This window comes from Nymphaea colorata, chromosome 1, assembly GCF_008831285.2.
Source record: "Nymphaea colorata isolate Beijing-Zhang1983 chromosome 1, ASM883128v2, whole genome shotgun sequence".
NCBI lineage: Eukaryota > Viridiplantae > Streptophyta > Magnoliopsida > Nymphaeales > Nymphaeaceae > Nymphaea > Nymphaea colorata.
Window position 1 is genome coordinate 10,074,116 of NC_045138.2, and position 72,089 is coordinate 10,146,204.

Sequence of the window (72,089 nt, forward strand, 5' to 3'; positions counted from 1 at the left end):
GTCATAAGATGCATACTTGAGCACAGAGGGGACATACACGCACACACACACACACACACACACACACAGAGAGAGAGAGAGAGAGAGAGAGAGAGACCTACATTCACTGGAAATCTTAGAGCTTTTTGTTGATGTGAACATACTCAGAGGGACAAAAGCATCGTAGAACACAGAGATCTCCAAGCCTTCTCAGCCAGTCCCTTTTAAAGCAGGTTTGGGGATGATCTTTGAAGTCCTTCATGGCAGCCAGAACACGAAGCAGATGTTGCCAGATGATAACTATTCATGTCATTGAGGTCGTCTGCTGAGCCACAAAGCTGCAGGATTGGAGGAGGGAGCCGCCATGAGGGAAAACAAGGAGGAGAGTGGCTTCGGTGGAACAATGTCGTGATGTTTTTGGAAATCACCTCAATGGACAATTTTTTTCATCCATGTTTGATGGGCAGGAAAAAACTTGAAAAATGGAATCTTATTATTTATTTCGATGGCATAGCGATCAATGATCAAATGTTATGGAAAACGGAAATAGAAAGCAAGTAAAAAGGGCACGGTCGATTCTCGATTGATTTAAGAGCTTCAATAAGACATATTTGAGAAAAAATACTGTATTTATTTAAAGAAATCCATTTAAAAATAAGCATTGCAGTTCCGCATCTCTAATAATTCACGAGAAACTTGGGATGGAATTAAACATTTTAAGTTTTATAAAATTGTAGAAATTTATTAAACAAGCAAAAGATCTTTATCTAAACATGTAGCGTTAAACTTTGAAGACTAACATGTATATATATATATATATATATATATATATATATATATATATATATATATATATATATATATATATATAAAATTTCAAAATGCACATTAAGTAGATGATTAGAAAGAAAATTGCTGAAAGGTTTGCTGCATTATGCCAATAGACCCCGTTCATTTGGTGCCTGTGACGAGGCAAGCATCAGCAATACTTCTCTTTTTCATATGAATATTTCAGATATAGCAAATTGCTTTTAGGTTACAACCTAATTTGAGCCGAGCTTGGGTTTCAGGTGTAGGGCCGGCCCGATGTCCAGGCTTAGTTGCCGGAGTCCAATAGATATTTAGTGGTCCTCAAGTATTCAGAAGTTTCATAGCAATTTAGCTTCCATGTGCGATCAGCTATGTCTTCTTTAAACATGCACAAACACAATCAATTGTGACGCTACAACACAATCTCCATGTATACTCCCAAATAGATGAAAATACCTTAGCAGGAAGAACACCAAACTTGGATGGTCCCCTTGAGCCAAAAGGACTAGTGGGTATTATAGAAAAATCTGTTGGATGCTAAAGGATGCTCCCTGATATTAAAAGTTTTCTCAATTCTTCAGCAAGCAATGCTAAAGGATGCTCCTTGGTTACTTCTGATGCACCATCAGCATCCATAAGTCATGAGGGTGCATTTTCTTTTGGACCTGCACCCACGTCGACGCGATGCCGGTGCAACCTAGATTCGCACCCAACTAAGTCGGGTGTGGTCAAACCGGAATGGAATTTATACCGAGATTCAGCATCATGGCCACAAGCAGGTATGTGGCTCTTTCCTTCTTCTTCCTTGAAGCCTGCTCCAAGTTCACCACCGGAATTGTCATCCCAAACCCTCATTTCCAGCTTCTTCCACCCCACGGGCTTCCGGTTCTCCTCCTGCCTCCTCCTCTCTCTGCTCTAAACTTGAGCCCCTGCCATTTCCCTCCGCTACTCTACCACGAAGCGCACAGTCAGCCTCCTCAAGCCCAATCTGCATTCCGGCCGCCTGACGAACAAGATGCATTCGGTTCCCAGCTGGGTCTCCCACCGACGAAGACCGGAATCCGGTCCAGCCGGCAGGTCATCGACGCTGCAGCAGCGAAATATTCTTCATCATCTTCCCCGTGCAGGTCTCAGTACGGTGCCCCCTTCCACGAGATCTGCAAGGAGAGAGAGAGAGAGAGGCACTTGTTGAAAGGCGAAGAAGACCGCGAGCACTTGGGAATGGAGTTAGCTACTTAAAGTTTACACGGTCATTACTTATAGGCCCTCCAACTTCCTAGTATTTACCCAAAAAGCCCTTCTCCTCTGCGGACGATCAATCCATCGTATGGATTGTTTGTATCGGGGATAGCGTTTGCAAACCCACGGTTTTTGCATTTAACAATGGACATGAAACCCACTGATTTCGCGGCAATACGGATCTCGGATCAAATTTGAGTCTACCCAACTTAGCTTTAATCGCCAAAAAATCATCCAATACTTCTTTAATCGCCGAGCACCGGTTTGTTTTTCCGGTGGCAGAGATTGAGTTATACTAGTCTCGGTTAAACTGTTAATGCAGGGTCATCATTGTTAATATACAATAATATATATATATATATATATATATATATATATTATAAACTAGTAATAATAATAATAATAAATACTCTCGCTGCATTGCCGGACCTAAATTTTTTGAGATGTGCTGCACCGACACCCCGCACCTTGGTGATACAGCGTAAAACCTAAGAGTAACAATGAGCATAATGCAAGCATCATATAAAGCCGAGATGGACCCTAAACTTGAAGACGGTTAGAAATCACACAAGGACTACATTTTAGTGGCAGAACTAATGCCAGGAAGGAGTTTTTATAATAGAGAAGCCACTCCTATGTGGACACTTATCCATGCCCGTTACTTGCCCTGCCTCTATGGGTCAGTTGTCAAAAGAGTACAAATCTGAGTCAAGGCACCTACAGCACATATTCAGGAAAAAAAACGACCAAACTCTAATACGTGTGGCATATACATATATATTCTAAATGAATGGTCCATCAAATGTATGAGGGTAGTACAGATATGGTTAGTATGTCAATGCATTTTTTTTCAAGGGAATGGTGTATCGTGCAGGAGTATGGCTCTTTAGTAAACCAACAAAATAGGACGTATATATACAAAACATGAATAAAAATACTCAAAAAGAAAATGCTATGATGACGTGATGCATGCCTCAGGATTTATCAAACAATGGAAACTGGTAAGAAATGACTACCAATAAAAAAAGTGCATCACTAATATAGGACATGAATTACAAAGTATGAGCAATAAGAGATAAGTTGGTATATATCACCCAACATTAAATCATGGCGAACAATGTCAAGTAACAAATGGCATGTACAATCGAAACTAAAAATTTTAGGTGAACATGCTCAAGTTTGGGTTGGTATAAAAAAACACGTTTAGATGAGGACTTCTTTCAATTTATTGTGATTTTTGGTATCTAATCCAGTCAGTTAAATGAAAAAAATTCAAACCTGGGTACGCTGTTGTTACTACCCCTTCAAAAAGTTGAATGTGTTTTTAAAACATTTTCAATGGCAAATTCCAAAGATACTCAATCCTGTCAATAGATCAGGAGGTTCACGGTTATTTATGACAATGAAAAAGATATAATCACTAGCATCACTGTCTTCAGGAAATATCATTATCACTCTTTAGTAGTTAACAAACCATACAAAAACTGATATGTAAGTTGCATGCAAAAGGATGCTACACCCTTCCCGTTTAAATTTTGAGTCTGAGTACATAAAGTTTTTATATGATCAGGCGCTTGCATAGAAATTATGTAGATACAAGTTATTTGTTGCTTGTGTGCTTGAAGAAGCTGCTTCGTATTAGAGCTTACAAACATCTGCATCAGGAGATGCATGGAAGGGACATGTACTCCCACAATGCATTTATATGCTAATGGTAGAAAATAGTCACTTACTGGTGCAAATGCATACTTGATAGAAGAAGACATGTAAACCTCAACCTAGTCTCGATCTGACACCCTCCCCTACACACAATGATATATGAAAAACTGAAGTGGAAAAAACCAAGCTGTTACAGTAACTTCAAAAGATACCCCTATACCTTATTAATACTTAAAAACATTAACATAAACCCACTTATGCACATTTTTATTGAATTATAGAATATGAATTTGTAGATCTTCCAATAATAAAATTGTTTATGAAAGTTCAAAATGTAAGAATAAATTCATAAAGTAGTAAGACTATAAGAAACCAATTCATTAGCATCCTGAAGAAACACAAATCAGGTATTTTAAATGCATTTGCCTGATGAAAATTAAGAGCATTTCTTCCACCGTGGCAACAAAAAATTTTACATGAAAATGAACACAATTAGACATGCGTTCATATCCATCTAGACCTACAAGTAAAACACCTCACACATTTGCCCGAATCAACAAAAGCTTTAAACACAATTAGACATGCGTTCATGTCCAATGCTCAAATTTTAGGGGCAGAAGTTGTGTTGACTACCTTCATTCCATTACTCAATGATAACAAACTCAACACTAAGTTTGTGATGTCATAGAAAAGTAGGTTAAAGACGCTCGGTTAAGATAGATTAATCGCTCAAGTTTAATCTTTTATCCAGATTTTGAGATAGACAGGTTGATGAAAAATTCAAGACTCAACATGAGTGGAATATGTTTGAGCAGTTTTATCCGTTGTGTGAACAGACTAGTGGTTTGGTAATGAAAATAACATATTTCAAGAACAAAGAGGGGCTGGGAGATTGTGATATGCCCAAGAAGAAGGAAACACAAGAGATGTCAAGTTTTTACTTTGAAATAACTCATAAATCATCAATTTAAATCATAAGATTGAGTGTTCATGTTGTGCAAAAGATATGTCCTTCATTTACCCTAAGTACCTTACAAGCATCAGGATGCATTTCACATCAATGTTGTTGAATCTCTAGAAAAGATGTCTTAAAATTTCCAAAATATGAACATAAGTGAACCATCCTCAATGTTTTAGAAAATAAAAAAGAGTAGAAGATATTGACCCAAGGATTGCACATCTATGAAAGACTCAGCCTAAATGCCATTCATCTCTTAGAAGGCATCTTTTAGGTTTTTCTTGGTTTTTTTTTTCATTTTTTTCGTATTCGGTTTTTTTTTTCTTGCTTTTGATTTTCCTTAGGCCGACCTTCATCATTAAGGGAATACATCACCACCCCAAAGGCTACTATGGAGCTCCACCACTTATCTTTGTCATGTATCCAAACCTGCTTCACCTTACGAGTGTTCAACACACCAAAAGTTCATCAGTCATCATCTTCATGTATAAGACATAAATCACCTATATGTTTAACTGGTACTCTTGATTACTGACCTAAAGGAATGACTACACAAGCCCTGAGCCCATCTCTCAACTCTCATTTTGCTATCTGACAAGATTTTGTAGGCTTTATGGCTTCTCTCTTAGGATATTTACCTGCTAACCCTTGCAGAAGTTTAATTCACTAGAGTCAATAACCTTACCTAGTCTTGACTTTCTCAGCTTCATAAAATTTTCCTCATTGCACATATCTAGGACTTTTCCAAACTTCCTCTTCCAATGATTGACAACAAAAACTTGAAACTTTCGCCTTTTACTCAATGAGGTACTAAGAATAAAATGAAGACATATCATTGGGTGAGAAGACCATTTAAAAATGTTTTTTAGGCAAAAATTAAAAATTTCCTCTTCAAAAGAAGCTCTTGGCTTCAAATGATATATCACCTGGAATTAGGATAACAAACTTCATCAACTCCCCTGTAAAAGTAGGGGACTTCTACACAAAAGGTTAGTTTAAAGGTAACTAGTTCTCTCATAAATGTCAGGTCCTCGACTGATTGGAAGTTTTGAAAATGATTGGTTTAAACACATCTATTTTCTCAGACAAACTACTAGGATTGGATTGCAGAAAAGCTTGACCTTAAAGGAAAATAAACTTTCATGAATTCACCTCGTGTTGGATAGAAATATTGAATTGGACAATCGATTTGAGAGCATACTAGCTTTGAACAACTTGTTTTGGCAAGAAAGGGGCTTATGAGGTAAAAGGGACAACTCATGTTGAAATAATAGGCCACTAGGGTCTGCCACTGGGGTCTGATCTTTCTCGTGAATCAACAAATCAGCAATAGAAAGAACATTTTTGTTCAGCATCCACAATAATTTCATCAAAAAATTGGGATGCATACCAAATGTAAACCTGCTAATGAACCTTAGCACCAGCATTTAGATGCAGCTATTTTCAGCACTCCTCCAATAGAAGAATCAGTAAATTTCTAGCTGAACGCCACACTAACGCAAAAAAAATTACCAAACAATTGGTGAGCATGTTGGCCACCAATCACCAACCTGGCTTCAGTAGGTGTGCAGTCAGCAGCACGATAATAGTCTCTCCATCAAGGGCAGCAGCTATCTTTCCTCAAGAAATCGACAATTTATAGCTTTAGTAATCACCAAATAGTTGGTGAACACCACATGCATGAACCAGCAAAAAACTTGTACTCACAATCGGCAAATGAAAGCCCAAACTAGAGCTCTGATACCATAAAAATCTAACTGACGACAGTCACATATATAAACCCACGGTGAATCTCAATGAAAAACACTAAGTTCAAAGTGACCAAGAAAATAGAGAATGAAAAATATTATTGAATCACAAAAAAAGCTGTGGAAAACAACTTCCTTATAATGATGGCAGAAACAACAACTATATATACATTATAGGCAATCAAATAATTAAGGAATAAATAGAGAAAAAATAGAAGATAGAAAATAACTAGCAGCAAAAGGAGCTGGAAACATACAAAAATTAAAATATAAAATATAAAAATACATATACACATATATACATATACATGTATCACACACATTTGATTATAGGCAGTATAATATACACACACATGAATGTTTAACATGTTTTCTAATACTCAGTCGAACCATCAAATTCAAAAATCAAACACAAATATTGCATTCTACTCTATCCCCATTCATTGTGCTTTAAGCTTAATAAATCAAGAATTCAAGCAAAAACGAAGAAAAACAGATTACTAGGAATAAAAACACACCCAAAAAAAAGGAATTGTACCTATATTTACTAAGGTTTACTAAATATAGGATATAAAATTTCACACACAAAAAAAAAGTCAAATCAACAAAGCAAACAAAAATACAAACCTTTCCACCTGCAAGGTTAACAACAAAGATCCAAAATTCTAAAAAAGGATGATGTAAAATAATGTTGCAAATCCAACGTAATTTGTTCGACAAAAAACTGGTGTCCATTTTATAAATATCAAAGAAGTTCCAATTAAAAAAAAATTAATTTTGTTTTATATTTTAAAACGATTTTTAATCTGGTGAAAATTTTGTTGGAAACACAGAAGAACAACTACAATTCCTACAATACTTAAAAAATAATCCTAAAAAATTAAAATTCTCTGTTCTTCAAGAATAACAAATGGCATTAGCAGGTCAAAAACCAGAAGAAAATACTGAAACATTGCGGACAGTCAATCAAAAAATAAACACCCATTGTGCACAATTAGAGTAGATAATAAAATTAGGACACTCATGAACAGTTGATTTTTCCCATGGCTATGCAATTACCATTGACTAATGACTTCAATAACCATAATAATCTCTGGTCATCGCCCATTGGAAACTAGACTATACGTAGACAAATAAATACTGAATATTAAAATTCAAATACGAAGCAAGAATCAGACAACAGAAAATCATGGTTCCGCTGATGTGCACACTCACAACTCCAGTCCGGTGCTGATGTGCCTCTTGAAAGACCACGGAGCCACTGAGACCCAGTTCCAATGGTTGTCGACTGATTCCCACCGGACTGGTAGGAGAGAGAAAGAAGAGATCCAGCAGAGAATAAAGTACACCGGACTGGTAGGAGAGAGAGAGAGAAGAGATTCGGTAAACCTGGGTCCTGAAGCCCAATGATCACACAATGGTATGACCTAAAGTCAAGGATATATCATAGGATGCTGGTAATTGCATAGTATATCCAATTGTAAATTTCACATACTCAGAATCAATATTGTAAGCGTACTGTTCGACCAACTGTATGAAGGCTAATGTTATAACTTCAAAATCATTAGTTCGAGGGTATGGCTCTACAAAACTCATAGAAGCATAGATAGATCCAGGATAAAGAAGTGTAAATCGAACATAATCTGTAATACTTTGCAAACTTTGCCAAGAACTATATAAAGAATAATTGGTGAAATCAGAATAAGAATTGCATCCGGAGCAGCGAACGCTGCAATCTGCATCACCAACTCGTTAGTTCAGAAAATGTGTGCATTTCGCAATCCATGTCCCTTCATTTACGGGACTTTTGTTAGCCCGAAAAAGGTACAGCATGAGCTAATGGTATTCAGACATCATCAGATTCTCCACCCCCCAACTTATTCTTTTTTCTGAATTTGAAGCTAAAATATGTTAAACAGAGAAGTTATCCATCTTGTTGCCTCGTTGTACCATCTGAAAATGTTTTAATGGAAATGATGACATTAGTGGGAATATAAATCGAAACGTCCCCAGATTGAGTCTCAACTATTGGTAAAGCAGTCATACTTCCTTAGCCTAAACTAGAACTAGAACTTAGTTTAGCGGCACCGCAAAGAAGTTACGGGAGTTGCCAACTTTAGGTCATCAAACCCATCGTAAATGGTGCACTTTATTTATTTTTTCTTTTTTTTGAGAATAGGCTCAGGTGCAACGAGGCCTATTTGACCGCAGGAAAAACTGTTGTCCCACGAGGTAACCATTCAAAGGAAGTGATGAAACCTGACTGCACTAGGAAAGGGGAAGCCCAGCATGTATGAGAGAAGCCTAGCTCTTCGCTATATTGAACACCCATCCACTAAGGTAACGAAAACATAAATTCCCTGGCCTTTGACCTGAAATGCAAGCAAAAAAGAATAAGCCACAGCAAGAATCTAAAACATTGATTAGTTATGGTTATAAATAGTTGGTGCTCAACTCCAACCACGGCAGCTTCTGCGCATTGTGGGTGTGAAACAAGAGCAGATTCTACTTCTGCTGTGCCGATACGATGTCCAAATACTAGAAACAAAAATTCAGTTGGATGCCTGATAAACATCGTGCTGGAATTAAGTAACAGATCTTGACATCACAGCAAACAGAAGGAACCAGGATTCACCTCACGTTAATGTCATCAACCCTACCAGTCAGCCAGTAATAACCATCCTTGTCCCTATCAACCAGTCGGATAACAAAACACAGTGACAGCCTCAAAGATTATTCTGATCCACCACCCTTACAGAAAGCAACAAATTTCAGTTCAACATCCCGGTGCGGACAGAATGAGCAAAAAGAACAAAGTTTGACGGTGAAAAGGGATCTGAAAATGGTGACCTCCCAAACCATCACCAGTGAAATAATATCCCTGGAAAGGCTTAAAATAAGTTGTTTCGCATATATTTCATGATCACCATATAGAGTTCTGAAAGCACCAGGCCATGACCTCTTTATGCACACAGATAACCATTGCATTCTCCTTCAATTTCATCTCCCTTCTCATCCACTATCACAGGCTGAAACAGCGTGAAACATCATCCATTTTAAAGCAAAAACAAATAGGGAAAGGCAATTTGCAAATGTGAAAATATTTAAAGTACAAGTAATAAAAAAAAACATTGTACTTCTATTCATATTTCATATATAAGATCACATTTATTATGCATGGAAGTTTCTAATAAGAAAAGCTTAACAGAACTGAAGTTCATAATAATGAATAGTGAAAATGATACATTTCTCAAATTCACATAATGCCTTGGGAACTAACGCATGAACCACATAGAATTCTGAAGTTTCCTCCTGTTTCTCCTCAAACCATTTTCCTCGCCGTATTATACCCATGTTTTTTGTGACAATGCCGTGCATCACCCGAAAAACCACCCAAAAGGTCAGAGCGAAGTTGCTTTTAGCTAAATCCATAGCATGGTTTATATGATGATCCCATTTGAAAGGGAAAAGATGAAAAATTTTACCTCCATGCACATTTGGCTCTCCAACACTTCCAAGAACTCTCTCAAGGATTGATTGCTAGAATACTGATTTACAAACAGCACAAAAATAATAGTTCTTGACAGAGTTTGTATACCAGCAGACAATTATAACAAGTTCTTGCAATTAATTGTAGACAAGGCATTTACAGTCCGCTATAGCGATCGCAATCACCGCTGGAGGTCGTCAAGCTCTAGAAGCCAACGATCGCAACCACTGTTAAAGGATCGGTACACCTGTCACCGCTATAGCTCTATGCCGGTGATGGTCGGCAACAACGATCGCCATGTCGGCAATTGCAGCGACCGCGGGAGGTCGGGAACCACCGCTGGAGTTCGGCAAAAGCCGTCACCGCTATAGTTTCTATGCCGGCGATAAAACCACCGGTGGAGTTGGCAAACAACCGTCACCGCTATAGCTCTATTGCGGGGATGGCAACCACCGCTGGAATTGGCAAACAACTGTCACCGCTATAGCTCTATTGCGGGGATGGCACCACCGCTGGAGTTCGGCAAAAGCCGTCACCGCTATAGTTCTATGCCGGCGATAAAAACCACCGCTGGAGTTGGCAAACAACTGTCACCGCTATAGCTCTATTGCGGGGATGGCGACCACCGCTGGAGTTCGGCAAACAACTTCACCGCTATAGTTCTATGCCGGCGATAAAACCACCGCTGGAGTTGGCAAACAACTGTCACCGCTACAGCTCTATTGCGGGGATCGAAACCACCGCTGGAATTGGCAAACAACTGTCACCGCTATAGCTCTATTGCGGGGATGGCAACCACCGCTGGAGTTCGGACCGCTATAGTTCTATGGCGGCGATGACAACCACCGCTGGAGTTCGGCAAAAGCCGTCACCGCTATAGTTCTATGCCGGCGATAAAAACCACCGCTAGAGTTGGCAAACAACTGTCACCGCTATAGCTCTATTGCGGGGATGGCAACCACCGCTGGAGTTCGGCAAAAGCTGTCACCGCTATAGCTCTATGCCGGCGATAAAAACCACCGCTGGAGTTGGCAAACAACTGTCACCGCTATAGCTCTATTGCGGGGATGGCGACCACCGCTGGAGTTCGACAAACAACTTCACCGCTATAGTTCTATGCCGGCGATAAAAACCACCGCTGGAGCTCGCAAACAGCGATCACCGCTATAGCTCTATGCCGGCGCTTACAACCCCCGCTGGACACTGTCACCTCTACAGCTCCATACCGGCGATTGGAACACCGCGGGAACAGCTGTCACCGCTATAGCTCTATGCCGGCGATTCGAACCACCACGGGGTCGGCAGCTCGATGCAAACTTTTCTTTTAATATTTATTTTTTTTTGGGTAGTTTATGAAAAAACACATCTAATGTTTAATTTGTCAAATTGGTTTTTGGCATATTTAACACCTTTATTTAATTAATACACGTTTTCTATGACAATGGTGTTTCTACAAGGTTGGTTTAAGGGTAACAAGTTTATAAAAGTTTTGCAAATGGTTTGATTTAAACTATGCAGTGGGTTTTGTAAAATCATAAGGTAGATGATAATGACAATAGTGGGATTGTAATGTTGTCTGCCAAACTTTGATTAGCCTTGTGTCTTGGTCACATGAGGAATCTACGGAATGATGATTTTCCAAAAAAAATACATCACAAGGGACGAGTTCTCCTCGAACTCTCTCATAAATAGAGCCTTGTCACAGGCAAATTTCTCTGAATTCTCTTGTTGTAAGATTTCCTTGTAGAGGGTTGGTTGCTTACTAGGGGTAATCACTACTTCCATAACTCACTCTCCTAAATTAAACACTACTTCAGGGCTGAGTGAGGTTTGAATGATTTGAGATGCTTTTAATCATAATTTCAGGTTTAGGATAAAATGGAACAAACAGCTCCCCGAGATTTCTCTGCCCAAGCATATACATAAAAAAAAGGTCCAAAGTAATCCCAGTCTAACTTAGTAGAAATGTTACCAACTGCCAATAAGCCTCAAAAGGAGACCGTCTACAGGAGAACAAAGACACTTTGCACGAAAATAGAATGCTTTTTAATCATAACAACCAAGCATCAGTCTTCCACCATGCCTCAACCAACCATGACGTGATTTTTTCAACATTAAGTGGAACAAAAAGTGTATCTCAAAAGCCTAGAACTGAAAAAGCATGTGAAGATTGCTGTCAATTCACAAAGAGGGAAAAGATCAAAGACCAATTGGATATCCTATAACATGGCTCCGCTCCAAACCAAAGCAACTTTGAGACCTGAATAACAATTATTGTTTTTACTTGTAGATACAATATAGAGGTACAAAGGCATAAAGGAAAGCAATACATTTCCACTTCTTATCATGGTTTACTAAGACCAATTCATGATCGTTGTAGCCTACAAAAAAGAGCATGTCATAAATCTAAACCCTCCTCCCACGTCAGTCTTGGGAGGCATATTATAGATTCTACACGTCACCGCACTAGTTGAATATCATAAAGCTATAATCTCTCTTGCCCATAGAAGTGCAGGCTCTTCTCTCAACAGTTGCATATGTAAACATCAAACTTTTCAAGCTTCAAAACATGGAACTAAAGGTTCAAAAGAGAGCCACTTTAGTTCCTGGTCAGGAGAAATAAATAGTGACCAATTCAGATGTCTATAGCTAGAATACCAAACAGAAAAGGAATACACAGTAGGTAGGCACCAGAATTTCTCCATGCCAGTTTCAGAGTTGAACAACATTATCAGCCTAAGAACACTAAGAAGCTGCTGAATAAGCCAAACATTATTGAACCTTTTCTGCAACGCACTACTACACTCTTAAACCATTAAACAAAGTAATATGTCAATGACTTGTACATATACACATTGGCGAATGATAAATTAGCAAGGAACATTTTATCAATGAAATACACATTCACACAAACATGCAAGCATATATATAATTTGCATTGATTAGCTTTTTCAAGTCATTATCTACAGCTCAAATGATACTAGAGCACATGTGACATATTCAAGAAGAACCAAGTGAAGAAAATTGATGACTGGACCAACTACATCATTTTCTCAAAAACAATCAGAAAGTTTCTCCAGATACCAAACTAGATAAAGAACATTACCATAATAAGTTGGCCTCCAAACATCATATCCAGAAACTCCTCTGAAACACAAAATAACTTGTGAAATGGAAAGCTGAGAAGTGAGAATACACACAAACAGTCACAACCGCCAATTTAAAGAATCATGACAAAACAGTAATTTTTGCAATTTAATTTACAAACAAGTAGACAAACATTTCTAGAAATTATGTAAAATCTTAAGAGACAAAAAAGGGACAATCATGATTTCTTTGTTTACCTGTGAATCTTTTTAAAAAATTTTATATATATATATACATACATACATACATATATACATACATACATACATACATATATATATATATATATATATATAAAACTTTTTAAAAAGATTGACAGGTAAACAAAGAAATCATGAATTATCTAATAATTTTCTTGTAAAAATTACAAACAATTCATAAAAACTCCTCAAGTTGTGAACCATGACAGGTACATATATATGTGTGTGTTTCTCCATAATATGAATAATGACATTTATTTTTGGGTATATTTTGATAATATTACATTATTTGCCTAATCATATCATTTGGAGATCTTTTAATGATAAAAACGTGATAGTTTCAAAATTCAAACTATTGTTGATAACATAGCATAAACTCACTTCAAAGAGAGGAGGGAGGAGAGAGAGATCGTTAATTTACAACAGCAAGAATACGTCACTCGTGCTTTGGTTCTCATTTCTTCAGGTCATTTGCAAGTCTCTGCAGCAATAACGGCTGTTAACTCATGTCAACAAAATATCTGGCCGTTCATATGATATTGCGCATCTGAAGCATCAAAAGGATCCACAAACTGCACAAAGCCAAAGACGCCAGGTTCTCTGCACAGAGAAAAAATCCAATTAGATAAATAGATAGAGAGAGAGAGACACACACACACAGAGAGAGAGAGAGAGAGAGAGGAGAGAGCATGTGATAATGAAATGTACAGAAGACAACAAAGGAAGAGGCAAGATATAGCATATGCATATGACGTAGTGTTTTTTGCTCTAATACCTTTAACAACACTTCCAATGCAAAGAAGTCCACACATAACATAAAAGCAGCTAGCAATCCAAGCTTAGTGGCTGACTTTTATCTATAGTTAGTATGCTCTGCAACTTCAAAAAATGCATGAAACTTCAAAATCTTCACATTGAATAAAACTTCAAATTCTTGAGAATAAATCAAGCACTTGATACCTTGCTCCAAATTTATCTTCGTATGCATTTGACTTCAATTGGCAACCTTCAATCTTTTTCAACTATTATTCTTGTCAGTTATATTATTTCTCGTCTTTATAAGACTTCTCGTCTTTCTAAGACTTCTACTTTTGAAATTTCATGCTACACCTCAGAAAAATCAAGACGTTAAGCAACCCAAAACAGTGGTCTCAAGGGGCTTGTTTTCAACTTCAAGTCAAGATACCCTAAGAACCCGTTTAAAGAACAACTCACAGTGAAAAGAGAAAATATCTGCTTGAAATTAAAAGCAAATTTTCCTTCATAACAAGAATTCATTCAATGATATAACTCTTTCAACAAATGATTGTGAATTCATTTGAAGAATAAAACATGTCACTAAAAGCCAGCATAGACCAATCGCTGCATTGACCACATTTATCAGTAACAAGGGCACCATTTCCAAATCTCCATTTAGTAGCTTCACCAAGGATAATAATAAAGCTTATGAAAGATAGACAGTTTTTCTCTCAAAAACAGTTCAACAGTAATAGATGTCCCATTAAGGAACATGAAAATAGTTGACAAACATAATCGACAATGACTAGTAGCAAGACCGTAGACGCCTAGCACCCATTTACACCAAGGAAACCATACCTTGTGTAATAGTCCCTTGGCAGATACACATCCCTTATGGGCCCATAGCGTTCAAAAGGGATTCAAAGATCTTCTGGCCTGCAAGGAAGCCAAATATGTTGCCTTAAACATTATCAAACAACAGTTCAACAATATGTAATTGCTGTCTACCCTAGGATAAACCAATATATGGGCTAATGCAATCACATTACCTGCAATCCAGAGGAATATTTCGAACGAAGAGACTTCCATTACTACTTTCTTTTCGGCCACCATACCTCCCTCTAGGAGGAGGACTTCTTCCTCTACCGCCATATCCACTTCTTCGAGGACTACTTCATCTGCCACCATATCCACTTGTTCACACGCACTACCTTGACAGCTTAACCTAGTGAAACAGCAAAATATTATACAGCCAAAGCCAAGCAGCAGTACCTTGAGCACTCGAGGAATGCCCTTTACATGCTTCAGACTTGCACATGACGTCGTGGTTGATTCTTCACAGAAGTGGAACATGAAATCTAATGTCATGTCAAGCACAACAACATAAAAAATGCCATATTTGTTCCGAGATAGTGATGGATACAATGTCAAGGCACTCATTTCAAACTTCAAGATCAAGCATAGGCCTTAAGAACCAACTTCTGTTGAAAAAAGTGTTCATACAATAGATATTCCTTATAATGTAGAAGATTCAGACACTTTCAGTTATAGGTCCATGTTTTACCTCATGAGGCACCTGCCCATTGCTGTGACACACTTGTGACAGAAGAACTGATGTGAAAAAAAAAATTGCTACAACTGTAACAATAGTGATAACAACATAAAAAAGATAAATTTCAGAAACTAAAACCTTTTAGCTTGTTAAGTACTCCAAAAACAGAAAACTGTAGTTTCAATTTGAAATTCATAATCTTGAGACCCTTTTTAAGATGAGAAAACTTTTAGGATACAATAATTTTCACATGGGGAGATTTTACCCTTCCTTAGCCTTTCCCATGTCCATTTAACTCGGGTGCTTGTCTACATGGAAAATCTGCGGTGCTTCATAGGCAGCTGCATCAAGTTTCAAGAACTTGTCTCTATTTCCCATGTAAGCATCAAAAGCATAGTCCAGAATATAAAGGAGATCACAAAGGTGTCAGAACACCATACATGCCAAAGCAATGAAGCGGTAGAAATAGTGTCAATGTGATTGAGGATATAGTGAAATCTCTATGATATGGTCAATGGTTATTGATGTGTTTTTACACTCATTCCGTTCAGTAATATCCACAAGCCTCTCATTCTCCTGTATGGCAAGAAGCCCTCCAGTAATATCCACAAGCCTCTCATTCCCTCGTATGCATAAAAGAACTGAGCTGCATATGTAGAACCATAAAATAACCAAAAGAAGCTAGAGGCAGAGGTGAAAAAAATGTGAAATATTTGTTCATTTTGGTAACACTGAAGGATCTATTTCAGTTCCTGGAAACTAACACTAAAATAGAGTACTAAACCTAATGAAAGTACTTTTTGATACATCAAGGAAAATCCACATTTATCTGGCCAGTCCAGGATAGGAACACAATACAGATAATCTCTGGGATTGAAGAACAGAAAATAGTTGTTGTCAGACAACATCGGCTTGCAGTATCACACTCGTGAAGATATAACAGGTATATCAGAATATTTAACAACCTTTATTGCAGATCAACTTGTGTAATTTTTAAGCATATAATTTGACAATGAATTGCTTTCATTGAGTCCAGTTGGGATGTTGTTATGAGGTTTTGTAAAAGCAAGTCATGAGAATTAGAGACAGGCATTTCATAAAGCTTACCTTGGATCCTTCTGCCTTCTCCTAATCCACATATTTTATAACTCACTTGCATCTCGTGGCATTCTAATTCTTTGAACAATGACGTTCTATCCTCTGCATGAGAATTAGAGACAGACATTTCACAAAGCTTACCTTGGATCCTTCTGCCTTCTCCTAATCCACATATTTTATAACTCACTTGCATCTCGTGGCATTCTAATTCTTTGATCAATGATGTTCTATGCTCTGCATGAATCCACTACGTCAATGGGAATGTAGCAAACAGTAAACCTTTAGTTGGCATTCCATGGAAAATGATTTAATACTCAGTAATAATGTTGAGGTTTTTGGGAATCCTTATAATGGAGCTGACATTTAAATGCACACAAAGCATGTTAAACTTATAAACTATGTCACATAGGTACGGGTATAGGTGCAGGTACAGGTGCCGGTGCGGGTACGGCCGTACACACACGCACATATATATATATGTGTGTATACATATATATATATGTGTGTATATATATATATATATGTGTGTATATATATATATGTCAAAAAATTTCAAACGCAATAATATATTCACACACACACACACACACACACACACACACATATATATATATATATATATATATATCAAAAAATTACAAACAGAATAACATATTCAATTTCATAAATCATAGACTGCAACAATCAAGCATGTAAAATCAGCATAGAAGCAATAAAACAAGAGAAGAAAAAAGTGAAGAAAGGATCGAAGAAGTCAAACAAAAAATCGGGAGAAAATGAAGAGACATCAGATTGCAACTCCGAATGGAGGGAGATGTCCTCTCTATTCACACTTCTTAAGAATGCATTAAAGAGAAGTATAGATTTTATGAGAATAACAAATGCATTTAAGATGGACTGATAATCAGAGCTAGACGGGGTGTAGACTGCATGTCGTCAATTCTCAAATTGTTTCATAATTCACTCAGAAAAGAAAACAGAGGACAAACGAAAGAGGGAAAATGACTGATAATAAGAGCTAGACGGGGTCTAGGCTGCATGTCGCCAATTCTCATATTGTTTCATAAGAAAACAGAGGACAAACAAAAGAGGGGAAACCAATATTATCCGTATCGTATAGGTCAAAGAAACCTACACGATACGCGTGCGTATCGTACGCGTATCGCCCATATCATGTACTGGGGCCATATCGCACGATACGTGCGATACACCGCCGTATCGTACGATATGGGAGTAAAATTAAAAAGGGCCCGACGGCCCCTTTTTTGCGTGTTCTTTTAAAACCTACGCTCCTATGTCTCTCTTTTCTTGTTTCTAAACACTACATATAGTCTAAACAATATATGTTTTGACTTTTGAACTTATGAATTCTGATGTAATCGAATTCTCTTCGGTTGCTTATTATGTTATTTTGAATGTCTGATTTCTTATTTTGGAATGTGTTGTTCATACTTCATATACATAAATGTTCCTTTAAATACATTTTTCTTGATTTTTTCTGATTTTTGCTTTTTTTTGGATTTATTATTATTTTTTCTATTTTTATGATTTTTTAATATTTTTTAAAAATTAAAAAATTAATTTTACGATACGTTACGATACGGCGTATAGGTTGGCCTGACCGATACGCGATACACTACGCCTTTGATAACATTGGGAGAAACATTAATCCATATCAAGCATGTCAAGAAACATTAAGCCATATAAAGTGCCAAAGAGAGGCAGAGCGAGAGGAAGAGCAAAAGACAGAGAGAAGGATAATCGCAGGCACAAAAAACGTAAGTGGATGTCATGCACCCATTCTTCCCAAGTGAGCGACAGCGAAAAAAACTGCAGGTGTCGTTTTTCAGTCTTTTGAGTTGAGGAAAGTTCTCTAAACAATACAAGCCAACAGGGAGCACCATTAACAACACTGGAATAAGCAAAGAAAGTGCAATAAATCTTCTGTTACAAGACGAATTAAAGTAGAAATGTGTCTTCTGGGGTGAAACATGTAACCTGCTCTGCTGCAGCAGTTATGACTCCACCAAAGGAGTTGCTATTAGGCAACATAGAGGGAGAGAGAGAGAGAGTCTCTGTTCCATGCCTGAGGAGTGAGGAAAGGTGAAGAAGACGGTGCACTGCTGAGAAGAGAATCCTGCAGTCGCGATGGAAAAAGGAAGAAGCTGAGAAGAGGACGAAGTCACAAGCTCGCCTGCGAGTACGAAACGGACACCGCGTTCACCGCCTGCCATCGTCGTTTCGCCGCCTGCCGTCGCCGTTCGCCGCCCGTCGTCGCCGTTCACCACCTGCCCTCGTCGGTCTTCGGTGAAGCATCATGGCTCGTGGGTAAAGAGTGAAGAGGAAGAAGGCAGTCGACGAAACGAAAATAGGGTTCAAAGATTTTAACGTGAAAATGGTTAAAAACTTTAAAATATTATAAAACGTTAAAATTTAAAATGGACAAATTTGGACTTGGTCAAAGTTGACCGAGTCCAAAAATGGTCAAAAATGACCCTGGTTACGTTGACCGTACCCGGTGCTGCGTTGACCGCACCCGATGCCGTACCGGTACCGGTACCGAGCGGGTACTCCTTGTCGTGTGACTTAGCTTATAAAGCAAAGTGCTCAGTGCCTCAACCATTCTGGAGACCCTAAGATATAGCATTCTGGAATAGTAAAACAAAAATGTCAAGTATCCATAGCTGACAAAAAGCAAATCAGGAGATTCAGGATCTCAATTTCATTTATATGTACTATAACTAGAACGACAATGGCAGTGGCCAAGAAAACACAGTTGACAACGAATTCATGTTTCATTTTTGCAAGCCAAATTAATGATCATTTTAGCATCAAAAGCAAACTTCATACTGCAGAGAAGATGTTAACAAGCCACAAAAGAAAGAAGGCATAATATGAATATTTATGCAAATGATTGTAAACGGTTGATCTGACAAAAGTACATGATATGAATATTAGCCTCGAGAAGGTTAACCTAAACTGGTTAGCAAGACTTGAATAAGTTTGCCCTTTTCACTAAAAGTAGAAGAATATTTTGATAATGGCTGACCACAGATGTAGGATAGCACCCAATTTTATACCTCTTCCTGGTATAATATTGCCTCCTGAAGAAGGATGAAATGAGATGTGCATATCAAGTGCAGCAACATAGAGAGGAACAACATTCTACGCTCTCTTTCGCTGCATTTGCTGTCGTGCAAGACATTACAGCTACAGAATCTACTACTTGGGAGATCAAATTCCAAGATGAATTTAGAACACTTTAGCATGTCAAATATGGTATACAGTACTGCACCATAGTAGAAGCTCAACTCGTTATTTCTTCAGCTTATATTTTCATGCATAATATTCCCTTATGAGGTTATTGCATATTCAGCATCTCGCCTTTTGAGTGCCTATATTCTGTCCCATGCACACTCATATTCTGCCAATTTTCTTGGAGTTTAGTAACTAATAATTTCAGGTTTAGAAAGAAGCATGATTAAGAATGCAATAAGGTCAACGCAACATGACCATTTCTACCGAGCCCCTTTTACAGTCCTGTATTGAGGCCTAGCCCTTCTGCACTGGTCCTCCAAGGAGTCAACTAGGTTTAGCACTCTTCAACCTATTTTGTTCATCTAATGCCCAATCACATGCAGTCTATGGTAGCTACAAGAAAGTTTCCGTATTTAATTGATGCATTTCTTAGTCACTATATAGCTTTGATAAAGTTTACACTCAGTTTATGGTTGAAGACCTACTTTGGACACGTCTAGACCATTGTATAAATGAATGGAATTTTATACGTACATACATCAGTGTCCAATAAAAGCAGTCTCTATAGATTTGTGGTGAGAGAGAGAGAGAGAGAGAGAGACACGCACACAAAGTTTGCAGCTCTAGAATGCAAGCAGTGTCTGCACCGAAGTACATGAGAAGGGTTAGAAAATGCAAATGCTTTCTCAAGGTTTCTATATGTGATTCATGATCATTATAGTCAAAGAGATAAAATGTGCGTTTGTCTCTAAAAAAAGCTATTTCTTGCACAGAAATTCATGAGAAATGTTTCAAAATGCTTTCTCAAGATTTGCATATGTGATTAATGATCATTAAGATCAATCAGGAAACATGTATGTTTCTCTCTAATGAAAGCAGCCTCTTGCACAGAGATTCAGGAGAAGTGCTGAAAAATGTTACAACATGTGATTACTGATCCTTGTGGCTGACAAGAGAAAATGTGTTTCTAGAGCATATCCTTCCCCTAAGTAGAATGTTCCTAAGAGATGAATAGTATAAAGATCGATTCAAGCTGTTGTACCTGTGCCAAGCTTGTTCATAGCTGAATATTGAGCTTGACACAATCATAAACAAAACAAACATACTTTCTATAGTTCACAAAGGATTTGCACTAACCTTTCTTTCTCAAAGCAGACACAAATGATTCTTCTGTTTTAGTGCTTGTGTAAATCACTGATGGGTTTGGTTTGCTTGGTATTTCACTACAGTAAAATCATTCACAGAAATAAGTTAACTAAACAAATCAAAGAGAATGGGGCAGAAGACTGTCAGTAAAGTATGTCTTAATGCATATGTGTACACATTTACAAGATTAGAGGAATGTGGCACATGACTTATGCCGCATGAAAAAATAGCAGTACATGGGCATCTAAAGAGAAGCAAGCATATTGGACATATCCAAGTATGGAAAACTCAGTGAAGACCTTGATGTTAAAGTCAACAGCAAGTAACAAGATTAATTAATGGAAAGTCGTCCATTTCCATCCTACCATACCTCCAGCACTTGAAGCTGGTGGATGCCTACATCATGATATGCAATCCCCACTCTGTTTTCATAAAAACCAGTATCTCAACTTAAAAAAATTTTAAAAAAATCAACAAATTTTAATTTATGTGCATTGGATGGCCATGTTCACTAAAATTACAATATTTGCTCCAATCCAGTGCCACAGTCTTAATAGAAGATCAAGGCTTCATTCTGTGATATTTCATAGTAAACATGCTGCTGTAAAAGTTCAAAGTCATAAAACATGACAGGGAGCCTAGCTGGATGATTACCGGTGCCCTTGCATGATACATGTCATGTAGACCTGGTCCAATGACAATTAGCCAGTGAGTTAAGAAAAGAGCCGATACATCATAGTAAACAATCGGTTTGTAACATAGCAAGATAACTTCAAGAGGATGAGTTGAAACAGTGTCCGGAATGTGATATCAAGAATGAAGCTGAATAGAAACTTATTTTATGAGAACATATTTTAGATCAGACACTCTCCGACGCTTGTATTGATATTCTAACAATATAATTAGCTCGATGAGTGTAATAAGACAAGTACATGGAGAAAATGCTTTTACATAGAGCAAATGTCGTTAGATAAAGGAAGGTTCGGTAGGACTTGTTTCCTTTTTTCTTATAATCCTCCATAAAATGATTCTGTTGAAACCAGAGAATGTTACAACAGAGCATTTCACCCGCACTAACAGAGCAGCAAAGCAAAAGAAACAGAAAAAAAGGGCAGCAGAGGTAAACTTCTAAATTTCTCTTCTCGTTACAACTGGAAACAAACATACTCTGCATACACCGTATGAAAAATGACACAGTATCACAGACATAATTCCATAACACAACTACCTCGTACAGACGACTCTCGCACAAGAGAGGAACTGGCGCAAACGTTTTCCCCAATTTTAGCTTATCAGAAGGAGAAAAACTAACAGCCACTAAAACGGAGAAGAAACTACATCTTGGAAAATATCCAGCACATCTTTACACACGATTCTGAAATACCTTCCATTAGCAGCACATTCCCCGAAACCAATGATCAATAACTTAAAACACTTTCCCAGCCCATTTTCTCTCTTTGTCTAAGAAAACCGAACTCCGCATCTCGTAGCAAATACGTTAAGGAAAACATCTGGCCACTCTATGAGAAAATGATCTTGTTCTTCGCCTTTTTTATCTTCTGTAAAGTCAATTGTCAATCAAGAACGGATAACAGGTTCTCTAACGATCTTCTTTCTTTATCCAAGAATTGGAGACTCGTAAAGCAGAAATGATCAAAGAAAGGAAGATCGCGGTCAACCTATGCGAAGATATTATGATTCTTTGTTTTCTTGAAGGGAAACTCGGATCAGCGGACGAGAAAACGATCTGGTTCTTCGCTTTCTTGATCTTTAGCAAAATGATTCGCGGATCGAGGATAAATAGAAATTTCGGAAGGTTACTTATCTACAAAGCGGAAGCGATTTCCATGTCTTCAAAAGAATAAACATAGTAAAAGCAAAATTCGGCTCAAGCAAGGAGCAGATGTTCTGGTTCTATGATTTGTCCGATCTATGATTTTCGCACAGAACTTCGACAAATTGGGCGAGGATCAAGAAAACACCTGAGATTCGAACTCCTCTCGTCGACTCCTTCTGAAGGACCGTTCATTCCCTTCTCCGGTTCTCCCTCTCCTCTGCGACTTCCTAAAATTGATTTCGAAATGGTCGCCCTCCTTTTTACGGTCCTTCCCGTGTCACAATGTACACCACTTCCCCCTTGATCAAATGGATCGAGTCAGGTCCAGTTTATAGTTCACAATCATCCAAACCCAGATTTTTTTAATAAACAGCATGTCCTTCCGAGTCCGAAGTAGGTCAAACAAACACATTAACATTAGAATGGGCTAACCATCTGGGCTCCAAAATAAACGTTATCATTTCATAGATACAACAGACATTAATTAAGACTAATTAAGTTCCAGCTCCATGTACTTTTCTTTTGGACAGTAAAATGATGGAAAGAGTGAGATTATCACGCCTAGCTAATTTCACTTTTGACATTTTAATGGACTCATTGCTCGTACAAAACACTATCTGTCTCCAAAGAAATCATATTTTTAGATGTGTCAGTTTGAATCTCCTTGTCTTCTATATCTCATGTTACATATTCTTTCATGCTGTTCAATTCACATAATTATTTTTTTCAAATTAAGGCCCTGTTTGATGCATAGAAAAAATCATGTGCATCGGTTGAAAACTGTACGGGCAAGTGAACTTTCACCTATTCACCTCACGACAAATCAAACGCCGTGAAATTTCACCTGAAAAACTCGTACGATCGGGTGAAATTTCACGCGGAAAAAAGTCCGACCTATTGAGGTCGGACTTTTTCGCGGAGACAAAATTGAGAACCGTTGGGGCTCTCAATTTTTCCCCTCTTTCTCTCGTCGACGCTCCGCTTCCCCACTATCGTTGTGTCTCCTCCTCCCTCACACTCGATTGTTCCTCTCCTCTCTTGCTGCACAGGTCCTCTCCTCTCTTGCTGTGTTTCCCCTCTCACGCTGCGTCTCCTTCTCTCTCACTGCATCTCCCCTCTGTCGCTGTGTCTCCTCTCTCGCTCTCTTGTTCCTCACCTTTGCTGCTGCACAAGTCTCTCTCCTCCTCTCTCGCTGCATCTCCTCCTCTCTTGCTCTCTTGTTCCTCTCCTCTCTTGTTGCACAGGTCTCTCCTGTCAAACCCAACGTCACCTGCTTGCAGCCCCAGGTGAGCCCTATGCGTCTCTTTGTCGCTCTCTCACACGCTTGTTTGGTGAAAACTCATCTTTCCTTTTTTCTGTTTTTCATACGGGTCTCTCCTCTCTCGCTGTGTCTCCTCCTCTATCGCTGTGTCTCCCCTCTCTCGCTGTGTCTCCTCCTCTCTTGTTCTCTTGTTCCTCTTCTCTCTCGCTGCATAGGTCTTTCCTATCAAACCCAACGTCACCCGCTCGCAGCCCCAGGTGAGCCCTATGCGTCTCTTTGTCGCTCTCTCACACACTTGTTTGTTGAAAACATCTTTCCTTTTTTCTGTTTTTCATACACAGGCCTTCAATACCAACAAGAGATTTGGTCTTATCCCTCTTGAATGCTCCTTTATTCAAGTATACCTCTCACAACATGAAATTTACCCTCCTTTTGCTTTTAATTTCTGGTTCCTTTCTCGTATGATGGTTTTTTATCTAAGTACAGATTGTTTGGCTTGAAGTTATTCCGTGTTTTCTGTCTCTCTTTGTCTCTGTAGCTATGTTTTTGATGGTTCACTGTTGTCAAAAGGCACCCACTCCAAGCTAGCTAATAAACCTGAATTTCCCTGCATCCTGTACTTCTTGACATATGATTTTTTGCATGATCTCAAATTTTCTGTTGTAGAACAAGAGACTGATTATCATTTTACTTCATTCTGTATATGAAATTGTGAATTTGGATATCATCATTGTGGTTCTGAGTCATCCAATAAGATTTGAGGCTCTGTTAGCTGTTACTGTCATTTGGGTTCTAGGTTGTCTAGGTTTGGTGAAACGAGGAACCAGCTTTTTTTGTTCTTGTGGTGGCAAGCCTTTGAGTATGTTACAAGTTGCAACTCTCTGACTTAAGTAAAACTTATACTTGCTGGAAATGTTCTAGATCCCAAAGCAAAAGGGAAGAAAACAAAAGGAATATAAGTCTTCCCTTCTTTGATTCATATGGAATTTAGTTTTGTTCATAACATTCCTATGAGGCTTTCTCCGGAACGAAGTTTAAACTCTCACAAATTGACCTTGATTTCCCTTTTTTCCCATTTAATAGACAGTTTATCAAATTGTGGAGCATCATGCATTTTGAGATCATCTCTTCTGGTGTCCCCACAAGGATTGCTGCTGAGCTTCATTATGGCCTTTGCTTGTTTCTCTTTCTAATTTGGAGATCCAGTTATCCATGTATAGCCCATCAATGTGATCTTGATTCATAGGATGGATATCTTATGAACCTGTGAGCTTCCTTGTGTAGCTGTTCAAAGGATTGCTCGAGGACTGTAGATAGATGCTAACTCCATCAATCCCACACTCCAATTAGAAGCTGTGGTTGTCTTTTATGGGGACAAGTTTGTTTCCAGTTTGATTACCAATTGATTGCAGAGATTTTTGTAAAACTAAACTCTGAGAAGTGATGCCTTTTTAAAGAAAAATAAAAAACACTAATTATATAGCTGGTATTCATAGAACAACACGTTACCAATGTTATCTGATTGTATACATTTCACAAATGTTAAGAACCGTCCAAATATGAGCATGCAAGATTACCAACACATTTCAAGAACTGATGCTTAAATTTCTTGGGGTTGTTGTTGATTTCATGTTATGTTGAAAAATATTGATTACGAGTCTCAGTCAATTGATGAAATGCCCTTTGATAGTTACAGAGGTTAGCAAATTCTGGTCTTTGACTCTGCCATTTAGGGATGTCAACAGATCCGATATCCGACCGAAACATTTAAAAAAATCAGATATGATAGAACATCCCAATAAAAAATCAGATTGGATATGGATTTAAAAGATGATATCTAATCGAATTTGGATTTGGTTTTAAATAATTATCTGTTTGGATAACACTTTTCTTAATATGATATTCGAATCAGAATCCGAAGTCGCCCATCAGAATCCAAGTTCACCCATCTTAATCCTATGGAATCCGAATCAAAAACTATAAATTTGAATCCAACGTCTTTTGAAATTATGGGTTGATGGGTTTTGAACCTGGAACTTAACTAGTTTCGGGCTGTTTTGGCAAAAGCAGTAAACAAGGGAACCAACTTAAATTATTGACAATACAATAACATAAAATCTATACAAAGAATTAAACTTTTAAGATTTATCATTCTTCCATAAACCACCCTCTTTGACCCACGTCAATTATCGCTCAGTAGCTGGAAAATGAAGGTTCATAGCCATATTTTCTTTCTCATGGACCCTAACCCATAATAAATTTGAATCTTATTTTAAGTATATAAGGCCGTAATAAATTATGACATTTGTTAAGTAAATTTCAACTTAAAATGAAGAAATAAGGTCAAATAAATATAATAGCAAAAAAACTTAATGAAAATAAAAGACTAGTATTTTCGAAACAAAAATAGTATAGCATTAATATATTAAAAAGTTGAACTTGGTTTATAAGAATAATGATCCATGATTACAATTTGAGGCTATATTTTTTTTAATATGTATTTCTTGTAATTTAGACTCAAAATACATGCTTGAGACAATTTCTTTTGTTATCCAAACAAAATTTTAAATTAAAACAGAAAAACATACTTTTAAAAGTTAAATTAATGCAATCAGTTAAACAAAAATTGCTTTATTGAAGTGTTTTTTTAACTAACATTGAAATATATACATTTAAAATCAATTTTTTTTAAAATAATAAAAAAATTATTTATTGAATTAACAAAATGGTTGGATCAAAACAAACATGGATCTACATGGTTACATGTGAAAATCCAATATCTTTATTGGACTTGCTACCAAATGAATTAGATGCTTAAAAACAAAATTCAGACCCAAATTTAATCTACTATTTCTTATTTGATCTAGATTGGTAGTCCTTAAATGAATCTGGGTGATCAGTCAATGGGATTCAGCCATTCAGATCTTATCTACCGAAACTTATTCGATTTCATTTGATTGGTGCAATTCAATTTGAGTTCTAATCCAAAAAAGCCATGTTCAATTCTAGAGCCAATCTTAATGCCCTATGCCAAGTCCTAAGTATAAATCAAGGTTTTGGATGGATGCATGTGTGAGTCTAAACATTAGAGATATAAATGACAATATGATGCATAATGCTTCATCAGATCTCAGGTAGTAACTTAATAAGGCTCATAATTGAACCTAAACCACCTGGCCAAGCTGGACCAAACAATCTAGAATGGAAAATTATAAATTCCTAAATTCATAATCAAAATATTCGACCTAACCATTATAGCGAACATATTTAGGTGATGAGAAGATGTTTATTTTCCAGATTTGATTTATATTTCAAAAATGACATATGTTGACATTGCAATTCTAGTTGAGCGACACCAAATAGATGCAAGTTAATGAGCGACTTATTGAAAAAAAAAATATGTTTATTTCTTATTGTTGAAGAAAAGGTCAACAGCCATAGCATATAAAGCAATGGAGTGGGACACCGAAACCTAAACAAATTAAAACATATTTAAACTGTATGACTTTTCAACTTCCTGCTTCCTTTTTTAGGGTTTTTCTATGGTCTCATAACCTTTTTAAAAATATACTCCGTAGAAAGGCTGCGGGAATTTTCCCAGAATATTATTGACAAGAAATAGTTATATACAGTGACAAAAATGGGAGCCTTTAAGGCTCTCGTTCTCTGGGTATAAACACAGAAAGTGCTGCTGACCCTATCCGTGACCTTTCCATTCAAGAAAAAGATCTCTATCATTAGATAGAGTAAGTAGATGAATTAACTTCAGCAGCTGCAGCTGGAGGGGAGCTCCCAAGTGCACACATTCGGTTGCCAGGGCCAGATCTGCTGTAGAATGAAAACAAAAGGTCTAAATCCATTCCATGTTGACATGATTGCACTGAATAAGAATTGCTTGAGCTACCTCGAAGAATTTCTGCCATACATCGGTAGAGGGCCCAATTAAGGGCAGCTTCCACCCTACCAGGGTGCCACCTAGCTACCCCATAGATTGGGGTACCATCTTTATATATCTAACAATGCTGGCGAATCCAGTGGAACTATGCACACAGGTGACAACCATATGGATGCATAGAGTCCGGCCAAAACCAAGATCCAGGAATAACCTCATGTTGGAGCCGGTCCAGCAAAACCCCGTTTATCTTTCTTTACCAAGACAGAAATGTTCCTGACAAGTTGACTCCTTAGAATCCAGAAAGGCCTCTCTTCCTTCATGCTTCCCACTATTTGGAAGCTTCCAAATAAACCGCACAAGAAGGTGGTAGCAGTTCTTCCAACATCTCAATAACCATTTTCGTTCTAAACCTGCGCTGGTGCCACTACCACGAACTCGAGGGACCCCTAAACTTCCCAGTAGTATAGTCCATAATCCTGCGATAAATGTTGCCCTTGAAGAACAGATGCTCCTTGTCCTCGACAGCATTTAGGCAGAGACAGCCAAATTGAGGCCCAATCTTTGAGCCCTGCAATCAAGAGGCAGCTTTCCCTCGCATCCCGTATAAAGAGCCCAGCTAGCTCTTGGCAGATGAGAAGCCGGCCAAATACGCTCCCGCCATTTATCAGCTACCGCATTGGCCCTCATACCTTCGAATGATGCTCTTACGGTCCACAGTCCAGACCAGAATATCCTCCACTTGGTGATCAAGGGTCCGAAGAGTATTGCTCAAATGACTACAAAAATGTTGAATCCCACTCCATCTCCGAGAAGCATGTCATAGATTGAGATGGATTTGGTGGCTTCAATGAGTTGAGTATTTCTCACCAGGAATCAGACCTGAAGGGGAAACCATGGCACGCATCAAGCCAGAACTTCGCATGCTCACCATTGTGAACTTCTTTCTCATTTGATAAGAGATTGAAGCTTTTCCATGCTGCAAAAGTGTGACGCCACGTAGGGGAATGGTTGTTGAAAATTGATCCAGCACAACATTCTCCCCAAAATGAAGTTGCCACAAGCTCGTTCAATCTTACGCAACACTGAGGGCGGGATCCAAAAGATAAGCCCCCAGTATTTGGGGAATAGGGCTAAGGACGTAATCCGACCAAAAAGACATGCCCGCATGAGATAACATCTTTTGCCTCCAACATGGTAAATGTTTCCCCACTTTAACAAGCAAAGGGGAGCAGATGCTTTCAAGGAGATCACTAGTGAGCAACGGCATGCCCAGGTAAGTTAAAATGCTGCATCTGGTAGGACCAACCAAAGGTGGTTGTCATAGCATGGATTCTTGAAGGTGAAAGATTAAACCCAGTGAAATTGATGATCGAACCTGAGCAGTTCTGAAAGTTAGCGAGACAGCATTGCAAATTTCTTATACTTCGCTTGTTAATCAACACAAAAAGCAAAATGTCGTCTGCATATAATATAGAAGCCACTCGAGGACATGCGCACCCAATCTAATCGATTTTTCCATAAAGAGTGTCCACAAGACAGGCTGAACCCTCTGAACAGACGGAACTCCTGCCCCCAACGCGAGCCACCGCCCCCCGTCTCTTCTTCTCCTCCGTCGCCCTGTTTCTCTTCTTCTCCTCCGTCGCCCGAGCCTTTCTCTTTCTCTCCCCCATCTCTTCTTCTCCGTCGTCGTCTACACGGATTCTATTCGTTTCCTCTTGCTGCAGCTCATCAAAGGGCGTCCTCGAGCAGCTCCTCAGTAGGGCATTTTCCAGCGGCTCCTGGGCGGTGGCTTGATGGTGATAGTCAATCTCTCTCTCTCTCTCTCTGCTCGTTTTTTCTGCCCCCTCTCTCCCTCGACCAATTTTCAGCACGCATTTCCAGTGGCGGCAGAGGGGTTTTATGGTGTTCTTCTTCTTCGTGAACCGACCCAGCATCTCCTACAAGCATTGCATGTTCTCCCTCTTTTCCTTCCCTCTTTGGCGTCTTTTTTGTCCTCTGTGGTTCAAGGGTTTTCTTTGAAGAGGGACGCAGATTTGTTTGAAAGGGGATACCGAATGAGGCATGGTTGGATAAAAAAAAAAAGTATAAAACATGTTTCTTTTGCTTTCAAGGAGGGTCATGAGTTGGGTCAGCCTTTGGGGGTCTTAAATATAAGTCTGTCCTTTTGTTATTGTGATTCTAAAGGCTTATTTTGCATACGCCCTTTCCTGATTGTGATTCTGAAGGCTTATTGTGCATTACACGCAATCAGCCTTTCAAATTTCTGCAGGTTTACAAAGTATTGCAGAAGGTTTACTGAAAGAACTGAGAATCTGCTGCTCGTTTTCCTTTGGGATTATTTGCAACAAATTTTTAATTTTTACTGGTTCTTACATATCTGCGTCACATGCCAATACTTGGGCCAGAATATAACTGCTGCACTAAAGTGACATCACATCATTCAGTTGTGATAGGTTTAGTGTGTTCATAACATGGGATCCTCTGTATGGCTACTTCAACGAGGGTAAAGGATACTGTGAAAGAATACCTAGTGATGAGATTCAAGTGTCAAGAGCTATATTTTTGAGTTTGAACTTTGGATCAGCTTAATATTCTAATGAGCAGTAAGCGTAGATGTTGGTAATCTAGTCAGCAACCCCAATATCTCCACTTCATACACAAGAAGGGTTCATCATGAAGAACAATGGGTCCAAACACTTGAACCCACTGGCTGTTGTGCCATAGAACATGCTCACAGATGTGTTCATGGCCAAAGGCACCATGTCATCAGCCAGTTCTGCAAACAGTGAGCTGAATCTCAGGAGGTAGCTCTTTCTGCATGTGGTGCCCTCTGGGCACACCACCAAGTCCCCTTCCTTCAGCAGCCTGTTCATGATCTCTGCATCTCTCTCTCTGTTTCTTGTTAGCCTCACTGTTTTGATAGGGGAGAGGATCTCAGAGGTTCTACTCACGCTGTAGGTCACTGGTGACAGTGGTTTTTGCAAGCTGAGGATCATAGGGTCCAGCAGAGTCGTGTGTGAGCAGACATAGAGAACACCCTTCTAGGCGTTTCTGTCTACTCTGTCAAGCCCCTTGACTCTTATCTGCACACCATCCATGGCTGCTATTGCTCTAGCAAACTTCATGGGGAGAGAGATCCCGATTACGATTCTGAAGATGGCTAGCGGGAAGGCAAAAGGAATCCATAGAAACATAGTCACGGAGGCCATTGGAGTAGGCAAAAAGGCCAGTCTGCCATCGTGGAAGACCAGGGGCTTGGGATACTTCTCTCTTGCCATGATTGAAGAAGGCAAGCCATTCTTCTCATCTTGCCTGTACACCACATACGCTTCCTGTCATCCAAAAAGGTTGGAAAGAATCATTACTTTTTCAAATACAATGTTGGTAATCTAGTGAGTAATGATCAGACGGCATACTAAATTCAAGTTAGGAAAAGGTAAAAGCCAAATTGGTCAACAATGTTTTTCTGTAAACAATGAACTAGAGGCATTTTCATCATCAGTTATCAATGTCTACTAGGAATTTTGATTATTGCGATCTCTGCTGATTTTGTTTTTGAACAATGTATTCCTTCATTGTTAGCAATATGTCTCTGTTCTTCTCTTTTATTCCTTGGACTCTCTATTGGGGATGATGGACCTAACTAGCATTCCTCTGGTCCTGAAAGCCACTAGAGAGAAGGAATGACCACTTGGTAAATGTCACATATGAGTGGTGGACATATATAGTTATTGGCATGTTGAAGGAATAAATTTTCTCTGCTGTGTCCTTTCATGCCATGAATTTCTGTTCTTTTTTCTTGATTCAGTCTCAAATTGTAGCCATTAAGTGTTGGGGATAACTGGAAAATACTGTGACACTGGAGTCGGATGAATGAAAAGTCCGGTTGGAAGTTGCCTCCTATTCTTCTGTCCACTTTCCTGAGAGGATGACGTACAAAATACATTCTTTGTGTTTGCATTTTCTTGTTGTGAGGAGGACAATGAGGATGCAGAAACCAATCACAAAGCATCCTCTCTAGAGGCTTCTCAAAAAGGACACGGGAAGATGAGAACATCATCTCATGCTCCATTGAAAAAAGAGGGACTGCTTTTAATTTTTTAATATCATAAAAGAATAGAAATTTGATGTTGCAAAACTGTAGCTTATAAATTTTTCGAGGGTATCCTTTTGAATTTTATTATTCTAGGAATAGTGTGTCGACTGAAGAGAGCATATATGAAATCACATACTATGGAAAGGGAAGAATGCCGGTGACTACACTGTTTGCTTTTACAGGTTTCTCTCTCTCTCTCTAGGGTGTGATATTTAAGTACGGTTGTTGCTTCTCATTGTAGGGATTTGGTGAGAGATGCATGCCAAGAGGTCACTGTACATTCGGAGCTAGGCTGCACGATGATGAAATCAAATTCCTAGCCACGTTTGTGAAGTTGCAGGATGAACAAGGATGGCCGAAGATTGAAATTTATAAAGATTGATTTTTGTAGACGGGCATTTCTGTAGAAAGGAGGGCTTCAAATATTGAATAATATACTATTTATAAACTACTACCGGAATCTTAAATGCACCACTTTTGGTTCAACATGGCGAACTGGTTTCAGCTTGCTTGTCTATTTTCTTTATTAACGAAAAAACAAGTTGTTTTGGGTCTTATTTTTCAGCTGTTTGAATAGTTGGCACGTACAACTCAGTAAGGTCTGCAAGCTAGAGGATATATGTCCTCGTTGTTTGAGCATTGTTAATGTAACAACTGCAGTCTGCTTGACTTTCTTTCATCATGGTAAAACTTCCTATCATGGTAAAACTTATTATTTCAACCAGGAACTCGTTTTCTCTCTCTTTCTCTCTCACACACGCACACACGAACTTATTATTTCAACCAGGAACTCGTTTTCTCTCTCTTTCTCTCTCACACACGCACACATGAGAAGTGCAGAATGGTCAGTCAACTCTCATATTTGTGAAGTGTTTCTTGGAAAAAAAATGCTAGATGTTTTTAGTTTACGATTCCCCACTCCATAGAAAAAGTTGCAACATGTTGTTGTGGTCTATTCGAACATCAGATAGAACAGACAGTTCAAATAAAACATAAACAAACACCAGACAAGACATACATAAGACAAAACTAACTATGAAGACACAAATATAAGACAGAATGGATATATCGAACATGACAAAAACAAACATCAACAAACACACACGAAATAAACATCGAACAAAACATAGTGCTTTGTTCTTAAAATCATCAAACAGTGGACAAAAAACATCATTGTTCATGAGGACATGACAATAATGTAATGAACAGGATGTTCTGTTTGTCCTGTTCCAATAGACAACAATCAAACGACCTTGATGGTTCAAGCTACGGGGGACAATCTCCATTACTAAAATAAAGAGGTACGGGAGAAGGGATCTCCACAGAGGTGATGCACAAACGAATCCGACTAATCCATCTTTCATGGAATCCCAAATGGCTGAAGGCATGGACGAGGAAACCCTAGCTGACTCGATCGTAGGGCTTGTTAAGGTCTCATTTAGCACATGCTGCTTTAGCGTTCCTGATGCTGAGGCCCACCACCATCTTATGATCCAATACGAAGCTATCTTGGATTTGCCGTCCTAGGAAAAAGGCACTCCGGTTCTTCCCGATGATGTGGTTAAGCATAGGCAGCATTCTAAGAACCACCATGATGCGGCTAATGAACTTAAGAACACTATTACAGAGGGAAATTTGTCGACTTGGCTCGTCCCCTGCACTTTAGGTGTAAGAGCAAAATGGGTTCTTGATAATCTTGCCATTTTTGTTTTTTTTTAAAAAGAATCCTTGATGGCAGCTGAGGCATCATCCCTGACAATGGGCCAGAATGAATGAAAAAACTTGTTTGGGAAACCATCGGGCTCAGGAGCCGAATTACTGTCTCCTCCCAACACTACCCACCGAACTTCCTCTGTCACAGGGCGATGAAGAGAGTCGTTTTCTGCACTAGAAACCAAAGGGCCTTTCTCAAGACCTTCCGGGAGCCAGCCAGGCCTTCAAAATAGGAGGTGCTGATTTAAAAAATCCCATTGTCATCTGTGATGCGAGAATCGCCGTTGACAATGGATCTGATTTTGCTTTCTGACGCCTATTGCTGGTCATGTGCATGAAAAAATTAGTGTTAGAATCTTCTTTCTGAAGCCACCTGACCCGAGATTTCTGACGCCATAATTCTTTTTCCTGCTGCAGGAGGGACCTAAGTTCCACTGTCTACTTATTTTCCTCTAAGACAGACGAAGGATTACCTCTTTCGACCTCTAAATGTGCATGAGAGATGGCTCCCATAGTGCGTGCTCGCCCTTCTGCTGTCCAAATTATAGATGCCGCTCTTACTCCAAGCCTGTGTAGCTCGACGCACCACCTCCATTCTTTTGAGAAGGCGGACCACAGCTGCCACTTGGATTTAACTAAATCAAAGTAATCTGAATTTTGAGACCAAAAGTTATAAAGCCGAAAAACTGTCTTACCCGTAGGCCTATCACTTCGGTGGAGGCATGAGATGAGTCCGAAGTATATTTGCGCAACATTTTGAGTGAATGAGCACATTCCAAATACTCCGACCAGCCGCTAGAGAAAAAATAGTGATCAATTTGACTCATCTTACTGAAATAATTTTTCATTTATGTGCCATAATATAACCATTTCGATGGCTAATGGCTTCAATAATGTTTCCTTTTAAGTTTTCTGCTGAAAAAACTGTTAGGATATATAGTCTGGTTCAATGCATTATTTTTTCTAAAGAATAATTTACGGTGAGCAGGTTCTCTCATAGCTGTGTTTTTTCTTTCCTTCGTATACCTGATTATTTTTTTTTAGAAAAATTAGGTTTTTTTATTTGCATTGTTAAATTTTACCAGAATTTGGATATTTTGGATGCACAATACAGCTACAGATATTCCAGATGAGCTAATTATTGAAAATGGATTTCAGATTATTACATTCGGATATGAAATTTGATTTTGGATGTTCAGATTTGGCTTGGATTAGATAAAATTTGTAAAAGGTTAGAGTTGGATAGGATCCGGTTACGAATTTGAAATTCGAGTTCGGATTGGATTTCAGATGTAAACTTGGAAATCGGATTCTCGGATGTAAACTTAAAAATCGCATTCGAATATTGTATGTAATATTTTGTATCGAATTCAAATCTGAACATATAAATATCCGATAAGTCAGATATTTTACATGATGCATCCGTCCGAATCCGATCAATTGACATCGCTACTGCCTACCATCTAGAACTCTGTCAATTTTACTTGTGGTTTTGGTATGAAAGTTTATTCTTTTTGGTGTTGGTATGAAAGTTTAATCTTTTCTCTCATTGTAAGATTTCAGATCGCAAGGTCTGACTGACTAAAGTTAACCCTGCTTTTTGGCTGTGTGCACAGAGATTCTACATTGCTAGCTGGGAAGAGCCATGCCTCTTGTTTGTGAAAGTCATGTCTTCTTCATTGTTTGGTTGGTGATGCACGAAATGATGGGAAACAGGTTGTTTTTTAGGGAGGGCCATAAAACAAACTTTCTGATGACATCATGAAGACATTGAATTTGTGTATTCAATTCTTGAAGTATAATTGAAAGCTAAATACCTGACATGTTTCCATGAACTGGGCAACTAAATTGTCAAAGAACGACAGAGACATGATCCAGCTAGCATGTGAAATCAAGTCACCTAGGTTTATTTTCCCTTCCATTTTCCCTACAGACCCTATCACGTACGTTGATGCCGATGTTGATGCTCTACTCAAACAAGAGAGGATCAAAGGGCAGAAGGACGTGAATAGTGCTTCAAGGATTTGACAGGTGATGAGTCACTCTTTTGGTATTCTACAAGGGGTGGAGTTAGGAATTTTGGTTAAAGGACCATTATATAATCTTAAAAAATTTAATTTAGGTTGAATGATATTTTTTAACATATTTTATATGATACTTTTATTTTTTTTTTCAAAAAATTAATTGGCGGATAGCCCCTCCCCGCTCCCTAGCTCCACCCAACCATGACAACGTTTTTGACATTGGTAATGAGGATTCTTGAAGAATTACTTGAGAATGTGAAATATTTTAAGAAAAGCTAGAATTGAAAAATATTTGTAAATATCATTTGAAAAGTTTGGGAAATCATTTGAAGTCATTTTAGTGTTCTCTTAAGACTTTAAGTAGCTTTGAGATTTTGCTCTAATTTGGTTACCACCTAGTTAGAGTTTCATCACATCTTGCTTAAGTTCTTTTAGAGATGTGATTGTGCTCATAAGTGATATTAAGTAATTGTGAATGCATGAATGCATTGATCCTATATAATTAAAAGAGAATGAAACATTTCTACCACAACATTCATCTACAAACATTCATACAATAGCATACATCTAAGATTTTTGTTTGATAACTATTATATATAAAAAGGAAAAATTTTTGAAAATAGATTGGGGTTGTTGTAGATCATCAAGCATGAATCCAATATTGGGTCATTATTTGATTTGTGGTCTTGATGAAGTCGACAAATGAAAAATTAAAATATTAAATGATACGAAAAAAATATTGAAAGAATAAGAAAAAATGAAAGACTTGATCCCAAGAGAGATATAGATAGAGAGAGAGAGAAATAGATTTTGAAAATCATAAAATTTAAAAGGAAGAAATATATATATATATATATATATATATATATATATATATATATATATATATATATATATATATATATACCTTGGGAAAATGAAGTTTAAATCAAATAGATAAGAGAATAGCATTTTAGAAAGAGAGAGAGATTTAAAAAATGAAATACACGTATATATATTTATATATACGTATATGAGAGTTTGTAAAAGGATATGTTAAATCATAAAGAGAGAATGACAAAAAGAAATAATCATGTGCACACATACGTATATAACACATATATACGTACATGTCTTCATGAGAATAAAAATCAAGAAATGAAAACAACCGACTTCAAGTTTTATGTAGGCTGGAAGTGAGCTTGAACTCATGTAAGAGCCCAAGCTAAGTGTCTGTGGCCACATTAGAGAGTGTATTTAGTTTTGAAAATCTTTTGGAAAACATGCTTTCAAATATGAACATAAAATCATATTATTTGCTTCAAGAAAATACATTTCTTCCACCATTGAGTATGGAAGAAAATAAAAAATACATGAAATGGAGAATGACCAAGCACTCATTGGGGATCCTAATTGAGTGATTAAGAAATAAACTAAATGTGAAAATGACATGAAGATGCACTTTAATATGTACAAATTCGTGGAGGATTTTTTCAGGTTGGACAAGTGTCAATCTCAAAGATCAACACAAGAATAAAGAAATCCCAACCCCAAGTGTTCATTCTCCCTGTGCATTTGCTCATTAATTAAAGAAAAATTAGAATATCATGCATGAACATCATTTCAAGCATATATAAGAAGGAAGACAATATAGAAAGCATATTTTTGGAGATAAAATGAAGAAACGAAATTTAATCCACCTTGCTCATACTCCCGGCACACTCAAGATATAACTCTTGATTCGGGATAAGAAATCATTTGAGCTTTCTTACACGACCATGGGGAGGTGGCAAGAGGAAAAGAGAAAATAGATGAAAATGAGAAGAATATTACATACCTCGAATATGAATGATATTAGAAATGAGCTTTCTCTTTTGAATGACCTTAGAGTCGCTTAAGATGAAGCTCCAAGATGATGAACCACCAAGGGATCCCTTTGTGCTTTTTTGAAGAGTTGTAGGTTGGTGAAGCTTGCTCCCAAGGTTAGAGAAGAAGAAAAAAAATAAAAAGAAAGAGCAAAAGAAAATTTGGAATTTCAAGTGAGGAAGCACAATAGGTTCCTCATGGTTGGCTCATGCTCAAGAGGAAAGATTCTGTGAGTATTTATAGAGATTTTGGAGTCAAAATTTGAAATTTGAATTCAAGAGGTAAGAGTTTTGGAGCCAACATTCAAAATTCGAATTCAAGATTTGAATTCAAGAGGGAAGAGTTTTAGAGCCAAAATTCAAAATTGGAATTTAAGATTTGAATTCAAGAGGGAAGAACTTTGGAATTCCCGATTTAGATCTAATTCGGATTTGATAATTGGATTTTGAGTTTAAAATGCTAGATTTGGATCTAAACTTAGGTTTAGAAATTCATTTTGGATCGAATAGTCGCAAATTTGTTTTAAATCTAAATAATAAAATAATGGTTTTTTTGGGAAAAAAATTGGGGTGATAACAGATGATTTGATGGGCCAATCTCTATGTCCTGCTTATGTATAAGAAATTTATTTGACAAGATTTACATAAAAAAAGTAAATTTTTACTTGAGACGTTAATGTAAGAGATTGATATTTTAATATATTAATTATAAGCAAAATTTATGCTAGAATTTTATGGTTTACAACTTAGCACTACAAGACTTATTTGTAGAACATTATCTTAAGCCTTTAGGTACATGGCTCTTAGAAAGTGTTTATGCCGTAGCAACAATTTATAATAGTACTTTTAAAAACGGTTTTTAATCATCCAGCCATATGATAACATCTAGCAGTTAACTGATTTAGATTTTTCATATATATATATATATATATAAAGGAAGTGAAATCCTCTAGCCATTCGGACCTCCATTCATTCAATAACCGCCGTTGGTGCAGTGCATTGAGAGAGTGATTAAATGCACAGCCCATGTAAGGAAGTGAAATCCTCTAGCCATTGGGACCTCCATTCAATAACCGCCATTGGCGCAGTGCATTGAGAGAGCGATTAAATGCACTGGCCATGTATTGTAATGTGGGTGTGCTGTGAGAGGCTGAATTACTTTTCTATTCAAATCTGGATACACACTTAGATACTGGATTGGGTGAGAATCATAAGGGCCTACCAATTTTAATGAGATTAGATTCGATTTAGGAAATTGATTCTTTCCTCTCATGAAGGGTATTTTTGTTTTTTAAAAATATAGTTTGGTTTCTACTTTTTCAATTTAACCATCCTCCTTAAAATTGAATATCCATTTGATTTCCATCGAAACAGGTCAAGCAGCTGACTATATTTTTTCCATCCGATAACATCCAATGACTGGTGTGTGTGTATATATAAAGGTTCGCCTCAAAGAGCTATCACAATAGGTACATTACAAACATTTTCTATTGATACACAGTTTTTCAAAGCATTTAGCATCAGTTTTTGGAATTTGCATTGACAGATTTGAAAAGGCCATCTGGCAAATTTGCCAGCCAGCAGCTTTCAATTCTTCCCTCTTCACCACGATACAAGTAAATATATATATATATATCTTGTCCATTAGTTCTAATGGAGACACCTGGACGTTGCCATATTCCGGCAAATCACATCAACAAAAACAATGAACGGTTCTGTTTCACGGCAGCCTGTTTTCACTTAATCATATATTTTGATCTTAAAATCGACAATACTTGCACTGGTTTAATTTCTAAACATATACAGATTAGGACCGGAGCTTTTGAAGAGAGAAAAATCACACTTAGACGCATATTTTATGGATCAAAATTGCTTTTTTTTTTTGCTATTTTGTCGTTTCTGCTGTGTTGATGAAAACCAAGTGATTTTAACGTGCCTTTTTGAGGTGTTTATGTGCTTCCATTAGTTTCAAAAGCTCTTCTAGGATTCCCAGCATTTAGTCAAAATCAAAGGTGAAACTGAGCCCTTGAGACAGCCGGTGGCAACTGTAGGTTTTCTGGGATGTTAGGCATCAATTGCTGCTGCATTTTGATTAGATTTTTGGGCATCTTTTATTGAAACTTGCTCGCTGCTATTAGGTCTACGGTTTCCCTTTAAAAATTTGCATAAACGTATAGTCGACGGGTGTCAGATTCGGGGTAGAAGTCGATTTTGGTAGGTTATTTTTCTCCCTAAATAGGTAACCAGCCAGACGAAATGCTTTTTATTTTTTATTTTTATTTCTCTTTTAAACAGGGTAGGATCAGAAGTAAAAAATGGTGTCTTTAATCAGAGATGTCTATTGAACCCAAATCCAATGGCCTAAATGATACCTTTATTATCAAGAAGGAATCTGTTCGGTGATATATAAATTTTTATGTGTTGTTCAGTGATATATAAAGATGCATCAATCTTTTAGGTTAAAAAACACATTCTTTTACAAGTTTCTTATCATTACGATTGCATCAAATATCTCCCTCTCCCACCTGGATTAAGTACATACTTTCATACACAGGATCTCTAGGACCATGTTTAGGGGCTGACTTAATGTTGGACCATATTATTTAAATTGGTGCTGCCAGCTTCATAAATCAAAACCATAACTTTCGCTTGTTGATGGATACAAAAAAATAGTGAGCTGAATGCTGCTTTTAAATCTTTGAATTCTAATTAATGAAACAAGAAACACAATTAAATAAGAGAAACAAAATAGGAAATTGAATGATAAGAAAGAATTTCAATAGGGCGTATTCTGTTTTGATCAATAGAAATAAGAAGCTCAGCTGAAAAACAAAAAGAACATTCAAGCTGGGGGACAATGTGCCCAAAAAACCATCCAGCAGCGGAATGTCCATTGCCAAAAAGAGTAACTTCTGAAAAAAGGATTGTGGGCAAAAAAAGGGTTCAGTCACCTAGAAGAAGGAAAATAAACCCTCATTTTAGCATAGAAAGATCCTTTCCGTATGAATGGACTGTCTTTAGCACATATAAGGAATCATTACCTTCATTTTTTTTTATTTTAAACTCAAAGAACTGGCATGAAAGTTTGATTTGAAGGACTATTACTTGTAGATGCATGAAAATTACTTAGTGATATGTGAAAAAACAGATGTAGTTTATTCTCTTGAACATATAAATTAACTTTCCCTTGTATCATAATAATGACCACAATGACTGACTTGTCATGAAAACAATAGGGATATTAATGGAGAATGTTTACATGATAGAACATCAATTATAGATTAAAAATGACAAGTATAAAGAAGAAACAAAGCATCACGACATGCAACCTGAAAAAGAGAAGACAAGATAGGCGAAGGACGAATATTCATTTTCACCTTATCTCACAAAAGGAAATGACAACTCTATGACTCCTCCCATGCCTAAGTTGTAACTAATGTGTAAACTGGAACATTATAAAAAACCAACCGCAAGTTTCATTTATATTCTTGGTTGATAAATAATTTTCACTCTTTTTTTAGAAGCCAACGTGGAGTAAGATCAAAACTGCCAGTGGAAACTGTCTCAGTATCAGCTATATGATCCCAAGCAATCAATTGCTGGACTATGGTCAGTTTTGTGCCATCTGACAGTTCCAAAAGCACCAATCACATTTCTCAGTTTGCACAAAAATTGACTTTGAGATGCTATGAAATTGGTATTAGCATAGCACAACATCCACTGGACCTACGTTGAGAAGACATAACTTGCTTCTCAAACAAGGATGAACTTGGAAGGCTTCTTGAAGATATTGCAGCGAAGTGCAATAACACTCTGCAGTTGAAAACAGAGGGAGGTATGGGCTGATATAGGTCATTGCATATACTAAGAACATGGACTAAGAATACCAAGTTGTATTAGTTCATCATCTCTCTCAAGATCAATGGTAACATACATCATGGTAGTTAGTTGCATTGCTAGCATTACTCAAGCTGCAAAGGCCTCGTACAAAGAAACTTTTGGAAATCAATAACATCCTAACATTACAAAAGATCAGAAGCCCTCAACATAAATAGAGCCCTCAACATAAATAGAACCAACAACTGGCCACCTAAAAGTATGGCTGGTCAGACCAACTGTGCCCAACCACTTGAAGCTCTCTCTCTCTCTAATCTTTGTGAAATTAATGCATAACTGATGAACTAAAGTAGCTGAAGAATTTGAACAACCTGCTTAAGAAAGAATATATGCCTTGACCATGATAAGTTTCTTGACTTCCAATAAGAAGCTGGACATGCTTCGTCATAACATAGTCAGATTGGCATGTTACAATGCAGTTAACTATTTATCGAGGTCACAAACATCATAACATAATAAAGAATCTTGTTGTTAGATCCTAAGAGCACAAATAAGTTGAACGCAACATCATAACATAATAAAGAATCTTGTTGTTAGATCCTAAGAGCACAAATAATTTGAACGTATCTAACTGTGCAATGCCTAACACATCAAGCGATGAAAGATCTATTTTAGTTTGGGGAAGTTGTGGTCATTTTAAATTGTTGGTGAAATCAAGTGAAGGTTTCTGCAGTTTTTAGGAAAGAGCAATGTTTATAAGTTTTTACATGTGAACTACCTGAACGTCAATACTTTACATATGCTCCCACCAATCATTTCCAGAATCCTTTCTGTGTTGTGTAATAAAATCCTAATGTCTTCCTTAACAACGTGTTTTCTTGTTTAGGCACTCCATGTGCTGGGTGAATTTTTGGCATTTCCTGGAGGACTATGCTTATACAAAAAGAAGATTAATGGAAGTTTGAGAGGAGAGAAAGTATACAAAAAGAAGATTAATGGAAGTTTGACAGGAGAGAAAGTTACGGTTGGTGGGGAAGCTTCGCATGCAATATGTGGCTAAGACACTTGGCCCATGTTAAAATTCCAGCACAGAGAAGGATCAGTGAAGTGGATAAGAATGTAATAGATAGAAGGATAATGTCATTTCTCTGTTCACCTGTAATATTTTTGATGAAATTTTTCCTTTGAGAAGAGGGGAAACCAAAACAGTTGGAGTTTTATTCTTGATCTCTCAGCTATGTGCTGTGGGCCGTGCTATGTTTTGTTACTATGGCTGTTCTAAAACTTGGTACACAATCCCCCAAATGGTATGCGGGAAGTAGCCCAGGTGATATGTCATGGTAAAGCAATTGCCAAAAATGCAAGAAAAAATTACAAAATGGCGTCAACTAATGGGCTAACATCAAATGACCACCCCCTTTTCACTAACAACAAATAAGCCATCAATTTTTCTATCAAACTCTCAAACAGCCACAATAAATCAAATGACAAAAAATTCCTCTTTTATAGAACCCGAGCTACTAACATGAGGACAAAAGCACAAGCCAAACCCAAGGAAGATATTTCTGCAATGTTTTAGATCATACATTATGAGATACCTGTTAGGTATGAAACACACTATAATTATACTGAAATGTTTTAGGCAATAGCCACTGATGAAAGCCCTAGAAGAAGAATATACCTGTGATCCTATCTCCAAGCTTGGGAATATCAGAAGAGGTGTTTGTGTAAGAGAATCCCAAGCCAACTGGCGACTCTAGGAAGGGAAAATTGGCTTCATTAAGGTTCTCAAAATGGAAAAGTAGAAATAATTAAAACTAAGAAGTGATTAGAAGGTGGTACCGTTGTTTCAACTGTAGTTATTGAATTTTAATTCAAGAATCCCTTTCTGCACCAATGTAATCACCCTAAATTTTTTCAAAATGCTACGATCTTCTACCAAAATACAAAACCCAATTTTTGGGATCCAAATTAGATCCAAAACCCAAGTTCAGATCCAAATAAAGTATTTCAAACCCAAAATTTGAATCAAGTTCAAAATGACAAAATTTGAGCGTCGCGCGTGTATGGAACTTCTCTTTGTTTTAAGGATTCATTCTCACGCCAAAACATGTTAATAAACCCAAGTCGCACGTTCAAACAAGTTGACAATCGACTGAACCAAAATCGAATTTGGGAGGACCCGGAGTAGCTTGAAATGGAGACAACCACCCATTTGTAAAAAAAAGAAAACATTTTTTAAATAACAAAATAATAATTTTATTTTATACACAACCCTTATTTATTTTATATCATTTTATTAAATTTAAAGTTAAAAAAAATTGCGTTTTTGTGTTCCCCTGCACCCGAGCGCGTCACGCAAACGCAACCATGCGTGCCACGCGCAAGCGCATGCCCTCAAGCACGTTTTCACGCTGGTGTGTGTTGTAAAACCTCATTTTTCTTCAAAAATTGACCATTAGAGGGTGATTTTGATCCTTTTAAGTGGGCATTAGTTCTACTTACACCTTAAAAAAAAGGATTTACAGGCCTAATGGCTAATCATATTCATTTCAAACCTATTTCTTTTAAAAAAATTGAAAATAATTCAAAATTGTTTGAAATTCGTACGAAAATGTTATGAAATTAGAAAAAAATTGAATTTTGAGTTTTAGCTTCAAAACTCTCTATAAAAACCTCGTTTTCCTCCCTCTTGGGCAATGAGCTAGCCCTTGGAGAAGCTCTAGTGCATTCTCACTTGAGAACTTAGAGTTTTTAGCTCTCTTCCTCCATTTCCTTCTCATTCTTTTTCTCTAACTTGGAGCAAGCTTCATGAAACAACAACTCTTCTAGGGAGCACGAAGATCTCCTGGAGGCCTTCTGTTCATCATCTTGGAGCTTCATTCAAGGTGAATCTAACATCATTCCAAGCAAAGGGCGATCATTTTTTTCCAAAATCATTTTGATTAGAGGCATATAACCAACATTTCACTCCATTCTTTCATTTGTTTATCTCTTCTTCATCTCTCCATAGCCATAGGAGATAACTCTCAATCTTTATTTTAGAGTCAAGAGGCTATGCTCAAGTGTACCGAGAGCATGAGAATATGAGATGATATTCTATTTTATGGCTGCATCATGTTCTATCTTTTCTTAAATGTAGCCTTGTTTTGGTTCCTTTATTTTCTCTCCTCTTCATCTCCCCATGGCCATATGAGATAGCTCTCAAATCTCTATTTTAGAGTCAAGAAGCTATGCTCGAGTGCATCGAGAACATGAGAAGATGAGATGATATTTCATTTTATAGTTGAGTCATGCTCTCTTTCTCTCCTTGAATATTGCTTTGTTTCAAGATATTATCCATGCATAGTTGTTTGATTTTTCAATTATATGTGAATGCATGGTGAGAATGAGAGTGTGGTTTGAGATTTACTTTTTATTTTTATGTTAATTTTTGAGGTTGGTGCTTGTCCAATCGGAGAAAACCCTAACGAATATGTACATGTCAATACACATTTGCATGTCATTTTGCGTTAGTTTCATTTTTAATCATCCGATTAGGAACTCTAATGAACACCTTATCGTGTGGTTTGATTTTCTTCCATACCCAATGGTGGAAGATATTTCCTTGTAATCAATGAAATGATTATGTTTATGTTCATATATAAAAATATTTGAAATCATGCTTTTCAAAATATTTTCGAAAGAACCTTTTCTAATGTAGCTTTAGAGACTTAGCTTATACTCTTGCATGAGTCCAAGCTTCCCCCGACCTACATCAAACTTGAAGTCGATTATTTTAAGTCATTTCTTAATTTCGAATCTCATGAATATATATATATATATATATATATATATATATATATATATATATATATATATATATATATATATATATATATATATATATATATATATATATATATATATATATATATATATATATATATATATATATATATATATATATATATATATATATACACATGTTATATATATGTGTGCACATAATGATTCCCTTTATCATTCACTTTCTATGTTTTTATATTCTATTTTACAAATTTTCATATACACATGAATACATATATACATGTATTATATTTTCTCTTTCTATAATCTTTTATTTCTCTTTTCAAGACAAATATCTTCCCTTACAAATTTTCTCACACCAATACACACACACACACACACACACACACACACACACACACACACACACACACACATATATATATATATATATATATATATATATATATATATATATATATATATATATTTGTATGTATACATCTTTCTCTTTTCCTCTAAAATATCTCTCTTCAAATCAATACCCATTTTTCTTTTAAACTTTCATATATGTGTATATACGATGGTATGTACATGTATATGTATATATATTTTTACCTCTTTCTCTGTCTCTTTCATTTTATGAGAGTATTTCATCTTTTTCATGCCTTTTAACATTTTCCTCTCATGATCTTTTATTTACCAACTTCACCAAGACCAAAACTCAAACAATGACAAATATTGGATTCATGCTTGATGATCTACAACTTTAATCCATTTCCAAAAACTTTTCTATTTTCATCAAAAGTATTTATTACAAAACTCTTAAATGTATGTGATGATATGAATGCCTTTAGATGAATGTTGTGGTAGGAATGAATCATATAGGATCAATGCATTCATGCATCCACATTCACTTAACACCACAAATGACCACAAGCACATCTCTAAAGGAACTTAAACAATATGAAATGAAGCTCTAACTAGGTAGTAACTGAATTAGGGTAAAACCTCAAACCTACTTAAAGTCTTAAGAGAACACTAAAATGACTTCAAAATGATTTCTCAAACTTTCCAAATGATATTTACGAAGATTTTTCAATTCTAGTTTTTCTAAAATATTTCACATTCTCAAATAATTGTTCAAGAACCTTTTTAAAAGTTTGAAACTCTAAACTTTCAATATTTTTCTACATTGCATATAGAATGAAAAAGATGTTTAAGGCAAAGTGAAATGCATCAATAACAGACATAGCCCTTGAATTGTTTACCTCTGGCAAAGGCACCAGAAACGATCGATCCTCGTACCGACAAGCGAGTCCCTTTCTCTCTTATTTTCAAAACAAAACTCATTTTTCTGGAACACTCCAAAACCAACCAAAATTTTGGGGATGTGAACAACCAAAAACAAACCTGACTCTTGTGCCTATCCATATCTAATAGAAGAACAATCAGAACCTGTATTTAACAAAAAACAAAGAAAATTTGTGCTTTATGACCAATAAAATGGGCTGCCACAACTTTACTTTGAATACCCATGAAACAAAGTGCTGCAATAATGGACATGCATGTGAGCATCGATCAAACAATGCCTTGCATCTGGCTGGCAAAACACACAATAAGAACTAGGAATAATAGAAAGAAGGGATTCGATTCCTACAGATGCGTGAAGAGCAAATGCTGGCATTGAATATAGCAATGAAATTTTAAAAACACAAATAGAGAAAGAAAGAGAAGAGAACCCCAAATCGATGCAAAGGAGCAAAAATCCTAATTAATGCAAATCAGAGACAAATAGAGGAAGGGAGTGAGAGAGAAAACAAGAAAAAGAGAGAACAATAAGAATTGTACCTCACCTAGAAAAAGCTATTCACGGCAATGGAGCTCCTTGCAGCAATGAAATGGGCGTAGAGAGCAACAGAGAGAGCATGGGAGAAAGGGGTAGAGCAGTGGCCGAGGGGGAGACTCAGAAGAGAGAAGGGGCAGAGATGGAGGAGAAGAGAAAGAGAAAAGGCAAGGGCAGCTTGGGGCAGAGACAGAGGAGAAGGAGAGAAAGAGAAAGGGTGAGGGCAGCTCGGGGTAGAGACAGTGGATGAGGAGACAAAGAGAAAGGGCTAGGGCAACTCAAGGGCGAAGACAAAAGAGAAGGAGAGAAAGAGAAAGGGCAAGGGCAGCTCGGGGTCGGGGGCGAAGCATGTTCTATTCCACGCTGTTTCAAGGGTTTGCTGGGAACAATATGGAACAAAAGATAATTTATACCCTCTGTCTAATTGCCTGCCATGTCCATTCTGTATTGCGGATGGCGTTTGATAAAAAAAAATCAAGTAAACATGACATGAATGTCCCGTTCTGCATGTCCAGTGGCCATCAAACACCCTCTTAGTACACTTGAGATGGAGGCAGAGGACATGGTCCCCAAGTTTTCTGTAATTCGGATGAAATTTTGTTTGATAAAGGTATCAAGGGTAGAGGGAATAGGAAGTCCAAGTAGAGGAAGGAGAGGCAGAGCTTGTCTTGCACTCACTTCTGCATTCATGTGGAGTATCCTAAGGGGACAACTCTGCGAGTTCTTGTCAAGGATGTCCTCATAGGAAGAAAGCCAATGTCCTGAAGGATGTTGCAAATAAATCCCAAGATGAAATTTCTTCTACATCTGCCCTAAATGGGGGATATAGATACAGCCAAGGAAGTTTGTGTTTTTGGAATGGGCAAGACTTGTAAGGAGAATCTTGACCATGGGGAAGCGAAATCAAGATCTCTTCTTCAGTCAAGTTATCCATGAAGATTCTTACTCGGAAAATGAGGCCTTGTGAAAAAGGCCACTCAATGTGAGGTGTGATGGTACTTGCAGGAAGAATCTCCACTTTAGTTTTCTTTCTTGATTCCATGTTGACATCTGAGAACTTCAACCACTACTCTCAGAGCATTAGGGATTTGGCTTTCCACTCTAACATTTCTAGTTGCAATCCCCATGCTAGAGTGATTATAGGATGACAACCATCAAACTTGGTAGTAGACATAGTGTCAGCATGTGTTAGAGGATTCAAGTGAGATGTAGAAGCTACATGCTAAATTTTGTGTTTACAGCTTTTGATGTGTAAATTCATCCAAATTATCTGATTAGAAGGGAAGCGTTTCAGGTTTTATCATTGGCTATAGCTAATCTGAACTAGTCTGTGGTAGCCCTAGGAGATTTCAATGCTTTGAGGGGTGGGTAGGACAAAATAGGAAAATGTCTGAATAGAAAAGCCTATAGAGATTTTTGAGAATTTGTTGATTTGTGTGATTTGGATTTTGTCGTGGACCCTCATCTTAAGTATACTTAGTGTAATAACCATCCAAACATTGAAAACATTTCCGTTGTTTAAATTGAGTGTTGTTCGATGGTTTGGAACAATCTAATTTTCTAAAATGAAACATCACTACGAAAAAAGGCCTATATGTGTGACGATTTTCACCGGTAGTAGCACCATTGCAAGTTATGTACCCATGAAAACTAGCATCCACATAGTCACCTATATAGACAACGTTAGAATACCACATACATGTGAATTCATCATCACTTGTATACACATACTACGGTGATTTTTTCACTGTTGTGAATATTTATACCGGTGACAGTTGGCACCGATATAATATGTGTCAGTGACTATTTCAACTACTATTGTCCCCAGTATAAAACTTACTTATCATTGCTATAGGATCCACATTGGTGAAAAAGGTCGACGAAATAAAAAATTATACCAGTAACAAGTCGATTGTTGATGGCCAAGACTACAAGCATTAGCGGTGTCTCGCCAATATACGAGTGGAATGGTTATTATGTTCCCCACCACTATAGATCTAGGTGCAGTGAAATTTATGATTGCAATCGCCATCATTAATAAAAAAATCATTTAATTCAAAAAATTCTATAAAGTATTTATATAAAACCCTACACAAATCTAATGAAAATAACTTGTTGCTAGTATCAACAAATTTAAAATATTAAATTAAAACTACTTCAGCAAAAAAAATGCTGCTATAATAAATGCAACCATTATCAGATTTTAAATATGTTATGTTATTTTTGTAGTTGACATACAATGGATTTGGCCATCTTTGTTTGGATTAATAACAGGTTGCACAACAATTCTTTGAATCTTTTGAGAGATTGCAAGATATCACATGCATATCATGACCTTTAGTTCTGTCGTTTTATGCTTCATGCAACAAGATGAAATATAAAATTCATGAGACGTCCCCTGCCTTCTTTTCGCCTTTATAGTAGTGCCATGAATCAATAACCTACAAAGAGGGTAAAATAAAAGGACTTAGATTTGTCAAGTAATTTCCTGAAAGCCTTCAACGAGCACCCAAATATAGTGAGTCCAACCACCTCAACCCAAAATTACACAAATCAGATAAGGAAAAGAAATGAAGTATTTAGAAAAGGAAATGGAATTCAGTTTTTTTAATAAGTGATGCTTATTGATCAAACACCGTGTTACAAATGCACTTCCACAAGCTTTAAAGGTTATTATTCTATACTCTAGGTAACAATACTCCTTTGAAGGTTCTTAAAGATTGTGCATTTTGATATTTTTCTTGATAGCATAAGCAGGAACTGAAGTGCTGCCCCACCTTGGTTTCCTTTTGGTTAGACAACAAGTAAAATCAAAACTAGATACACCACTTCGTTTTAGAAAGCTCCTCCATGTATATCTAATGGATGTGACCTTTACATTTAAAAGAGTATGAAATTTATGAAAATGCATCTTTGTATTTCGATCATACCAGTCAAAAAATAGAAATGACTAAAATAAGACAAAAGCAAAAAAGAAACAAAGATTCATAATAAATATGCCAATGACAGCAGAAGTTTTTTTTTCCCCATCATACTGCTCCCTTTACTGAGGAACTTGACCTGCAATGTGGAGACTAAATAAAAAAATTATGAAGCTAGCCATGAATGACCACTTATAAGGTCTATTAGTTCATCATACAGTATCAAATGGAAGCCGAGTATAGGGCAGGTACAAAGAGAGAACGTTGAGTTTCTCAAGCTGAACTATTACGGTAACAAACATTTAATAGAAACCAATTGGTTGTACATGTACCTCTCTCTCTTCTCATATGCCAAGGTGTATATGCTTTCTTGCAGTCCCTATTCTGGCCTCACTGCACTAAATCCCCTCTTTTTGACAACCTCACTCTCAATTCTAGAATGGGCCAACTAATTCCCCTGCATTGGCTGTCACACCGTTTTATTGCTTATGTGCAGTTTTGCACTTACAAAAACAAAAAAATATGCCACATCTTCACGTTACTAAGTTTAGGAAGAAAAGGATCAAAAGCTCTAAACTCATGACACAAATGAGACATGCATACTCAAACGAATAATCAAAATAAGAAATGAAAAAAAGATGTTACAACAAGAGCTATGGCATATGAAGAAAAAAGATGCAAGATCCACATGCAAGCCAAGAACATGAACTTACAAGGAACATATTGATTGGCAGATGCATAAACTAGTAAAGTTGCAAAAGAATAAACAATTTATGGCAAAAGGAGCTGCATCTACCTGCTTAAGTGGGTGGACTTGATGATTCCTAGTAGAAGATCAGAACTTCAATATTCAGAATGTTCTTCATAAAGAGATGTAAAGAAAGCTGGATTCTATAAAAACCACACAATCGGAATAGGAGAGATGGTCAAAAGGTAAAGCAGGACTGATTATGCAGGGAGCATCTCCTACCACTAGACCAATTCCAAGCTAATGCCAAATCTCTATCAAACACTCTTAGTAAAGATGCGGCCACCATTATTTGGACAACCATCCCTAAACAAGGGACTCCTCAAGTACTGAGTTCCAATGCTAGGTTCAAAACATACAATTTAGAGAAAGATATGATGCCTAGGTGTCACTGGTTTGGTGTCTAGATTGCTGCAAGACTAGGTGGTGCTAGGCTGGTCTTGACTAGAAAGAACATGATGTACTTCAAATCTCCAATGTTCTTGTGAATTTGAACTCTTACTGGAATGAAAATTGAAAGTTATACTAGGAATTACTAAAACTACTACATATAGGAGGAATGGAAGATGCGCTGCCAAAATGGTCCTTGTTATCCTGAAAATTTAAGTCACAATATTTGTCTAATATACTTTTTACTGTCAGAAATGTTGTTCCACACTTCTATAGGCAACAAAGCGTTAGTGCAAGACTTTACTTATTAGCTTGCATGGCCTACAAGCATTTAACCATATCTATCTACCACGTGCTTTTCTGCAAATCACAAACATGAGGTCTCTTTGGTACACTATGTTAAAATATAAATCCTTCACCAGCACGTTGAAGAGGAGTCTCTTAGGATTCCACCTCCTTGTAGAATGTGTTAAGATATTTAATGTCCTTGTAACATGTGATGAGTCTCCTAGGATTCTATGTTGTAGTTAATATCCTTGTTATATGGGAAGTCTCCTAGGATTCTATGTTGTAGTTAATATCCTTGTAATATGTGAAGTCTCTTAGGTTTCTATGATGTAATTAATGTCCTTGGAACTTGTGAAATCTCCTAGGATTCTACGATTGGAGACTCTTAGAATTCTGAAAATGAGATTATAAATAGAGACCGTGCAAACCATTTTGGCTACGGCTTCTTCTCCTCAGTTTCTTCTTGTTTTCATTCTCTCTCTCTCTCACTCTCTCTCTCTCACTCTCTCTCTCTCTCTCTCTCTCTCTCTCTCTCTCTCTCTCTCTCTTCCTGCGTGAGTGCTGTTTTCTGGTTACAGATATTGGTGCTAGATTTCTATCATGGTATCAGAGCCAGGTTACGTTATCTCTACCAAACGAAATGCCCAAACAGGTCTGATCTGGTTAGAACTCTTTTCTCATCTTGTCTCTATCCTGAATTTACTTTTCTCTTGCGCAATTCTTGTTCCTTTTTCTTCTTGCTTACCCAAGGGCACATCTTGTTATATCATGTTTTCTTTCCCTCTCATCTTCTACCTATATACCATTCCTTTCTGCTGTCATGGAAAACCTTTCGCATTCTGGCATGTCCTCAAGTTTTCTTCCTCACCTTATTACCGAAAAACTCAACCATGAGAATTATCTGATCTGGAAAAGGCAAATCATGCCTTTCATAAGAAGTCAAGGCCTCTTTGGACATCTCGATGGTTCAACAAAGGCTCCACCAATATCCGTCTTACCGAAAATAAAAAATGAGGCAGGAGAAGTTATTGTTGTTCATGAAGACAACAATCCTGAACATGCTATGTGGATGAGACGTGATCAAAGTCTGGTTGCGTATATTTTGTCCACTTTATCTCAACAAGTGTTACTTTCAGTTTCTGATGATTGTACTGCAGAAGAATTATGGGAAACCCTTGCTGATACCTTTTCCCAAATATCAGAAGCTCGAATTATGTACTTAAAGAAAGAATTTCAGAATTTGAGCAAAGGTTCAACGTCTATCATGGATTATTTGAGGCGTATTAAGGCCGTCGCAGACCAACTTGCTGCCTCAGGGAATAACATTTCTGATAAGGAAAAGGTGCAGCAAACCTTGAATGGACTTGGGCATGATTATCATGCTTTTATTATAGCTCTTGAGGTCCTTCATGTTCTTCCTTCCTTCAACGAACTACAAGGTAAACTTTTCCAACATGAAATGAATATGAAAAGAGTCATTGAAAGGACTGATCAGGAGAACTCCCAAAATGTGTTGGCTATGAATGTAAAGTTTGGTAAGAGCCATGGGAACTCCAACCATGGTGGTCGTGGCATTCTACCAACACCACATAACCAAGGTATGTCTCCTTTGGATACTTCAAGAAAAATACCAATTTGTTTTCAGTGCAACAAGAAAGGACACATGAAGGCACAATGTTGGTTTAATCCTCAAAATAAAAACAAAGGGGTAAGACATGATTATAAACAAGGAGGACAAAGTTCTAAATCCACCGCTGAAGATATGCAACAGCTATTGATGACCACATTCTCAAAGATGACTATAAATCAAAATGAGCTGGGAGAATGGTTCTTGGATTCAGGTGCAGCTACCCATGTGACAGGAAATGCAGGTAAATTGACTAACTTATCCCCTCATTACGGTAGAAGTTGCATTATAACAGGTGATGGAAAATCTCATCCTATTACACATATTGGAAATGCACATATTCCATTGTCATCCTCGTCTCTATCACTGTCTAATGTTGTTCTTGCTCCCAATATCAAAAATAACATCATATCCATTTCTAAACTCATTGATGATACAAGCTCTTCTATTGAATTCACACCTTCTTCTGTCTATGTCAAGGACCTCCAAACGAAGAAAATGTTCGCTAGAGGGGAGCGTCAAGGGAATATGTACGTCCTCAAGGAATGTCTACCCAAGGATTCATCCACTTTTGATATAGGATTGAAGACATTTTCTCTTTCTCATAATGCGTCATCAATGCCAAGTTCTTGCCATTTTCAATCAAAAGTAAGGGGCCCCAACCAATTTTTGGAGTCTGATTTGTGGCATAGTCGGCTAGGACACTGTGGTCGACATTTCATTGAAAACTTGTCACAGATAGTCTCATTCCAAGATCAAGTTTACCTCTTACTTCAAGTGTCAAAAAATGTTCAAGTTGTGGACTTTGTAAGAGTCATGTTTTACATTTCCATAATATAAATCAAAGGGCTTCCAAACCTTTTGAAACTATTTTTTCTGATGTATGGGGGCCAGCCCCTATTGATTCCATGTCTGGGTCAAGATATTATGTCTTATTCAGACTCTTACTCACGTTTCACCTGGATTTACTTCATGAAACACAAATCAGAAGTACCTCACATATTTCGAAACTTCTATGCCATGATTCAAACTAAATTTTCATCCAATGTGGTGCATTTTCAATGTGATGGAGGGGGAGAATATTCCTCGCTTGATTTTATTGAATTTCTACGTGAAAAAGGGATAACTAGACAAATTTCCTGCCCTTACACACCACAACAAAATGGTGTAGTTGAGCGGAAACATCGACATATAGTTGAAAGCGCCATGAGCATAATGCATGATACTAATGTGCCCATTTCCTTGTGGACTGAAGCCTTCCATACTGCTGTATACATAATAAATTGTTTGCCTATGACACTCTTGATGTCTAAATCGCCATATTTTACACTCTTACGCAAACAACCTGATTACAAGAACTTGAAGGTTTTTGGTTGTGTATGCTATGTTCACGTTGATGCTGCCTTGAGGAACAAGTTTCAAGACAAAGCTATTCAATGTAGATTCGTTGGATATGCTGATGAATATAAAGGTTTTCGATGCTATGATCCAACAACTAAACGTATCAAAACTTCAAGAAATGTCATTTTTGATGAACATAGTTTTGATAATACAAATGAAATGCCTATGACCATTGAATCTTATGATCCCTGGACCAGTACACAGTTATTCAATGCAGATCCTGTTATAGAAAATGATGTGCCTCAAAGTGAAGATTCAGAGAGAGCAATACAACCGTCAGATATGGCTCAAAGTGAAAATCAAGAAGATCCAACACAGTCATCAAGTCATCACGAAAACAATAATGAAGAACAGAGCAACGATGCACATCGGTATTCGGGTCTTATCTACAGTCGACGACTAAGGGACAGAGATGCTCACAGTGAAGAAGACAACATGCCCCACCTTAGAAGATCCCAACGCATTCGTCATCCCATTCACAGGTGGGTTAGCTATGATTCTTTATCACTTGATTTTCAGTTATTCATGGCAAAAGTTGGCAAGGAGGAAGAACCTACTTCATTTGATCAAGCATCAAAATCACATCATTGGAGAAAGGCTATGAAAGAAGAAATGGATGCCTTGCATGAATGTGGAACATGGGAGATCGTTCCAAGGCCACACGAAAAGAACGTAGTGGGCTCCAAATGGGTATACAAAATTAAATACAAACCTGACGGCAGCATAGAAAGACACAAAGCAAGGTTAGTAGCAAAAGGGTTTACACAACAATATGGAGAAGATTATGATGAGACATTCAGCCCTGTGATCAAAATGGGAACAATTCGCGTGATTATATCATTGGCAGTTGAATATGGATGGAGACTACATCAAATGGACGTGAAGAATGCTTTTCTTCATGGTGATTTAAGGGAGGAAGTATATATGGAACAACCTCCAGGATACACGAAAGGAGACTTTCATGCATGGGTTTGCAAACTAAGAAAATCTATTTATGGACTTAAACAGGCCTCACGTTCGTGGTTTGACAGTTTCTCTTGCAAGATTCAAGAATGTGGTTTTTGGAGATGTCCTCTAGATCACTCTCTTTTCATTTATCGAAAGGAAAACATATTTACTTTACTTCTTATATATGTTGATGATATTGTTATCACAGGCAATTCAGAAAAACACATAGAAGAAGCTAAAGTTTTGATGATGCAAAACTTCAAAATGAAAGAGCTTGGTGATTTACGATTCTTTCTTGGAGTGGAGATTGATAGGCACAATAATCGCCTCACATTGACACAACAGAAATACACGTTGGATCTGCTGAAAAAGTCAGGTATGTCTGATTGTAAGCATGTTGGAACTCCTAGTGTTCTAAATCAAAGACTAAGTGCTCAAGATGGGGAGTTATATGAAGATCCTACGCAATATCGAAGTATTGTTGGGGCACTTCAATATCTTACATTTACTAGACCAGATATTATATATGCCGTGAATCAAGTATCCCAATTTATGCATGCACCTAGAGATACTCACATGGATGCTGTCAAAAGAATATTAAGATATCTTAAAGGGACAGCAGGAGATGACTTAGTTTATGGGAAGAGTGAAAATATAACTACTGGACATCAACTTATGACATTCACAGATGCAGATTGGGCTGGAGATCCAGATCAAAGAAAGTCCATTTCTGGTTTTTGTATTTTCATTGGACGTAATCTTGTGTCTTGGAGTTGTCGAAAGCAAAAGGCAGTAGCAAGATCCAGCACTGAAGCTGAATACAGATGCATGGCTGCAGGTACTGCTGAAGTTACATGGGTTAGACATTTGCTAGAAGACATTGGAGAAAAGATTAAAACATCAATGTTAATGTGCGATAATCAAAGCGCTATTAACATTGCCTTTAATCCCGTACAACATGGTCGAACAAAGCACATTGAGATTGATCAACACTTTGTTAGACAAAAGGTGGAAGACAAGGAGATTCAGCCTATTTATGTTCGTACAGATGAACAAGTTGCAGACTTATTTACAAAAGGATTAACAAAGGAATGATTCTAGTTTCTAAAAGGCAAGTTGTACATGGTGCAAAACCATGCACAACTTGAGGGAGGGTGTTAAAATATAAATCCTTCACCAGCATGTTGAAGAGGAGTCTCTTAGGATTCCACCTCCTTGTAGAATGTGTTAAGATATTTAATGTCCTTGTAACATGTGAAGAGTCTCCTAGGATTCTATGTTGTAGTTAATATCCTTGTTATATGGGAAGTCTCCTAGGATTCTATGTTGTAGTTAATATCATTGTAATATGTGAAGTCTCTTAGGTTTCTATGATGTAATTAATGTCCTTGGAGCTTGTGAAATCTCCTAGGATTCTACGATTGGAGACTCTTAGAATTCTGGAAATGGGATTATAAATAGAGACTGTGCAAACCATTTTGGCTACGGCTTCTTCTCCTCAGTTTCTTCTTGTTTTCATTCTCTCTCTCCCTCTCTCTCTCTCTATCTCTATCTTCCTGCGTGAGTGCTGTTTTCTGGTTACAGATATTGGTGCTAGATTTCTATCACACTATCATATATACAAGTATTCTTTATTTTTGATGAAGTGTCAAACTTGGCAGCCTCTTCTTGTAACTTAACAATGGTCTTACATGTAGGGGCAAAAATTAGAACAATTGGACCACCATGGGGGAGCTGAGGCAACAAAAGATGTTGAACTAAGCATGCTTAATATATATGATCTGAAACATCATGAACAGTCTTTGGCTTCTAAAGTTACACAAAAATAGGCTGAGCATTGATATGGACAATGGCTGGCAAATTATAGGGAAGTGTTTTTCTTCCAGAACTTGTCTCAGCAATGATTATATAATGAAGTCCCTTTAGAGCCATTGAGCAGCCTTGAGATTGGATTGGTGTTGGCTTAACAAATCCAGCTTTGAGGATCTCTTGCATGACATAGTCTGAAGTCAAGACCAAAGGAACCTTATACTATTAGAAGTGAACAAATCCAACTTATGGTAATAATTGACACAACAAAATTAAAACTGAAAAGAAATCCTCATATAAATAAGTTGTTCAACCGTTTTCTCAACATCATATCTCCTATAAATGAACGAAAATAAAAAGGGAATTAAAAGTTTTAGATAAGAATGAGCATAATGAAAAGCAAGTTAAGTGGATCTAATGGATTCTTGTTCGTATATTTTTGAATAGCACTGACTTTGTTCTAACATGGAATTCTTGTTCCAGCAATCACATTCCTACTTTCTTCATTTCTCATTTTATTTACTTATTGCTTTGTCAATTTTTGCTTCATCAATTTCAAGTAGCTTTAGGAAAAAAATCTGAAGTGGCTTAAGACAGATTATTTGAGGCTGTAGTCAACATCTATAAGCCTATAAACTAGCATAAGGCAGCAAAAATATCTAGATATAAACTAGGAGAGAGGCAATCATCAAATGTAATGCTGTAGCCAAAGAACCACTCCATGAACTAATAAAATATTGTGTCATACCTTTAATGTATGCCAATGGTAGGTGGCAACTAAATACCTCCACTAACATGTGTTTCTTCAGGAGCACTCTCATCTACACATGTCCTTTCACTGAATTCATTTGCTAATTCTTCTACTTTAAATGGCTTATATGTCATGTCCAAGGTGATCTGCGCACATCTTATCATTTTGTGGGTTTTTTAAAGTCTCAAAATCTTTTAGTTGGATAAGTGGTGAAGATTTATCATGTTAAATTTTTCATCAGCTTTTGTAGAGGCCTTTCCAAAGTTGAGAAGGTCAAGTCTTCTGAGCAAAATCAAGAACATCATGACGTTCACATATTGAGAAGATTCTTTCTCTCATAGAGGTTTTGGAGCTTGTTTGGGCCATTTCTGGGAAAAGAAATCCAAACCAAAGAGGCCTTCTGGTCGAAAGGCTGAGAGGCTGATTGCCATGACTTTTGCAGCCAAATGATTAAACCGAGAAGCAAGCACATGTTTGAAACTTTCTATCTGAGGAAGGGAACAACTTTGTGACAACCATGGAAAGCCTGAATGCCATGCCCACATTAGGTTAATCCTCAAAATGGACCTCTAGTTCTTCTTTCCTGTAAATTCATATTAAAGAAAACAAGAGTTAGTTTCCAAGCATGCAAAGAGATAGTAGTTCCATTGAAAACCACTTCATATGCTTCGGGTCAAACTGATTGACAAAAATTATGTTTAATATTGATTAAACCAATCAGGTCATCTGAGTAGAAAAGTAAAGGAGACCATGAAATCCTCTCACATCAGACTACTCAAGTGAGTCAAAACTCAAAAGAAAGAACTAGAGTATCATTTTGATTCCCAAACTTATGGGTATTAGAAAACTCAATGATGTAGAGAAGAAGTCAGCCTATGGGATCATTAATATATCCCAATAAAGGACATCTTTGAGTATCCTGATCAGCAAAGGATCGCTCTAACAGTGACTCTTCATTGGTTGCTATAGGAAAAAATGTCATAGTATGTACTGCAAAAGAGAAAACTTTCCATGAGATACTATGTATATAACAAATTTACTTTCACAGAATAGTCCTATAAATGGGAAACCTTGATTAAAGAAACTAAAGACATGGTAAGTGTTCAACAACATGCAATTAGATTATAAGATATCACAAGGTAATCAATCTAAAACCCTAACAATTGGTGACAAAGCTTGAGAAGATTGACAAGGAATGAAAGATCCACCCAAACATATTAAAGATTTGAAATCCCATTACACGTATGGCACCTTTAACCAGCCATAATCTAAATCAAGCCACTGCAAAATCAAAACACAGGCTCACATTGAGCTAGAAAGTTCTGGACAAATTTGTGTAGGTCTCCTAGGTGGGCTTTAATAACATCCATATGAAAATTGGGTGCTATAGCCTCAACATGTTTGTGGATCCAACTTATAACAAATGAAGGAATTGCTGATATAAGTTTGTCTATTGAGTTCCAAGATAGTATCATCCCATCTTTCATAGTACATGAACCAAATTTCTACAAACTGAAGTTGGATATGTTTCTTATTTTACCTTTGCTTGATTATAACTATTTGCATATAATTGACAAGAACAATAAAGCAATAAATGGACATAAAAAACAGCAGCAAGTCTAATAGTTGAATACTGAAACCTTTCATACTCTTTTTCCCTGAACAAGCTAAAACACATCAAAAGAAATTTTACTTCTCAGCCTTGGATCCCTCTAATCATCCAACTATGAAATATTACGACCACTTCAATATTGTCTACCCTTGTGTTCTACTATATCCACGAAAAAAGGATAAGAATGACAACAGAATAATTACAAAACGAGACAGATGATGAAGCAAGACTCACTTGGAAAAAGCTCCAGCAGTCCTTGATATCCATTGACAAGACTAACTGATAGGACAAGACAGAAAATGTGTGTATGAGAGAGAGAGAGAGAGAGAGCATTGTTATTCATTGTCATGATTATCTACATGATGACTACAAAAGTTACTATTCCCAGGATCATTTACATCAACCAAAAAAAAAGTACCAAAAAAAATATCATTTACATCAAACAACCTAAAGTACCAAAATATGATCATTTACAACAAAATGACAAAAAATACTGCCCATATGACCATTTACAGCCATGTACATGCATGTACCAAACATACAAAAACTATGATTGATATACATTAAAATATTATTTATATGTTGTCATAAGTTGCTATCTTTGTGCCTTGGGATCCATCAACACCTTCCATGTGTCCACGGAGCCCACATGTATGGGTACACCCAAAATAGTCCCTTGCAACCTACTAGGAAGTATGTTGCTACTATTGTGACGTGCTTCATTTGTATTTTGTGGTCCTTGTGATGTTTGCTCTACAATCTTAGCCTGCACATATAAAAAAGAGCTTCAAATGGTATACATTCACCTATGAACAAAAACAAATGTGAAGCTACTATGCTTATAATTACAGTACCAACACCTTTTGTCCCACTTGAAAATCACGTGCATGTGTGAGTTTTAATCCAAATATCATACCAAGGCATATCGACACCATCATTTCCATAAGTGGGCTGTATCATAAGTAGTATGTCATTACAGTATTACCAGTCATATAATAAAATATAGTACTCATGTAGAAAATGCAATGAATTCTAACTATTATGAACTTGTTTTGCACAAGAATATGTCAAGCTCTTTGTTCCAAAGTTTGAAGCATTGTTTGTTGTGCACGATTAGTGACATTTGTAGCACTATGTGTCTATAGATGAAAAACTACAAACATTAAAATAAGTATATTAAATTTGCTACTTTTGTTGCATGTAAGACTCACCTTTGACTTATCTGTAGCAAAATATTCTTTAGAGATGCCTATTGATCTTGAGGAATGTCTTTGGGGCAGGCATGTGAGTGTGCATTTTCGGTATCAGAAATTTTATAAATATTTTGAAGTGTGTCCTTCCATTCAGCCATTTTTTTAAAGATTCCACAATTAAGCATTTAAAAACCTCTACAAGCTCTGTGTTATCTGCAAATTCAAATTTGTTCTACATCATAAAATTGAAGTCATTCCATAATAAAAATGATCTACTTGAAATATATACTTTTACAGATGTCCATACATTGTCCTTATAGCTATCAGGCATCATAGTCCATGTATGGTAATTGGTAAATAAATGGTGGCTTGATTGTATCTTGAGCTAAAACACCTAAATAACATTTCATATCTTTTGCATGTGGTCCATATGGCTGCCCTAACTTATTAATCAAAATTGGAAGCTTGCTGCAAGAAGGTAATCTCATAATAGCTAAAGCTTGATTCAGACCTCTTAACTTCTTTTGTGATACATCTAAAACTTGTCAACACATTTAAACATTCATATGCATCAAATTATAAAACAAATTGTAAATCAAGTTATAAATGAACGTAATATGTTAATCAAATAATACCAGAGCTGGCCTGTCAGCAAGTATTTAGCAGGTACGTTATGAGGCATTCAAAATTATATATCAAAACAATTATGAACATGATGTAGTTTAAAAGGAAACATAATGTAATGAAATAATATGCAATTGTCATCCATGAGACATGTGTTAATCTAATGAAATGAAAGAAGACACTTACTAATATTTGCAATATTATCAACATATTTATTACTCAAGTTTACTGTACTTGGTTGTACGTCCATCCTTACCCAAGTTATACAATCATTGGCATCTATACCATCCAAATTCTATATTGGAAATGGCTCTGCATCATGAAAGGTATTTTTGGTATTATCCACTTGATCATCTTTGACGAAGTGTTGGTTGTACATGTTGTACAAATCTCTAAGTCTTGTCCTAATAATAATGTGTCGATCTCCAATCCATAAGATCTTGAACACAAAATACATGTTATGCTTGATATAAGGTTCTCCAAACATGCATGCAAACTTAAAATTAACAAGAGAGCACCCAAATTCATCATTTTTTTGTCTCACAAGAATTAAGAACATCGAACCAGTTTCACTTAAACAAAACAAACTTCACATCTCTAAAATATTCTAATTCTATAATTTCAGTTATGACTCTATAATAAGTCACATCACCAAAAACTGGCCCATGATCTCTAGCACTGTAAAAAACTCAAAGTTTGTGTCGTGTCAATGATTCCATTATTTTGAGTTTTGGACGTTGACTCCTTATCCTGAGTGGAATCAAAATCCAATTGTAGTGAAACTTTTGTATCTCTTTGGCATCATTTGAAGTTTCTATGATAACCATGTGAGTTCTTCAGTGATACCTCCAATAGCACATTCTTTAGAAAGTTGACGAATCTATCATATAAATTAAATATATTATGTTAATCAGTACATAGACACACATACATATACACATATTTTCTTAGAAAGATATAAATGTTTCAGGATTACAAACATACATGATTATGAAACTAGTCAAAAAACAAATCCTTGTGAACTCATTCGACATCATGAGGCCTTTGATGTCATGGTTTCATCAAGTTAAGGTGCCTTCTATAATAGCAAATATATTAGGAAAGAAAAACTAAAACTGCAAGCCTTATGTATAGAAAATCAACACAAGTAAACTAAAGATCTTACTGTAGATAAGGTGCCACTAAACCATTATTGAATAGAACAAATGTATATGCTTATTTCAAACTTAAGTTATCAAGCATGAATCCCTCCATTTCCCCTAATGGGCAGCCTTTTCTCAATGAACTATCATCAACTTCTTCATAGTTTCTTTTAGTAGGATTAAACCTTATTCCAATGCCAACGAAGTATCTTGAACGAAATAGGAGACATTCTTCAGCAATTGAACCTTTAGTTGACTTTTATTGCCTATATAATACTTTCAATTTGGGAAAATACCTACAAAAATATTTAGGTAAGTTTCAAATACCTTTACAATTTACAATGAATACCATCATGTGCATGCATCTTGAAATATTTGATGGATAGCCATCTGGCACCTTGATGAGCTTTAATATCTTACAAAACATTTGTATCTCATGTTTGTCCATTGTAAAACATGAAACTAGTAGTAGTACTTTGTTTACATCCTAGCAAATTAATGGATGAACTGCATGTTGTATTCTCATATCTTTCAAATCTGAACAAGCAGCGCCATGATTCTTTGTTTTTCCTTCCATATTTAGAAGTGTCTCCAAAATACTATCACGTATATTTTTTTCTATATGCATAACATCTAGATTATGATGTAACTGAAAACTAGGAACAAAACTTGGAGACATAAACACTTCAAGAGATACACTCTTGAATACTCAGCAGCTTCAATAAGTTACACAAACCAAACTTCAAATTTGAGGAGAAATAAACATATATTGATCTCAAAGGGATACAAAAGAACAGGCCTCAAAGCCTTTACCAAACAAGAGAGCAATTGCACTATTTATAAAGGAGAATACACAAGGAGGAGAGAGATCTAGTAGTTGGACAAGTTCCAACGGCTAGATTTCTAGCTGTTGGGACTAGTCCTCCTTTATACAATAAGGTAAAAGTGAAAATCTGAAAATACAGAAAAGGAAAAATACATAAAGAAAGGAAAAATTACATATATATATATATATATATATATATATATATACACATTAGTTCACTATTATATGTAATATTCATACATGTAGATATATATAGATCGGGATACATACATTCTAACACCTCCCCTCAAACTTATGGTGTGATGACCGAAAGTTTGCCAAAAAGAAATTGAAACCTGAGAGCAGCAACAACCTTAGTAAAGAAATCTCCTAGTTGATATTCAGATAGAACATAGAGGTCATTGTTTTTTTGAAGAAACTCTTCACCAACATAATGACAGTTCATCTCTATATGCTTTGTTTTTTCATGAAATGTGTGATTGCTAGCAATATAAATTGATATCTTTAAATAAACTTTTGAACCACACAATTTTCATTATTGTAGATGTCATGGTTTGATATTCAACTTCAGTTGATGATAGAGACATCTTGTTATATTTCTTGCTTCACTAGAAAATTAATGAATTACCTAAAAACACACAAAAACCAGCGGTGGAATGCCTATTATTGGGGTCCCCACCCTAATCAGCATCTGTATAACAAACTAATTCTAATGTGCATTATGTTCTTCACATAATGCACAATTTGCATTGCCGCTCACATGTGTACTGAAGTGGGCTTTTGTTGGAATTTGATTTATAACATGAACCGCATGAGTAATATCTGGTCTAATGATAGAGAGATAAGGGAGAGCACCAACAATTTATCAAAAAGGAATAGGGTTCTCTAATATCTCTCCATCATCAATCTTTATTTTTACACGAACTTTGAGAGTGTCTACAATTTTGTTGTCTGAAATACCTGCTCTGTCAATTCATTCACTAACAAATTTCATTTGCGAAAGCAAATAGCCTCTTTTGCTAGATGCAACTTCAATTCCAAGGAAATATGTTAGCCTTCCCAAATCAGTCATTTGAAAGCAATTCTTAAAAAATTGTTTTATCTCTATTATTCTTTTATCATCATTACTAGTAAGTACCATATCATCAACATACAACAATAAAACAATTATACGCACAGAAGTATTTTGTATTTTTCACAAACATGGTAGTATCTCAATAACAAGATTGAAAACCTTGATCAAACATAACATTACTAAATTTGTCAAACTAAGCATTGAGAGCTTGTTTTAAACCATAAAGAGTTTTCTTAAGTCGTAAAACTTTGTCCTGAGGTAGATCAAGTCCAAGAGAGGTGCTCATGAAAACTTCTTCATTTAACTTGCATTTTTAACATCCATTTAGAAAATAGACCATTGTTTAGTTGAAGCAATGACAATAAGAGTTCTAACAGAGGTCATACGGGCAACTGAAGAAAAAGTCTCTTCATAATCAATTTCATATTCTTAGGCATATCCCTTAGTGACAAGTTTAACCTTATACCTTTCTAATGTCTCATCACTTCTAGTTTTGACTTTACAGATCCATCTATTCCTATGGTCATTTTTCCTATAGGTAGAGAAACAATTTCTCAAGTCTCATTACTTTCGAGGGCTTTAAGCGCATGATTCATGACTTCAATCCAATTTAGATCTTCTTTAGCCTCAATTCTCTTCCATTTGAAGTTCAACAATAACATTATTCATAGATGGTGTTTAAAATAGTGGAGCAAGAAAGTTTTAACACCATCAAATTTGGGTCTTAGACCAATGAAAAACTTATGAAATTTATCACATTAGATTTGCTTCTTCCTAAGAATAAGATCTTGTGCATCAACCCAATGTGGTTCAAAAATGTCCAACTCATTATATAATTGATCTATTTCAAACACATAGTCTTTAATGGATCTATCTCCTTGTTGGACGCCGTGAACCTTGAGTTGAATATTGTGCATGCAACATCTCTCATTGTATGAGTTTTCTTTAGGTATTCCCATGTCTCTTGGGCAGAATTTAATTTTGAAATCTACCCACTAGTAACATTGTCAGCACAAGTTAATATCCATGTAATAATCTTGTGATGACCTACATTCCATTCTTCCCACTTCTTATTGTACTCAGCCACAAGTTTTTCTTTTTCCATTCCATCTAATTCCGGAGCCCTTCCATCAACAACTTTGGTCAAGACTAATTGAGGTTCAATTTTTGTCCCATCGACTAGTCCCCAAATGCTCTTACTACAAATGAAATGCTCCATAGTTCTAGCCCATTGGATATAGTTTGTTGATGAAAGTTTAGGAAATGGAAGAGATGAAACTTTGTCGTAATTGAGCACATACAATAATGATAACCTACTTACAAGTTTTGGAGAAGCTTGCTGTCACGTGAAGAAAAAGATCTCAGCACTAATAGAAAAACAGCCACAAGCACAACGACCAAGGAAGCTTGAGACAATAGTGTCAAAACAGTCACAAAGATCACCAAGAATCTACGAGAAACAATCGCCAAGGGCCAGCAAGAAAAACAACACCTTCTTGTGCAAACCGCAGCCAGGACTTATGTCAAACAGTTGGTGTGCTTCACTGCTCCAAAAAGGCGGCATGAGCTGATTCTTCAATATTTGAAAATCGGCAAATTAAATAGCCAAACCGTGGCTCTAATACCTTGAAAACCAGGCACAAATGGAGATATAAACACTTCAAGAGATACACTCTTGAAGATTTCAGCAACTTCAATAAGTTACACAAACCAAACCTCAAACTTGAGGAGAAATAAACATATATTGATCTCAAATGGATACACAAGAACATACCTCAAAGCCTTTACCAAACAAAAGAGCAACTACACTATTTATAGAGGAGAATACACAAGGAGAACAGAGTGCTAGTCGTTGGACTAGTTCCAACGGCTAGAAATCTAGCCGTTGGGATTAGTCCTCCTTTAGGCAATAAGGTAAAAGTAGGAGGGTAAAAGTGAAAATCTGAAAATACAGAAAAGAAAAAATTACATAAACAACCTAAGTATCCTACAAGACATATATTAGTTGACTAATATATGTAATATACATACATATAGATATATATAGACCGGGATACATACATTCTCAGTAACAAGTTATGATCCTAATATGGCAAATCAAAAAAGGATATTTTTCTTTTTCTACTGATACGGTTGACATGCTTGTTCTACATTATCCAAAACATCTAAACCATTAAGAGGGATATGAGCACATCTAATCTCAATATTACCATCAAATGATTGTGCAACCATCTCAAATTTATGATCATATGGCAAAAAGCGATGGTGACCCATATAACATTCTTTCCTACATAAGCGGGAAAGTAATTTATGTTCCATAGTAAAGCTGCTTTCATTTGAATAGTTTCTTTAAGTGACGCGTCAAATGTTTGTACACCAATGTCCCACAATAACTTCAACTTATCTATAAGTGGTTGGAAATATACATTTATTTTCATTTTAGAAGATGTAGGTCCATGTATAAGTAATGATAATATAATATTTGATTGTTTCATGTAATCTAGATTGGCAAGTTGTAGGGAACGTGCATGACCAGCCATATACTATAAGTGCTACTTAATGTTTGGAATGGATTAAAACCATCACTTGCTAATCCAAGTATAACATTCAGGCACTCTGAAGCAAATGATGGATGTAAGTCATCCAAATATTTCTAGGCAGCTGATTCTGTAGGATGCCTTAAATTAACATCCCTTGTATGGCCTTCGTTATGCCATCTCATATATAAAGCTGTTTTTGAATACATGAACAACTTTTGAGGTCATGCTAAATGAAAATGTCACAATACCTTTGCAAAAACTTTACGTTTTCTTTTTGATGATGCAATATCACTACCTCCTATGTTAATTTTCCTTCTCGATAAACCACAAATATCACATGAATTTTTGTTGACAACATCCTTCCAATATAGCATTTAATCTTCTGAGGACACATCGATCTTCTCACAAATGAGACCTAATTGCTTCAAAGAAAGACCTTTGAAATTTGACACCTTCTGGAAATACTTCTTTTAGCAATTCTCACAACAATGTGAATGGCAGTTTTTTGAACTTTTGACAACCAAGATATCACTCATGAATTGCATTACTTGCCAACCTATGATATTTTTCAACCTCATGGTTTTCTTCTTCTATGTGGCTGCTCACATCATCAAATGCTCTCTTTGTTAAGGCGAAATTTCTGAAAACATCATCTAACCTTTCATGCACATCATTTGCTATACTATCATTTGTATGTGGCAACATAGATTCACCATGATAATGCCAAATGTTATAAATTTCAAGAAAACAATTCCATATCATGTGAATCATGGCAATTCTTGCCATTTGATATATACAATTACAACAATTTCGATTGGGATACTTAAGTCATTCATTGACCACTGCATTGTATACTTATTTTAGTGAAGTCAATCTAAAGCATTCTAATAACATTATAATAATCATTCAAGCCTACCCTGAGCTACTATGAGCACCATGTGTATATATATATATATGTGTGTGTGTGTGTGTGTGTGTGTGTGTGTGTGTGAGGAATAGGATCTCATAAAGCTTTTACATTGTAAGATTGTTGAATCTTGATACTATAGTAGAAAAAGACACATGATTAGATGTTGCCAAGTTCATGAAAATTTGTTTACTCGTTATCCCATTACATGTGTTCCAAAACTTCATTGATGATTCGCAAAGTGTCATATGAAAAGTTGTTTCCATTAAAAAGTGGATTATATGTGTAACTGTGAGAGAGGAAGAGAGAGAGAGAGAGAGAGAGAGAGAGAGAGCCACTGCAACTTCTTTTGGGAGCAACTGTACAGGTCACCACCAACCCCTTATGTGCATTTGGCTGCAATTTTGACTCCAATCAGTCCATCCATGTTGTATAAAGAAAACATGAGCACAAACTCATGGTTCAACCACTCTAGAATTCATGAATCAAGATTTGTGGATCAACATCAAACAACACAACATTCACCCTTGAGGAATTCCACAACCAAATTCAAATGCATTGAACTTGTTTCAATATTTGAAACTCAAGGAAATAAAAGGATATTTCAAAAGACAAAGATTATTCTTCAACTTGAAGTTTATTGAAAAACACTGAAGTATGGATACATACATAAAGAAAAATTAAAAGGACAACAAAATTTTCAAATATAATTAATTTTATGTCTCTTCATGCCTATCAATATCATTGCCTAAATAAAAAGGAAAAAAAAAACTTCACCCTTGAGGAATTCCACAACCAAATTCAAATGCATTGAACTTGTTTCAATATTTGAAACTCAAGGAAATAAAAGGACATTTCAAAAAACAAAGATTATTCTTCAACTTGAAGTTTATTGAAAAACACTGAAGTATGGATACATACATAAAGAAAAATTAAAAGGACAACCAAATTTTCAAATATAATTAATTTTATGTCTCTTCATGCCTATCAATATCATTGCCTAAATAAAAAGGAAAAAAAAAAACTATCTAAAAACCATTGGGCTAGATCCTCAATGTTCTTGATAGAAACCCATCAATGCAACCTAAGACATGGAGACACAAGTAAAAGCTAAAACAAACCGCACAAGGAAGGACAACTATAACCAAACATATAAAAGATAACCAGTTTACTGCTGGGGATAGTTCCACCGCCATCAGCATTCAAAAAGTATAATGAATTTGACAAGCTAACAAAAACAAGTACAAAATTCAAACACTCTAAGAATGACAATCCTCAAGATAATACAATTTTAGCAGGTAGTTGGAATCCTTTCATATTAGTATCCTTTTAACAAGTTGCAGCAAACTGATGATCACTCACTCTTTCCAAACAAAAAATATGAATAACATGGTCAAGAAGTGAAGGTATGGTTCCTTGAAGAAATGAGTTTCTTTTTTTATCTGGTTCAACAAACAGCCCTTCAAAATTGAGATGAACCCCCTTGCCATGGTTGGACTTTAGTAAGTCCAGGGATATTACTTGTTCTTCTATTCTCTTTATTTATATTCAGGTTTGTTCTATTCGAAACCTTAACTTTCATTTGAAAACTTGCACTGTTTTAGAGTTTGGACAAAAGGGGAACAAGAACCTAGGAAATTAAAATATTGACTAAAATTTCTCAACAAAATGACCCATAACAAATTCTAGATCAAATAGCCTCATCGTGAGTATAAGAAAAAGCTTTGAAAAAGACCATTTAACTACCATAGTACAGATTTGCAGAGGATAATCATAAACAGACAATTTACTAAGCAACAAATGAACTGGAGGAAGATGTAGACAAATGGACAAGTATACCTTTTTACCAACTTATTGTGGCTCAATGGATGTAGACAAATGAAGGCATATCAATTATTTGGTTAGCAAAGAGTAGAACTAAGCCCAACGAAATCTGCACCATGATATTGATATAAAAAAGTTGAGGATATTTCCAATGCTTATCATAAAATTGAATTGTGTCACCTTATTTTCTGATGAATTTTCACAATGACATATAATACATATGATGTTAACTTCTAGCACATACTAAAGGTTAGCATATCACTAGATGATCATTCCATGCATAAAATCAGTAAGCAGAACTTCAACTCAAGTTATTAATGAATGCATAATAGACTTGAAAAATAATGAAATGGCAACCAATTAGGAGTTATTTTTTGTGGCCAAAAGAATTAGTGGTTGAGCAATAAAAAGGAGTAATGTAAAAAGATCTAAACTTCTCATCCTCACTTAATATGAAGGAATCAACAATTTTGAAAATGAACCATCGTACTCTCAATAACTATCATAAGGAAACATCAAGGCCTTCTTTTCTTGCCTTACAATGGCATCCCAACAAATAAAACAGATGCCTTAACACATATATAGAAAACATTTGTGAAGAAGAAGATGCAACAGACAAAAGGAGTGCGAGGAGGGAAAAGAAAATGTGGAATCATTGATGACATGCAAATAATGGAAACCAGAAGGCAAGAGCACTAATAGATAAGAAAAGTCACCTGTTTGAAATTGGCAGTTCAGAAATATCATGATTTTGTTTCAACAAACATGATTTTGGTTATGATTTTGACAAATGGGGCACTATTGGACTGAGTGAGATGTTTGCTTTTTGTTTAAAATGGTACATACAAAAAAAAAAGAAGATTAAGGAGAAGAAGAATAAGAAGAAGCAGAATACATAAACAAATGGCATGAGATGGGGGTGAAAGAGACAGTGCCCCCCTCCATTGCCCACCCTTGGGTTGCTGGGGTAGCAATGTTGCAGTGGGAATACGAACAGCTGCAACAAGGCGGGGTTGCAATGTCTTTTGGTCATCGATCAAGATTCACATAGAATAAGAAAGAAGAAGAAGTAGAAGAAGAAGCAACACAATAGATAAAGAAAATGTCACGACAAGGAGAGAGATAGAGGTGTGTGTGCATGTGTGAGTACCTCAAGATTGGCTGCGTCTTGCTGCATAATAGTTGCTTTAGGATTATCTTAGCCCAACGGTGAAAATCCTGGTGCTCGCTACCAATCATTGTTATAAAGCTTAGATGGAGGACACCGATGATGCTTGAAAACCTCATACAATCAAAGGACACAGGGGACCCAAATGAAAAAATTGGGGAACACAAACCATGGGGGAAGAAAGAGAAAAGTTAGGGAAAAAACTACACAGAGAGGAAAGAGAAAAAGTTTGGGGACAAAAAACGTGGTGGGAGGAAAGTGAATTTTTTTTTCATGTTTTCAAAAGGTGAGTTGTACCGGTGAAAAAAGTTGCCGGTATACTATCGACCTATACCACCAATACAAATGGTATTTGTACAGTGATTTGATAGCCATTTACAGGTGGAAAAGTCACAAGTGTAAGTAAAATATTATAACTATGACTGCTTCACCAATATAACATTGGCAATATAAAAATCAACGAAAAAATCACTGGTGTAAAAATGGTTTCAATAACATTCATCACCAGTATAAGCCTTGCATTATTTTCATGAAATTCAACACCATCATATGTTTTTTACCAGTGAAATCCATCATTGCTATAATGTACCAATGATAACACCGATATAGGCATGCTTTTTGTAGCATTAATACTAAAATTTTTCTTATAATTTTCTCTGAGGACAATGCAGTCCTATTTAACTGCAACCAGAGCCAAGATAGCCAGTGGGGAAGGAAGTTATTTCACTTTTTCAATTGCTAGACCACATGACCTAAATGCAAAGAGGTAGTCAAAAAAAGTCTAAAGCACTCAAGCACGAGAATGTCACGTGATTAAATTTTTGAAGAAACTATATATTACCTACAAAGAGTTAGACCATTGGACTAAAAATGGTTATGGCAATCCTTTTAGCAAGATTTAGGGACAGCGTTCAGAACTGAACAAGATCCAAGTTCAAGCAGATACTGGTCTTTATGATTATGAATCTGAAAAGCTCCCCAAGAATGAACTGGAGAATTGTTTAATTGAGGAGCTCTTCTGAAAGCAAAAGTCTAGAATTGCTTGGACAAATAATGGTGAAAGGAATTCTAGGTTTTTTCAGTCAATGGTAAATAGAAATGAGCACATGAGAAGATGTTGGGCATTAAAGTCTATTGGGTTCAGTGAAGAGG

General features: G+C 36.6%; 1 long non-coding RNA gene and 2 pseudogenes across 1 annotated transcript; 1 reads left to right on the top strand and 2 right to left on the bottom strand.

The window, feature by feature from the left end:
• Positions 1 to 8,708: 8,708 nt before the first annotated feature.
• LOC116256442 (acetyl-coenzyme A synthetase, chloroplastic/glyoxysomal-like) lies at positions 8,709 to 10,182 on the bottom strand (annotated as a pseudogene).
• Positions 10,183 to 11,624: 1,442 nt separating this feature from the next.
• LOC116256529 (uncharacterized) lies at positions 11,625 to 16,659 on the bottom strand (annotated as a pseudogene).
• Positions 16,660 to 28,930: 12,271 nt separating this feature from the next.
• LOC126409724 (uncharacterized) lies at positions 28,931 to 32,668 on the top strand. The gene is made up of 2 exons (XR_007572341.1): positions 28,931 to 31,362; positions 32,353 to 32,668. It is a non-coding gene; the product is annotated as an uncharacterized LOC126409724 (long non-coding RNA).
• The last annotated feature ends 39,421 nt before the right edge of the window (positions 32,669 to 72,089 follow it).